The following is a 72,089-nucleotide window of genomic DNA, read 5'->3' on the forward strand; positions in this document are numbered from 1 at the left end:
ACTTGATAAAATAGTTTAAAATTGATATAAAAAATAAATCCAAATACTAATGAAAATTTAGCATGATAAAAGTAACATTTCAAATCACTGGGAGAAAATACAGACTTTTTACGTAAAACGTATTAGACGATTAGACATTCATGTGGAAAAACATGAAATTGGATTCATACCTCACATTAGAATAAACTCCAAATGAATAAGGTAGCTAAACATAACAAATAAATCCATCTAAGTACTAGAAGAAAACATAGATGAATTGATTTATAAATGATAATAGATGAAGCCTTTCTAATTACAACTCAAAATTCTGATGCAAAAAGATAAAATATTCATTAATTTAACAAAACATTTAAACCACAAAAAAAGGCAAAAGTCAAAATACAATCGAGAAGAAAAAATGCTGTATATGTCACAGATGAAAAAATAATTTATCTAATATATAAAGAACTAAAACAGGAGATTGGCAAATTAAAAACAAAACAAAAAATGCAGACTAGCCTCTATCTGGTATACTGTACTGGGTATATACCCAAAGGATTATAAATTACTCTACTACAAAGACGCATGCACACGTATGTTTATTGCGGCACTATTCACAATAGCAAAGACTTGGAATCAACCCAAATGTCCATCTGTGACAGACTGGATTAAGAAAATGTGGCACATATACACCATGGAATACTATGCAGCCATAAAAAAGGATGAGTTTGCATCCTTTGTAGGGACATGGATGCAGCTGGAAACCATCATTCTTAGCAAACTATCACAAGAAGAGAAAACCAAACACCGCATGTTCTCACTCATAGGTGGGAACTGAACAATGAGATCACTTGGACTCGGGAAGGGGAACATCACACACTGGGGCCTATCATGGGGAGGGGGGAGGAGGGAGGGATTGCATTGGGGAGTTATACATGATATAAACGTCATGCACATGTACCCTAGAACTTAAAGTATAATAAAAAATAAACAAATAAAAATAAAAAAAAATAAAATAAAATAAATGAGAGAAATGAAAAAAAAAAGAAAACGAGTAATTTTAATATTGTTGTTACATTACTAAAACTGAATTTAAACACAAAAAATAAAATAAATTTAAGTCCAGTCTTAGTTATTTTATGAAGAATTAGATGAAGAATTCATATACTTACTATATGAAGAATTCATTCATGTCTCAAAATAGCAATGGTTTAAAACTTTCCTAGGACAGTTAAATTACAACTCACATCTTTCACTGGTCAAGTTCCAGTGGTAAGAAGCTGCATCCACTAGAAAAATTTTTACAAGGTATTTGGCTATTTGGTTATTTGAAAGAGAACTTATATATGTTTAAACTCTCATAATACTGGTAATAATATGAACAATATAAATAATTACTATTATTTTAGAAATACGTACCCTGCACCATTTTGTATGCTTTCCATGTATTTATTGCTTCTGCAACAGATTTTGGGATTAACTAATAGGCCCATAAGGCATAGTTTCTCCTAATTTATGCTTTCTGAAAACTTATTTAAGTATAAATTGCAATTTTTTTTGGTAAACCCAAAGACAGTGTGGTATGTATCAGGAATTCTCAAAACATGTTCCAAGGAGCCAGAGAATGAATGTTAATAGGTTTAATTTTCAAGAAAATAATAATCAGTGGGGGAAAGGGAGATTCAAAGTAAAATGCACTTAGGAAAAGTTGGGTGATTAATGTGTATTTTAAATTCAGAAAGTCGCTGCAATTTTAATATTTATCATGACACTCCAAAAGGGAAATGAAGTATGTATCATTTCCCTAACACATTTATTCCCTGAGCTACTTTTCAAGGACTAGTGCTCCTCAAAAATTTATTTGGGAAATATTGACTTAGATGAAAATGTGGTAAGAAACATTGAAACAGCACTCCATCTAATGCTTTGGGGATTTTTAAGTCTTTCCTAGTAATGGAGTCAAAGTCCCAAAGTGTGAAAACATGGAAATCACAATTTGAGGAGTATTACTTAATTTGAACCTCAGAGAAATAAGCGTTATCATTGTTAGCAGAAAACAAGCTAAAAAATCAATAGGCAAAAGTTAAAGGAAACCTGACTATGTAATTTGAATTCATAAAGCAACCACCACATGATATTAAAGAAGTAAAATTATTCTCTTATTTCATCACAAAACATTCATTAGTTACATTTTGTATTAAAGGAAAAAGATGCTCACACTTGATCTTTAAAATAAATGTAATATATGTTGCTTGCAAGACATACAAGGAATTGTACATTTCAAAAGTTATATCCAAATAAAAATGATAAGTTTCCAAGAAAGGGGTATTTTGTAAAAAGCCATGATTAATTTTAGCAGAAGTGGACACATTTCTAATAACCTAATAATCTCTGATAACTTCGATAACATTAATTTTAAAAGTTAAAAATAATAAGTACATAAATAATAAATAATAACTAACAACCAAATGGCTCTAAATACAGATTATTTCTACTACAGATAATTCCAGCCAAAATACAGATAGTTATAGCCAAAAGATTTTTTCTGCTTGCGGTTTCTAAATAATTGTATAAGTCGAAATTGAGTCCTCTGCTACAGTTAAGGCATGTGTCCTCCAAGAATCTAATGAAAACCCTTGGGAACTTCCTTAAAGAGAATTCATCCTAAGAAGATGAGAATATTGCCTGGCAAGCTTGATCCAATAATTAAATCTCAAGGTCAGAGGTAGAAAAGATTTCAGCTTTCTCAATGCATCCTGCCCTTCTTATATTTTACAAAAATCAGAGACTCATCTATGTCTCTCAAGGATAAAAAAAGCTCTAAATAAGATCTGAAAACTCAAAATTCGGTACATTTTTGGGTGCATTCTATGTGTACATGTCTCATATGTTTAACATTAAGAGAAAGTCACTTTTCGTAGCATACAAGTTTTTCCTAACAAATATGAGCAGATATGTCACATAAGGATAAGTCTGACAGAGTTAAGGCAACATTCGATAACATTCCCAATTAAAGTCAAATGTGCATATTATACTGAAAAATATCAGTTAATTAATCGTATGTAGTCATGATCTTTATCACTATATGATGTTAAAAATATACAGAGTACCGGTGGAAGGAATTGACAGAAAGAAATACTTTGGCATTCAAAATTTTTATTCTCTAAAATTAAATCTCTTTTAAAATGCAGTAGGTTCCCTCAGAAAGCAGTTGACAGTCCATTACTTAAGACATTCAAGCACATGCTAGGAAAACTTATGACACCTATGCACTCATGAGAATTCAAGAGCTAATGCGTAATTTGACAATGTGGCATAGTAGGTCCCCTTGGACCTAAGATACCAGCATGCTGTTTGTAAAAATACTGACTCATATAATCCACTATATCCAGCTAAAATGTATTTTCTACTTATAGTTTCTAAATTGACCAGTTTTGAGGCAATGTCTAAACTATTTCATAAATTCGTTTGTAATCAATTGAAACTTTCACACTGTTAGGTTGCTACAATAGCCAAAAACAACAGATCAGCTGATTATCCATATGATTCTTTTAATCACATGGCAATACTTTGAAAAGTCATGTTAATGTTTCTATTTTTAGGACGGGGAAAGGCTCTGATTTATATCAAGTGACGGTATTATAAATAAAGCCACTATTAGAAATCTTTTGAGAGTAACCGGAGTGACTTTTTCTTTTGGGACCTGGCTATTCAACCCTGGAAAACTGACTTGATTGTAAATTTGCTCACCAAATATTTGTATTTGTATATTTATCACATATAATAATTTGCATATAAATATACAATCTGAACATTTACAGTATATATATATAATACGTCTTACATATAGACACATGCACACATTGTTATTTACAATGTATAGTCACATACCTGCACATAGCTACACTAGATACAACTCATTAATAATTTATGCATTATATTATATCTTAACAATAAAGTATAATATAGCAGCTTTCACTTTCTTAGAAAATTTATTTACTAAATATTAGAAATTATATTGTATTTTTAAATGAAACAAAGGAAAATACTTCAGCAAACATTTCAATTGTTTGAAATTCAAAAGACAATCTTAGTAGAACAATCCCAAGTAGGTATTCTTCCATTAAAAATTTTGACACTTCATTTGCATTTCTATTTGTAACTTATCCAATATTTATAGCATCCTGTGTTAATTTCTAATTCTCTTTATAAAAAAACTTGGGGAAGACGATTTACCATGAATAAAAGTGATTCATATTCAAATAAACTTCATAAATAGATTACCTCTAAGTTCTTTACTAGTGAGTGTACTCTCCAATTACTGTACCCTTTATCCATGAGAACGAAAATGTAGTAATAATAAAAATGATGCCTCATCCATATCTGTGTAGCCTATAAAATTTGTAAATCAAGCTCAAAAATATTATCTAATTTTGATATAGAGTCTCAGAACAAAAGTAGGCTTATGAGATATATCAAGCTAAAATCATTTATCCTCTACACCAATAGGCATACAACTGCAAATATAGCCTCAGAATTGCTCATCTCTCCCAGTTGTGGCTTCTGGCAAAAGGAAACAGCCAGACTGCTAGAGATTGAAATATTCCTCTACTTTTACCTTGAACTCTAGATCTGTCCATTATCTGCCCATAAATCCAGCAAACTCTTCAGGTTGTGCCATTAAGACAACAATCTGTGCCTTCATCGCTCCATTGGGATCGAATGTGATGAGCCACAGTGATAAACATACTGTGAAAAATACATTGGTGGTGATGAGCCCAATTCTATTTTTTATAAAAAATTAAGAAAATGGCTAACTTCCATGCAGTCTGTGGAGAGTGGTATCACAATCCCAATTACTTACATTGACAACTTAATTAATCTTCTTCTTTTCTTTTTCTCTTTTCAATAACATATGGGCTTCCACTTAGCTGTGGAAGATGGTGGAACCTCACTGGGATCACATCTGTCAGGTTTACAGAGTGAATAAAAGCACTCAGCAGGTTTGTGTGCTACTGTGTGCATGAACACAGGGCAATTTTGTGCCAAGTAAAGTCTATGTCCTTGGAAAAACACTTTAGTTTTATCCCATAGATGTTAAAGAACATTATTTATTACATAGATGAACTCCACAAAATATTCCTTATGGGAAGATTTCATAAAATTAATGTAAGTATTTAAAGTGTCTTACACTGGTTAGAGTTTTTCTCCATCTCTTATACACACACACACACACACACACACCACACACACACACACAGAGAGAGAGAGAGAGGAGAGAGAGAGAGAGAGAGAGAGACAGACAGACAGAATTTAGTCTCTTGGTTATGTTTCCCACATATTGTGTTCAAATGATCACTTGAAAAATAATTCAGATAACATAAACTCAAACTGTGCAATCAGGGCCAAAAAATAAAATCGTGTGAAAAGGTGCTTCACCTTAAGTACAAAAATGAGAGTTTTCATCAGATATAGACATATTTTAATTTCTACCTGACCCTGATCCTGAGTATTGCAAATTTTGCCCTATTCTATGAAAAAAAATCATCAAGCTTAAACAATACATGTGGCTTATGTCAGAAGCAACTTTTCATGATATAGCAAAGATTCCAAAAATTAAATAACTAGAACTGACAAAAGTTTATATGGTTTAAAGTTACAGGCTACTTTTCAATTGTTCAGAGAGTTTTTTCAGAAGAAATTACTTTAAAACTGTGGTCTTTTTATATTTTCATTTAGTTAATGAAAGTGTTATCTAATTAAATATTTAAGAGTAAGTCTTATTTTTAAATCTTTTTGTTTCAAATAAGCAAGAGTTTATTGGACACATTCTGATTGCACTATCTTAATGGCTATGAAGTCTGCATGAGATTTATATATTTCCTCGTACCAGGAACACATTGTTTGGTGATACTAGATACATCTAAATGGTAAAGTTAAATAATCATGTAATGCAACTTCTGTCAAACTAATTAAAATTATGCAAGAATTGTGAGTTATTAATTTTTGAAACAGGGGAATTAGAAGAAATCTGGAATCTCTACCTTGAATTGTTCTAAATTTGGGAATGAGAATATTCTGATGAGGATGCCAAGCATACTTTGTAAGATGGACACTCATAGTTCATTTAAATTTCAGAAAGGAGATGATTGTTTAGACAATTCTACTGTCACTGCTCCAGTGAGCTTGAAAGCAGTCCACGTACTCTGAGAACCTGAGATGGCAAGGCATGCTTTTCGCGGAATTTTACTTGTTTACCCCGTGCAGAGTAGGCAGTGTCAATAACGCAATTACCTTCCATGCTGCATTTAGAGAAAACTTAGCTCCCTGGAAATTAAACTCATGAGTGGATAGAGGAAAAAAATATGGTCATATAACACCTGTGACATCTCAAATTTTGTCTTCATATCTAAAATAAAAGTAAGAGCGTGTGTGTAAGGAATAGCTATTTTTATTACCAACTCTAATGGGCATAAATAAAACAAAAATGAATCAACTTCAATTTTCTAAATTTTCTCTTGCACAGTTTACACTATGGTATGCTCTATAAAGTATATAATGTTTTGACGAATGTGCCTATTATTAATCTCTGGTAAACAGGCATAATATTAGATGTGATGAATGAAAAGAGAAAAGGAGTAAGAGAGAGTCTCAAATCCTGAGGTCTTTGTTAAAAGTAGCCATTATAAGCCCGGCTCGGTGGCTCACGCCTGTAATCCCAGCACTTTGGGAGACCGAGGTGGGCGGATCACGAGGTCAGGAGATCAAGACCATCCTGGCTAACATGGTGAAACTCTGTCTCTACTCAAAAATATACAAAAAATTAGCCGGGCTCGGTGGCGGGCGCCTGTTGTCCCAGCTACTTCGGAGGCTGAGGCAGGAGAATGGCGTGAACCCTGGAGGCGGAGCTTGCAGTGAGCTGAGATCGCGCCACTGCACTCCAGCCTGGGCGACAGAGCGAGATTCCGTCTCAAAAAAAAAAAGAAAAAAAAAAAAAAGGAGCCATTATAGCTGTTGTCATACCTATATCAATTTGCAATTCCAATTAATACAACTAAAAGGTAATACACTTAAGCAAATACTATTTTTTAATCACTGGCTGGGCTATGACGTTCCAAATGCAATTTCCTTCAGTGACCAGAACTTGGAGGCAGGTTAATTCCCATTGCACAGAATTAGGATTGCTACTTGCTCTGTAGTCTCCTTTCCTTGAGCCCCACCTCCATTCCTGCCTGGCCAATTAATAACAGCAGTACCACTCATTCCATAGAGGGCAGAAGAATAAGACATTTTCCATACTGGTAGAATTAAGCCATTGAAAGGAAGACAATCTAAATAGGAAAGGCTTTACATGAAAAATAATTTAATCTTTTTGCTTTTCCAAATGTAAACTGCAGTCCCTAACAGAATGGCCCAGATTTGCTCCTTTGTTCACAGTTTCCCATTAGAGTCTCTCTTTATAATTGAAAAGGGTGAGAGTAAAAGGAATCGTAAACCATCTACTGAGTTATACACATCTTGTTATATCCTTGTTTTTTTCTGCTTTTAAACTCTGCATAAAAAAAATACATGCTCATTATCTAGAGACTATGTATTTGCTTTTAAATTTATGAGAATGCTTTGACAAATTACTTCTTTTCTCTTAATAGCTTAACAATTAGCAATTTTAAATGGAATTTTGCTATCCAATTTATCCTATCAAATTTTTGGAAATCAGGAGATTACATAGCTTATTTGAAAGGTAAAAATCAGCCATTGAAATAATTTCATTTGCATGCTTCAATAAAAACTTCAAATCTATAGAAAAGAATAACTCAAAACATTGATAAAAGTTAGTATATTTGGAAGGCTGAGGCAGGAGAATCGCTTGAACCCAGGAGGTGGAGGTTGTGGTGAGCAGAGATTATACCATTGCACTCCAGCCCATCCAGGGCAACAAGAGCGAAACTCTGTCTTTAAAAAAAAAAAAGTACAGTAATGGGTGGTAATGCAAAATAACTTAATGAATGTCCTCTATTCAAATATGCATTAATGTTTTTATTTTTCACAGTCACATAGAGTTTCCTGAGCATCTGGACATATTAAATTTTGTGGAAAATATCTACTATATTTACAAAGTTCTAGGATGTGTTAGAAAAGGCATAGAAGATATATAAAATATTGTCACTATATATTATATATAATATATATTTTGTATTTTATATATACTGACTGTATAAAATACAAAACTATATATATAGTTGCACTATTATTTTTTACATACATTGTAGACCATTTGTTAATTTAGCAGTTCAAATATTTCGAAAGGTTGATTTTCCCAGGAACAGAACCTAGTTTATAAAAGGATGTTCTCTTTGATTAATTTGCATTCACAAATCAGTAGAGAAAAGAATGTTTATGAGCAAAGTGCGTTGTAAAATTGGTAAACTACACAGTTGAAGAAATATGAGACTTATGTATCAAAATGAACAATTGATTAAAAGATCAAACTAAAAATTGAGATGAAATATACATGAGAATGTATATACCTCAAGATAAGAAAAATCTTTAACAATTTATTTAACAAATATATATAGAGAGAGATGCTGGGACACAGAAGTGAACAAAACTGCACAAACATCTGCCCTCATGAAGCTTAAATTCTATTGGAGGGAGAGAAAGACTCGTAAACCACATACATATGTAAGCTATACTTTATAATAGTACATAAATACTATTGAGAGGTAGGGCAAAAAGTGTAGGAGATAAATGATTTTAGGATTGACTACCTATGTTAAGCTTTATGGAGAAGGTGATATTTGAACAAAGAATAGAAAGAGGTGACAAATAAACCCTGCAGATGCCTGGGAGAAGACATTCTACATGAAGGCAATAGCTAATGCAAAGGACCTAATGTGAATTCATGTCTGACACGTGGGAGGAGTAAGGGAGTTAGTGTAGCTGAAAGGGAGGAAAGGAAGGGAAAAGTAATAGAAAAATTATTTAAAGTATGGATGGAATTACTAGGAATATTGATAGATTTTATTACATATGCATTTACAACTTCTGAATATTAAATACAAAGATAAATTAAAAGGCAAAAACAGGTGAACTATTGGTAAAAGTTATAACAAAAAGTAATTCACTAGATAGTTAGATCTATGAGAGCTAGAACAAGTTCTTTTTTCATTATGGAATCCCCAAAGCGTACAACATTGCCTTTTGCGTGACATACACACTTATATCAATCTTGAATATTGCTTAATAATTTAATATATGCTAGTAGACACCAGGTGCAGTGATTCACACCTGTAATCTCAGCACTTTGGGAGGCCAAAGCGGGTGGATCACTTGAGGATAGGAGTTTGAGACCAGCCTGACCAACATGGTGAAACTCAGTCTCTATGAAAAATACAAAAATTAGTCAGGCATGATGGATGGCTCATGCCTCTAGTCCCAGCTGCTTGGGAGGCTGAGGTGGGAGGTTGGCTTAAATCTGGGAAGCACAGATTGTAGTGAGCCAAGATCACACCACTGCACTCCAGCCTAGGTGACAGAGGAAGACCCTGTCTCAAAAAATAATCAAAAAACAAAAACAAACAAAAAAATATGCTAGTAGAAGTATAGGGTGTGGGATACTGATACACATTGTTTATTGTAGATATAAACATGAATTTCTTTAAATAATTAGTTTGCAATATGTATCACAGGTTTCAAAACTTTGTATTATTTCATTCTTATCTCTATTACTTTATCTTGTTTATTTTCAAAGCAATAGTCATTCCTCACATTAAATTATATATTTATTTTCTTATAATATATCTAATGGGCAATGGGTTTGTTTTGTTCTTTCTTGTGTACTAAAGCAAAAAATAGTTCCTGGTATATGATGGCTTTCTATAAAGATTTCTTAAGTAAATAAATGAATAATTACCCTCTACAAAATAATTCAATTGAAATATGAAATGCAGTTAAAGATTTATGTACAAGTATGTTCATTTAAGCATCATTTAAAGTAACTGAAAAAAATGGAACACTTTACTTTCATAAAAATCGAGATATAGTTTAAAACGGTGGCATATCTATTTAATGGAATATCACTGGAATTAATCATCTTCACAAAGAACATTTTATATTATGGGAAAATGTTCACAATATGCTAAGTAAAAACTGCAGTTCTGAGTCCTCTGACATTTAATTAACACTCGTTGAATCGAATAATGTTGATTAGAAGTACCAAAATTGAGAATTTTGAAAGACCTAAAAATACACCAATGCATGCATTTTCTAACATTTCTTTCTTCCTTTTTTTTTTGAGTAAGTAAATTCTCCTATTCAAGGAAATTTTTAAGCGGAAGCCCAATGAGAAAAATCGTTTTAATTTTTATTTTAAGTTCCAGAGTACACATGCAGGATGTGCAGGTTTGTTACATTGGTAAACGTATGCCATAGTGGTTTACAGCACCTATCAACCCATCACCTAAGTACTAAGCCAGGTAAGCATTAGGTATTTTTGCTAATGCTCTCCTTCCCCCACCCCAGACTCCTATAGGCCCCAGTGTGTGTGTTGCTTCCCTTCCTGTGTCCATGTGATCTCATTGTTCAGCTCCAACTTATAAGTGAGAACATACAGTGTTTGGTTTTCTGTTCCTGCGTTAGTTTGCTTAGGATGATGGCTTCCAGTCCCATCCACGTCCCTGTAAAGGACAATATCTCATTCCTTACTATGGCTGCATAGTATTCCATTTTCTTTATCTAGTCTATCATTTAAAATGGAGCCATTGTGACTTAGACAGAAAAAAGGGAGGGCAGTGTTAAGTTCAGTTTCTTCATTCTTGCCCATTTTGCTGACCATGGAAGGCTCAGAGAAAACCTCTTAGTACTTTTAGGGTACCTCTAAGCACTGCAAAAAAATTTTTAAAGACTTTTCTGTTTAAGTGAGACCCAGAAAAAAGATATCAAAGCCCAGGATGACATGTCACTGTCTGTAGATATGTGTCTGAGACCAGAAAACAACTCCTTTGATCCTGTTTGCATACTCTTTTACTATCTCCTCTCCTTGTTGAGTGGGGGTTCCCAGGTCACCAAAATTCATGCATTGTTACATGAACACTGGATCCAGCAGTGACTTAGCTGAAAGAAATGGGCACAATTTACATAGAATAAGTAGGTATGCTGTGTGCATTTGAAGAGTATCATTTTAAGTTCTGATGATTAGTAACCTAAATTCCATATATAATCTTAATCCCTTTGCCCTGTGGCCTAAGTGTTCACAGGTTCCAGAAATTAAGATATGTGCCTCTTTGGTGTATCATTATCCTTCCTATGAAAAAGAGCAAGAAAGTTTGCTCAGAATGCAAGAGATGTTTAGATTTCTAACTTCCTCTGGTGAAGGAATAAAGAAAAGTTGTTAAAATGTGGATTTTATGAAAGAGAAAATAATACAATATAAGCCCACTTAACTATATCTATTTAAGTGACTCAAAATTAACAGTCCATCTCCAAGTCTTTTGGAAAATACATTGTCTATTTTCTACAGCACTCTGGCCCTCTGGCTACACCCAGATAGTTCTGTTCCTACCTGCCACATTGTAAACGTGTCAGAAGTCATTTGGGTTTTTCCCTTTTTAATCCAACTTTTTAAAAAATTCACTACGATTTTAAAAAGTAATTAGCCAGCCCTTATCCAATTATACTTGAAACATTATAATATATTTTCAGCAATTACCTTCACTTATGCTTTACCAAAAGTTTGTGTGTCAGGAAAAAAAGAACACGAGCCATGTGGATTTTGATGACCTTGATGATGGATCTGAATCTGGAAAGTTAGAAATTTGGGGGATGGAACTAGAAGATGGTAGTCAGAAACGGGAGCCTTATAACACCAGAGGCTGTAATGGGGGGGCCCTAAGGACAACATAAAGAGACTGCTCCTGGATGAGGGATTGTGTCCATTAGTACATTTTGCGTATTTTAAATTTTACCTGGACTTGCTGTCTAAGTTCTGCGATGCATCACCACTTTATTTTTCACTGAGCACTTGTCTAGAATCAAACTGCCCTAGTTTTAAAATATTCTGTTGAGTTGTACATTAGATAGCCCCAAATTGATAGATTTCCCTAGGGCATTTGAATGAAGTTTTTGAAAATGTTATCATGTTCATTTGAGTTTTTACCATTTCCTGGTGTGTCTTAATTAGCTCTATTTCCAGGGACTCTGAGTAACTTTTTCTATAATAAACTAATAAATTGGGTGGGTCAAGGTTAATGTAATTTTAAACTGTCAATCAAATTCCACAATTTCTTAATTCATTAATACATGTTGAACTGTTTCACTTATCTTTCAACCAGATTTAATTAAAACTACAGAAACTGGCTGGGTGCGGTGGTTCATGCCTGTAATCCCAACACTTTGGGAGGCAGGCAGATCACGAGGTCAGAAGATCGAGACCATCCTGGCTAACACGGTGAAACCCTGTCTCTACTAAAAACACAAAAAATTAGCTGGGCGCGGTGACGGGCGCCTGTAGTCCCAGCTACTGGGGAGGCTGAGGCAGGAGAATGGTGTGAACCCGGGAGGTGGAGCTGGCAGTGAACCGAGATCGCGACACTGCACTCCAGCCTGGGCTGCAGAGTGAGACTGCGTCTCAAAATAAAAAAATAAATAAAAAACACAAAAAAACTACAAAAGCTTATTTTATCTAAGCTTGATGGTGTTTGTTGGTGACATTGTTATCTAGAGAAATTAGGACTTTGAGCAGTAGTCAATAAGATGGTACTCTTGTAACTGGGATAAATCAAAAGGAGAAACATCTACAAAGCATTTTTATTACAAATAAATAATGGAAATGGCACTTTTTCTGGGTTACAAATAGTATTTATAGATCCAGTTACTAATGAGCTGATCATAGAAAGGTTGTATCCAGAAAAGGTAGTGTGCTTCTTTTCTCAATTACGTATTTTTTTTTTTTTTTTTTACTATAATGGAAACTCTTGATGGATCGATTATTCACTAACAACTTAAGTGTTTTATAAATTAAAGAAAACACTTCAAATGAATGAGCATCAAGATAGTGACTATTATTCAACTGTAGGAATCCAATTTAGTGAAAATGTTGAAAGCCCAGTGCTTCACATTCAAACTCATTTAATATTTGCAGCAACACTGGTGATAGCCCTGATTCGCACCTACTTAGAACAACTGAAATGGAGGAGAGAAGTTACTTCCCAGGGTTCATGAAGCATGGTATAATTGAGATTCAGACGTAACTCTTTAAATTCAGTGCTTGTTCTGCTCTATTACAATTGTCCTGGAACAAAGTAGCATGTGACAACCTCATAGGATGTCTCTTTTAGAGTGACTGAAGTATGCTTAGCAGAATTCCTATTTTCCAATTATGCTGTATCAGACAATTGCCTGATGAAATATTAACAATTTGTTGGGAATAAAAATAGTATTCTTGGAGAAACTATCTGGGGAAAAATTATAAGAGAGAAGAAGAAGTATTTGTTTATAGGGAAGATGGAATAGATGCCTTTTTAATGAAAAAACAAAAACAAGAAAGGAACAAAAGGAAAAATACTGCCTTTATGAAAGAGCAGAATAAGAGAAGAAATAAACTTTTATTTTATATCAACAAATGCCAAGCATTTCGTGTATTTTATATACTTATTACACTACAAGGTTGTTTTGATAATCCACCTATTACTTATGAAAACAACATAGAATTTATGGCTTAAAATGCTAGCCCGAATTCAGTAGACATGAACCTATAAGATTGAGATAAACAAAGGGATCATACGGTATCAATTGCTCAACATTTAACATCCTGTCAAACAATATTCCAGAAAGAGTTATTAACTAAAAATAAATTACTTTTATTTTCTCAAAATAATAATGATAATGTTGTTACTGCAATGGGAGTATTAAGTAAATATGTTTATAATCTTATAAAATTATAAATAAAAACCTGTATCTAAGGCTCACAGTGTTAATAATAATAATGATATAGCGATTGGAAAACTTTGGTGATGGAAATAATTCATACATCAATTTACTGTTAATAGAACTTTACAAAAATTCAAGAAAAATGTACAGCCAAACAGCTAAAAACTTGTTAAAACTAACTTTACATTAAAAAGTAAAGAAGACTGAGGCATTAGTGAGTGACCATTAGAAGATATGACTCAAATAATAAAAATAATAAAATAATGCTGAAGATTTCAGAGAGACTCAAAAGAGTGCCTTCAAAGATTTAAAACCCTATTGTATGAAGGAATTTTTAAGTCTCTGGGTCAAATTTATAAGAAGGTATTTTTTCAATAGAAGGCAAGAATTGCCAAACTTAAATCCTACACACAAATGAAGTGGGAAAACTAATAAGATTAACGAACTAACCATAGCTGGAGGTTTTAATGGTGGGACTAGGTAGCCATTTGTTTGGGATGTTGTACACAGAATTCATGCAGTAAAGAAATAATTGAGTGGATATCTCAAGTCTTGTCCAATAATAATTATTTATAATTTTATATATCCACAAGGAATATCAATATGGAAATACCTATTTACTTAAAAGTTATATGATAAAAATTAATGCTTCAGAATAATCTATCCATCAAGGGTTTCCATTATAGTAAAAAAAAATATTATTTTTACTTTTACCCATTTGCATAGGCCATGATGGAAGAAGCTACGAAGTTTCTGTTATATAACTAACCAACATATGAGAAGAATAACAGTTGATTCTTTGAGTAACCATGTTTTTTAAAGAATATAAAATGAACAACCTTTACTGGCCACACTAGATTTGATTCAGAGATTGTTATTTGGAGAAGAAACAATCACTGATAGAGTGGACATGAAATCCTTCCGACTTGCTGGGGCTTATGCATGTCCTGTACACTGACTTTATGCTTTAAAATTCCATGTATTATTATAGGAATATCTGTGTAGTGGAAAATATTCTGTGCCCCTTCTTAGAAAGATTGAGAAATGTGACTGACTGAAACATTATATATCTCTGTCAGTGTTAATCTAAATCTTCCTGGGAGTATAGAAGATCTTTAGAACTTTTAAAGAAGCCTTTTTTATATAACTGAGCAGTGAGGAATCTGCATCAATGTTTTAGAAGGGTGTTGGCAGAGTGGAAAGAACATTGGCTTTGAAATTAGCAAACTCACACTCAAACTCCATACACTACTGTCAAGTTTTGTATGCCAGGGCAACATCAAATGTAACATATATAAAAAATGAAAAGGGAGGTATAATATACAAGAATACCTACCACAAGGTGTTATGGTGAAAATAACATGAGATATTCACTTGTCTAAAGTGCTTTGAAGAGGCATCATTCTTATGGCCCCATTATTACAAACAAATATTTGTTTCTCATTATGTCAGGGATTGATGGAAGATTTCCCATAAAGAATGTATGTATCCAAAAATAGAGCTAGTATTAAGTATTTTATTTACCACCATAAAGAATAACTTTGTGGCTTTGAAGAGGTATTACAATAAAATAGTCAGAAAGATGCTAGATGGTCACTCATTCAGAAATACTCTGTCATATAAAAGCAACCATGGTGTGAAATATTAATTGATCTCATATCATTTTCTCTTCCAGTTTATCTTATTTTTCTTTCAAATAGAAATATATCTTGATTATGTCATTAGAGCCTATCTGTCTTTTCTGACCATTCTTGTGCATTCTGAGTCTGTACTAAATAGCAGTAGAAAGGATGCTGATGTGCTTAATGGTACTGAGAAATACACTCATTTACATAAAATGTCTTTACTCAGAAGAAGATGTGAATTGCTGAACAATAATGCAGTGAAACCATCTAAAGTGGCCAACTTTGCTGAACACAAGGAATTCCATTTTGATTCATAAATTTACACATTTTACTTAGGTAATTATAGGAAACAAATATATTTAAAACTTTTTTTTGGTTTAACAATTAATCATTTAGTAAGAATTGTTTTTCTTGAAAGCATGGAATAAGGGTCAAGTAGGTACCGAATTTGAAAAGGAAACCTTCAGTAAGAATTATTACAGATAGATGTGCTGTGAAGCCAGTAGAGTACAAAGATGCTAACCTCATCACAGCATTTATTAATGCAATCATTGTTATTAGGACTTTCACAATTATTTGTTTTCAGTTCACTAAGGATTTCTTAAAAATAAAAGTGAAAATGTTTCCTAGACAGCCAAGCACAGTTACTGTGACAGAACCTAATGTTTCCCCAAAATAATTACATCAATCTGGTACAAATTTCCTCGTTTTTGTATTTCTATCAAGAGTTTCAAAACTTTTAAATCCAGTACATCAGAGTTACAGCTTTTTCTGTAAGGTTCAAGATGACGGCACTGGGATGTGAATTACTGTGTTCTTGAATGGGTCATTGTGGATCTGACATGCTCACTCAAAGAGGAGAAATCAAATATGGGAGAGAAAGAACCAGAGAGAGAAGAGGTAATGAGAGAGAACGAAAGAGAGGGAAGGATGGAGAGGAAGAGAAAGGAAGAGACAGGTAGATGTTAGTAGGAATGGAATAGGCCAATCACTTTTTTCTGATGACATGTAATATACACACTCAAGGAAGAGCAGAAAGAATAATTAAAACATAGTGATTTGTGTGTGTGCCTGTGTGTGTATATTTGTGTGTGTGTGTGTAGCTTGAAATTCTCCACAACCCTACTAATACACACTAGAAAGAGTGAGTTGCGGTATGTGTTTTTTAAATTAGGTGCATGAATATAAGAAAATAACATACTATATACGAATTTTATAACCTGTTTTCTTTACCAAGACTCATTTCATGTTAATAAATGTACTCCTGTAAAAATGATATAATATTCCATCTTAAGGTATGTCTCACTTCAGTACTATTTTGAGTTAGATTTCTTACAAATATTTAGCTGTTAGAAATAGTGCATGGATAAGTCTCTTGTTATAAAATTTGATCCACTTTAATTACTTTCTTAGAATAAATTCTTAGAAGCAAAATCACAAGCAATTGGTAATGCAGAATTCCAAGATTATGAAAACAATTAGAGACAACATAATTTATGAAACTCGTGCTAATTTATATGTAACCAAAAAAAAATGATATCATAGGGCCTGATATGGTTTGGATCTGTGTCCTCACTCAAATCTCATGAAGAATTGTAATCCCCATTGTTGGAGGTGGGGACTGGTAGGAGGTTATTGGATGATGAGGGTGGTTTCCTATGGTTTAACACCATCTCCCCTTAGTGTTGTCCTCAGGATAGTGAGTTATTGTGAGATCCGGTGATTTAAAATTGTGTGGCACCTCCCCCACTTTCATCCTCCTGCCCTGGCCATGTGAGGTGCCTAGCTCACCCTTTGTCTTCCACCATATTTGGAAGCTTCCTGAGGCGTCTTCAGAAGCAGAAGTCACTATGCTTCCTGTACAACCTGCAGAACTAAGAGCCAATTAACCACTTTAATTCATAAATTACCCAGTCTCAAGGATTTCTTTATAGCAGGGTGAGAATGGACTGAGACAGGGCCCCATTTTCCTACCTTAGACAATACTGGTTATCGAACTATGATTTAATCTTTGCAAATTAAAAGTCTTATAATTTACTCTGCTAGCATTATTGCTATTCATATTGAATATATCTTTACATCTATACCTTTCCTGTTTTGCTTGTCCATAATCTTGACCCATTTGTTTGAAATATTGTTATATTTATTGATTTGTAAGAGATATAGATATTATATATTAGAAACAGGAAAATTTAGCAATATTTTTCCTACGTCTTACATGTTTCTTGTTAAGCTTATTACTGGGTATGTTTTTTTTTTCTTTTTCCTAAAGTGAGTGATATAGTTTTCTTATGATTGTGTTTCTCTGATTATTGCTGATATAGAATGATTGATATCTGCTCGTTTATTTAACTAAATATATTACTGAGTCTTCTTGTTAATTGGAAACCTTTACATTGAAAATGTTTTTCTTCACGAGGATATTTTTAACATCTGCAAATAAGGGTACACTTTGTTACCTGCTTCCAAATATTTAGAGATCCTATTTCAATTTTTTTTTTTTTTTTTTTTTTAAGACAGATTCTTACTCCATTGCCCAGGCTAGAGTGCGATTGTGCAATCTTGGCTCACTGCAACCTCTGCCTCCAGGGATAAAATGATTCTCGTACTGCAGCCCCCCGAGTAGCTGGGACTACAGTTGCACATCACCACACCAGCTAATGTTTGTATTTTCATTAGTGACAGGGTGTTGCCATGTTGGTCTGGCTGGTCTCAAATTCCTGGCCTCGAGTGATCTGTCCATCTTGGCCTCCCAAAGTGCTGAGATTACAGCCGTGAACCACCATGCCCAGCTGCTATTTCAATTATTCCTTATATTTATTTAAAGTATTAGAAAATGTATAAAATAATCATAGTGATAGGAAACTTCCTTTTTTTAGAGCATATTCTAGACTTTTGCACTAAGTTTGGATATTGTTTAGAAACACATACCTCTTTAATATTTAAAAAGTATAATGTACAATTAAACTTCAAGGTATAAAATTTAAAAGTATAATTATATAAAATAATATTTTACAGAGCAAAGTTTGAAAGTATTATTTATATAACTATCTTTTACTGGGATTATTCTTAGATAACTTTAAATTTTTAAGCTGACCTTTGTAGTCTATTCATGTTTCCTGGCTTTTTTTTTTTTTTTTTTGAGACGGAGTCTCGCTCTGTCGCCCAGGCTGGAGTGCAGTGGCCGGATCTCAGCTCACTGCAAGCTCCGCCCCCCGGGTTTACGCCATTCTCCTGCCTCAGCCTCCCGAGTAGCTGGGACTACAGGAGCCTGCCACCTCGCCCGGCTAGTTTTTCGTAGTTTTTAGTAGAGACGGGGTTTCACCGTATTAGCCAGGATGGTCTCGATCTCCTGAGCTCATGATCCGCCCGTCTCGGCCTCCCAAAGTGCTGGGATTACAGGCTGGAGCCACCGCGCCCGGCCTCTGGCTTTTTGTTGTTCTTGTTAAATTTAATTGATATTTCCCTAAAGCTCCATCCATCATATCAATAACTTTATATTATTAATGAAGAACCATACATGAATAGTTAATTACTTTAATATATTTTATACCTATGGCTATGTCACTTTTAAATTTATTTTATTTGCAAGAAGCTTGACTTATTTCTGTTTCTTTAATATTCCACTTTTTTTCTGATTTGCATTGTCAATAAATAATATAAACTGCATTCCCTCCACTCTTTCTTTATATTTGGGGTTCATTTTCACTTCCTGATCTGGATTATATTTTTTGTAAAGTACCAAAGATGATGTGAATGAGTGCATATTTTGTGTACATAATAAAATAAAATTATATGTTTATTAAATCAGGATTATAAATATATTATTAAAGATATTATCATATTGTGTCAACTTAAAAAGCTGAGCAGTGTGTTAGTAAAAGGTAGAGACTTGCACGTGTGATGCATTTTTCCTCTTATCTGACACAAAAAACTTCTATTTGTTTTTAAAATGATTTTAAATGGAATATTTAAATTGGTGCTTCCTTTTGTATAATTCTATTTCTCAAATTTATTTAACCTAAACTTCTGTTTGATCACAAGTCTTAGATTAATTTTCAAGTTTACCTAATTTTGTTTCTCACCATCATATTTACTTCTCTATTATAGTCTGGCTACAGTTAAATTATTAATAAAGAGCAAAGATTATAGATGACAGAATAACTTCAGTTTATTAAGAGCAGAAAGAAAATGTCAGTTATCTTATGCATTTGAAATTAAAATTAAAAGGTACTCCTTTTCTTTGTTGTTGAAATCCACTGAGGTACACAGAAAGAAATATGAACTGATATCGGATCAGGAAAAGAGTGCCATTCAAACATCAGAAAATTTTAGAAATCTTTGAAAATGTTTAAAATGAGACAAAAAGATAGGAAGAAACAATCAATAGGTTACTTGCCATATGCAAAAAAAATTTGCTTTGGGAATAAGAGTGAACCCTGGGAGCAAGCTGGATAAAATCTTCTTGACTGGAGTGAGAGTAGTGAGAAGGATGAACAGGTGGGTTAATGGGTTGGAGTCTGTGTGAGAGTATGTATCACAAGAATCATTCTGGAAAGTTTATCAGGTAAGTGCAAATAATATCAAAACGGGATTCAGTCCTACCAATCACAATAAATGCATTCCTTGAGGGTTGTTCTGGGTAAAGCTGTGGCAGTTTGGGGACACTGCCTCTGACACATATGCAAGATTTACTTTTAGTAATAGGCAAAGATTGTTTTCTTCATCCATCTCAGGTTACAGTGACATCCTTTGCCACCAAAACTAAGGTTTCTGACATATTACTAGAGTTCATGGTTAAACTGAATGTTCTTGGATCTACCCGATGTTCTTGCTTCTACCTTTGTCACTGAAGTAAATATGAATTTTTTTTTTTTATTATTCTTTTACCAAGACACAAAAGAGTCACCCAGTTACTTTATGTCATATCTGATGGAAACTATCTTAACTGTCTCAACTTTTCTAGGACATAGTACATAAGAAAATTATTCTCTTTGAGAAAATAAGTAAAAAAAAAAAAATTAAAATATGAAACAAATTTCAAATAAAGAAATATTTTGAGAATTTATTTATGTTTAAAATAGTTATAAGAAAGTAAAGAAAATTATAAAATACCTTTTTAATATCCTTATCAAGATTCAATAGCATACTATTATAAAAGTAGAACAATTATTAAATAATGAGTAATAAGCTTTGTGAGGAAATATTTATTGGTGAACAAAAAGATAATCTTTACCTTTTAAAAGGCAATCTACTAGTGAGCTGTAGATTAGTTATTGGAAAAGCTCTATCAGTGCATTTGAAGATAAACAGAGAAATTTTCTCAATAATCAGAGATTACGAATAAAAATCGAAGTGATGAGACAAAACAAAAAATGACACAAAGAACAGATGCAGGAGATCAAATATACATAGAATATACATTCCAGAAGAGATAAAAGAAAAAAACTAAGAGATTATAATACTTTAATCAAAGTAGTGGTATAATAACATGAACACAGTTTTAAAAAATATGGTCAGGAAAAATCGTAAAATTACCAGCATCTGATCATGTCCATGCTTTTTAAGTTATATAATTTTTTAAAGTTGGAATCCCCAATATACTTGAAAGGCACTGGTGTCAACAGAAAATAAGTCAAATAAGCAGTTTGCAATTAAAAATATTCTTCATTTCCTTTTTCTGTGTGACCCCAGTTAGAAAAGAAGAATGGAGGGGAAAAAAAATCACAAACTCAAGTCTCAGACAAACCAATGGAAGTTAAAAGTGACTGTGTCCTTACTAATTTCAAAGCCATGGTATTTTGATGTAAAAATATTGTGACCTAAAATTTTAGATCCACAAAACTCAGATGTACAAAAATATAATTATATATTTAGAACTATCTTTAATATCTCACTTGGAACCCCAGCTTGCTTCTTAGCAGGCAAATTCATCTAGTTATTTCCAGCTAATTTAAGTCCAGCTAATTCCAGCTAAGATATTTATAAAAGCATCACATTGCAAATAACAACTTCATATTTGAGTTCTTTTTCTCTCTTCCTTGAGTCTAACTCTACAGTAAGAAATTTATAGCATCTGAGGAATTGTGTCCATATTATTTTCAAGGAGGATGTGCCATTTGCAGGTGCCCTTTGTTAATATATCCTTTTTGGTGTAGATCAGGGATTGGCTACCTTTTTCTGTAAAGGGCCAGGAAATAGTGTTTTAGACATTGTGAGCTGTACAGTCTTTGTTGCAACAACCCAACTCTACCATTCTAGCATGAAAGTGGCCATAAATGATACGCAAATGAATAAACATGGCTACATTGTTTTAAATTTTGGTTTACAAAACCAAGAGGCAGACTTGATTTGGCCTGTGGGCTGTAGTTGCATGATCTCTGATACACAAAGTTCACAGAACTCTCTCTAAAATCCTTTAATTTTTTTTTTTTTTAAATACTGGGTTTCCTAGCACTGTCATTCTCAAAAACAGTTCCATGTGCTCACAAACAAAAGTACATGTATTGTGCATCTCCATTGGAGGAGTTAACTCCCTCTATTAAAATGTATGTTTCACTCAGAATCATACCAAACTGTTGAATCTTCTTTCAGGCCATTTACCTACGTAGAAAACTCAGGGAGGTGTTTGGGGTTCCTTATTGTGAGTATATCACCATTTTCCAATCTCTGCAAGGTCACCGAATACTGTAAATCAAGATGATAAAATTAAGCTTCAAATTCACTCTTCCCATACTACTGCACACATGAAGGAGATAGCAAGCACTAGTTAAGATAATGGAAGTACAGTAAAAAGTAGAGGAAAAAGAATAAATGAGAAGCAGTATGTCTCTCAAAGGACATATCATTTTCCCTATACTATAAAGGACAGTCATTCCCCTAACTCTCCTCCCCACTCTTGTGTCCCTGACACAAGTAGGATTCTTGTGATACATACTCTCCCACAGACCCCAACCCATTAGCCCACCTGTTCATCCTTCTCACTACTCTCACTCCAGTTGTGTCCTCTGTGGGACAGGGTAGAAGTAAGTTATACCTCACTTCTAATTTCTTGGATTTCCCCTATTTTTTACTCTGTCTCCATTATGTTAACTAGTATTTCCTATCACCGTCTTTTAATTTTTATTTATTTATTTATTATTTATTTATTTATTTATTTATTTTTTGAGACAGAGTTTCACTCTGTTGCCCGGGCTGGAGTGCAGTTGCCCAAACTCAGCTCACTGCAACCTCTGCCTCCTAGGTTCAGGTGATTCTCCTGCCTCAGCCTCCTGAGTAGCTGGGATTACAGATGCCCACTATTATGCCCAGCTAATTTTTTGTATTTTTAATAGAGATGCAGTTTCACCATGTTGGCCAGGCTGGTCTCGAACTCCCGACCTCGTTATTAGCCCACCTCGGCCTCCCAAAGCGCTGGAATTACAGGCATGAGCCACCACGCCCGGCCTCCCACTCCTTTTTATAATGGTATGGGTATGCTAGGAAGAGAAACATTCTTCCAAATGTCTTCTATCTGGAACGTATCCTGCAATCTTGACTATAACAGTCAAAAATAAGTCACCCTATCCCTATTCGGGCAGGGAAGAGGCTGAAGACACCATTTGATATTTCAAAGTATTAGTTGCTTTTCCAATATTAATAATTCATATATTTTCACAAAACAATAACAATTATGTTAACAAAAGAAAATACTAAACATTGTAAGAATACACTAATACATGAGAAATATACTTTCATGAAAAAAGTCTGTCTTCTTAATCCACTTATGAAAATTCTTTAGTTGTTTAGAAAGGATTAAAATCAGAATAGCAACAAACTTGTAGCAAATAAATATCAAGTATAGGAATTTTATTTAATGCTTAAGTATTTACTTGAGGTGTAATCGAACAATAATATTAATTTACTTTCTGTCAATTCGGGTTTAGATCAAATCTCATATGTACAGCTGTGTATCAACTTTGATTAAATTACTTGATATAATGCAGAATTCCACCATTAACATACATTTGTCCAATAGTTTTAACTTTTGTCTAGGAATATATCTGGTTCATAACATAGGTCATATTAATGAGGAACATGAGACTTCTCCCCGTGCAAAAATGTTTTTAGAAAGCAGCATTTCACATAAATAAGGGGGAAATTTTTAAAATACAGAGGAACCCAGAAGCATCTGTGTCATCACTCTTGGTGTCCTAGTTAACAGCCATTTTCTTTCCCTTTTTTCCTTAATAACAGCCTACCTCACATGATAGAAGCTAAAACTGCCACATTCTCCATTTAGCCTCAGTTGCAGCTAAGCATGGCCCAGGGTCTGGCCAATGGAATTTAAGAAGTCTTCAGAAGAAATCCTTAGAGAGATTTCCCTCTGTGACTAAAAGAGCATGAGTAACAATGTCATCCATGATGTCTTCCACATCTCACACTAACTTCGCGCAAGACGACCCTTTGGCTCAACCATTTACTAGAAAAACTCACAGGAGTCAGAAAAGCTGATATGCTCCTGGTTACAGTAAGCATAGGATACAGATTACGCATAGGATATAGACACAGTGCAAAAGAATATAGATTAAAATCAGCAGAGAAAGAGTGCAAAGGACTAAACTCAGGAGAAACTCTGTGCCAGATTCTAAGTAATCTTTCCTAGGAGAGTCACACAGACATGCTTAATTCTTCCAGAAAATATGTATGGACACAAGCAAATTGTTGCCATCCAGGAAAATTCACCAGAGCCTTAATGTGCAAGGATATTTTTGGTTGGGGGAGGTTGGCAGTGAGGGTTCAATCATGTAGACATCTAACACATTTGTGAGTAAACTCAGCTCTTAAGACTTCAGTTCCCCGAAGCAAAACCAGATATTTACCGTAAATCGTGTTTTTAGTATAAACTAGGTGATCAAACAGGTGCCTCACGGCCCAAGGCCTCAGAAATGTGAAACAAAAAAACAAAATTAAAAGAAAAATGAGGCAGAATATTCCAAGGACTCAGAGTTCATCTTCCAGGAGGTAGCCAAGGGCCAGTACTGAAGACAGACCTTTCTTGAGAATATGCGAGGTTTGAGCAACCCAGGCCTTCTAGTTAAAACTTTCCTGCAAACTTTTAACCTGACTATGTGAGGACATGATGTTTGAAGCTGCAGTCCTCATTCTGTGGCTATGGGGGAAAGCTGGGAAAATCGTGAAAGCTGATAAGAGCCCTGACATTTTTGAACTTATAATTACCACTTCTGAACCAACTTCCCGTGAATGCCTTTATGTGAAATATGTTAATAAATTCGATTTTTACAGCCATTTTACTTGGCTATTCTTTTATTCAGTTAAAGGAATCTTAACTGACACAGCATCCAATGCACATCATGGCATGTAAATATATCTTGAAGGTTAAAAAATATATATTCTGACAGAATTATGTCTTACATATGACAGAAGGTCTGTCTTCTTGTTCTGTCATTTTCTGGTCCTCTCTCCAGCTCTAAATAGATGCAACAGCTGCAATATTCCCGTTCCCACTTTTAACAATTCGAAGACATTCTCATCATCTTTTACGCATTTTTGCTTTTTTGTTTTTTTGTTTTTTGGTTTTTTTTTTTTTTTGATGTTTTGGAAATGCTATTTACTTCTATTAAGCTAGCCCAATGGTTTACATAATAAACTTTCAATAAATGTATTGAATGTTCTATCTGAATTTCAGATAGTTTTCCACCGAGTTTTTGCCATGTAATTCTTTCAGAACGTAATATGAAATCCTTGCCTGGAATCTACAGGTGATAAAAATCACTTTGAAGGAGATATTTATGACATGGTAATCTTGATGGAAATAGCAAATTTGTAGCCATTCCATACTTTTCGATTTTGCTTTTCTTTTTCTATAGATATATAAACATTTTCACCAAAATGTATAAACATTGATGTAAACCTCTGTTAGCCTCAGATAACCTACCTTAAATCCTAGCTTTCAGGCAGTTCCTTCCATAATACCTTGAGTCCTTCAGCACAGTTTTAGATTATTAGATACCTTTTATAATCTCCAGGCTGGAATGTTTGGTTTTGAAATAAAAGGTGTAATTTCCTATAGAATTCTGAAGGTTTTTCACTTGTGTGAAAGACTGACATTGAGATTTTAGTGATTTATTTTGGAACCTGGAGAAGCCTTCATTTTCATACCTGTCACACTAGGTGATACGTAGGGCTTAATGACATTCAAAGGTTGTCAATTTGATTTATTTGTAATTTGGGAGACTCGGCTAGTAGATATTTGGAGCTGATTTGTTGGTTTAGAGGTGTTTTCTTGTGTGTCTAAATATAGAATAATGCTACAACAAGAAATAAAATGTAGTGTATAAAACAAAGCACTCAGAACAACTTGTAGTGCATAGTAGATTCTCAAGAAATGTTCTTTGCCTTCCACTTCATTCGCTAAAGTACCATTCTCACAAGTCCTATCTGTACTATATTTTAATCAAATAATTCACTGAAACTATTATCTCCTAGTGTCTCTCTGTCTCTGTTTTCTTCAATTTAAACGCAGTTAAAAATTTAGAACAATCTTAGATTAATGCAAATTTGCAAAGATTATACAGCGTTTCCATGTACCCCTCACTGTTTCTCCCATTTTTATCATCTTTCATTAGAATGGTTCACTTGTCAAAACTAAAAAGCCAGCCTTGGTACACTTTATTCTTTGCACTAGTTTTCACCTAATGTCTTTTTTCTTTTTCAGGATTCTATCCAGAATACAATCATACATTTAGTCATCCAGTATCCTTAGGTGCTTCTTGGCTATGACAGTTTCTCAGACTTTGCTTGTTTTTGATGACTTGACAATTTTAAGGAGCACTGGTCAAGTATTTTGTAGACTGTTGCTCATTTTGGATGTTTCTAATGTTTTTCTGACGATTAGGCTGAGGTTGTGTTTTTAGTAGGAAGACCAGAAGTTCCCTTCTCAGTTATCATATGAAATGTACATGCTATTAAGATGACCAACTGCCAATGGTGTTAATAGTTTGATGACCTGGTAGAGGTAATGTTTGACTGATTTCTATACTGTGAAGTTACCTTCCCCCTTTCTTCATGCTCTATTCTTTGAAAGCAAATAATTTAGCACAGTCCACATTCAAGATTTGAGGAGTTAATCCCAACCTAACATAGCAGGTAGTACCTATATAAATTATTTAGAATTCTTCTGTATGGAATATTTGTTTCTATCTCTCATTTATTTAATCTTTTTATGTCATTAAGGATGTTATATAATAGGCATATATTTTTTATTTTGCTGCTCAAATTGTTGCAGTTTTGGCAGTTGGCTATCTTTTATGTTGGCTCCTATATCCCTTTAATATATCCCCATTGGTTTGATTTTTGTGGATGTCCTTGCTTTCTGGAACTATAAGATGTTCTAGGCTCATTTTGTGTATTCCCTGCACAAGCTCTGAAATCAGCCATTTTTTCTTTCTTTTTTTTTTTATTTATTTTTTTTATGGAGCCCTGAGTCCTTTATTTAGAATGGCATAAGAAACTAAGATCTGGGGTTCTGTGTGTATATCCAAGGAAATAAAATCACTATCTGAAGAGATATTTGCATTTTCACGTTCATTGCAGCATTCTTCACAATAAACATGTTGTGGAAATAATCTTGCTGTCTGTTGACACATGAATTTTAAAAAATGTGACGTATACATAAATGCAATATCATTCAGTCTTAAAAAAGAAATCTTGCTATCTGCAACAATGTTGGTGAATCTAGAAGATATTTTTCTATGTGAAATAAGCTAGATGCAAAAAACCAAATAATGTTTGATCTCACTTATACATGTCTATTAGTCTGTTTTCACAGTTATAAAGAACTACCTGAGACTGGGTAATTTATGAAGAAAATAGGTTTGATTGTCTCACAGTTCTTCAGGTTTAACAGGAAGCATTACTGAGAGACCTCAGGAAACTTACAGCCATGGCAGAAGCAGAAGGGGAAGCAAGCACATCTTACCATTGCAGAGCAGGAGAGAGAGCGCACAAAGTGGCAAGTGCCAAACACTTTGAAACAACCAGATCTTATGAGAACTCACTCACTGTCAGAAGAGCAGGGGGGAAGCCCACCTCCATGATTCAATCACTGCCCGACCAGGCCCTTCCCCCAACACATGGGGATTACAATTCAAGATGAGATTTGAGTGGGGGCACAGACCCAAACCGTATCATTGTGGAACCTAAAAATTTGAATTCATAGAAGCAAAGAGTAGATTGGTAGGTGCCAAAGGCTGGGAGGTAAAGGAAGTAAAGAGATGTTAGTCAAAGTGTAAACTTTTAATTATAAAATAAATAAGTTCTGGAGGCCTAATGTACAGCATGGGTGCTACAACTAATAATAAAGTATACTTAAAGTTTCTTAAGAAAGTGAACCTTAAGTAGTCTCACCACACACACAAATGGTAACCAACATATGCTGCAGCCATAATGTAACTCTACAGTAAGCCAGCAGGAAAACAAAGCAGAGACAAGGCTAGAGTGATCTTCATCTCCTAGATGGAGAAAATTGCTAAATAAAATTTAAGTATTGTGGAAACTAAAATGATAAATTTTGGAAAATATTAATATAAAAATTACTTGGTACTACTCATTTACTATAAAATGGCTCATTTGGGGCAAACACAATAGAGTTATGTATTAAGCATTATGTCTTATTGGAAGGAAACACGGAAGTACAAAATACAATTTGATACATTCAGAAAAATGAATATATTGACTTATTAATGAATTAAACTTCTGTCAATGTCTTTGTACACTTTCTTGTTAACAAAATTAAAAAGAGATAGGTTTTAACTATATTTCCATTTCTAAGTCTTTAGTTTTGATTGTTTTATCTTTTGTGTTAAACATTTGTCTAAAGTTCATGAAACCTCTTGCAACCAGTAGTACACTGGAGCTGGTTTCTATGAGCTTGGAAGATCCAGTTGTTAAATTTGTAGAAAGTTGGCGAGCTGGTTGTTAAACAGAGCCATTATTAAAAATAAAATTACATAAATTTATAATTAAATAAGTTATATAAATAAATGAAGGTAACACTCAAAACTGAGCAAAAAAGAAAAGGTGTTAAATATGTTCATTGCTACTGGGTCCTTTTTCATTTTTGTCATAGAAAATTTCAAATGTATAAAAAAAGAATAATTATTGAATCATTCAAAGTGATTCACTCAATTTTAACAATTACCAAGACAAGAAAATCTTGTTTCATATACTCCTCTACCCTTGTCTTCCAGAGGTTTTCCTTGTGCCGTTATCACTGTATGTACAGTGGCTCCAAATATATATATATATTTTTATATAACTATGATGTCACTATCAAACTTGAAAAAATTAATTCTGTAAAAGCATCCAGACAACAGTGGGCTTCAAAATAATTTTGATTGTCTCATATTTTTAGAGTTTTTTCCCAAGGTTAGTACTGTCAACTTGATTGGATTGAAGGATACAAAGTATTGATCCTGGGTGTGTCTGTGGGTGTTGCCAAAGGAGATTAACATTTGAGTCAGTGGGCTGGGGAAGGCAGATCCACCCTTAATCTGGATGGGCACAATCTAATCAGCTGCCAGCACAGCTAGAAGATTGGTAGGCAGAAAAATGTGAAAAGAGAGACTGGCCTTGTCTCCCAGCCTATAACTTTCTCCTGTGCTGAGTGCTTCCTGCCTTTGAACATCAGACTCCAAGTTCTTCAGTTTTGGAACTCGGACTGGCTCTCCTTGCTCTTCAGCCTGTGGATGGCCTATTATGGGACCTTGTGATTGTTTGAGTTAATACTTAACAAACTCCCCTTTGTATATAGATCTATTCCATTAGTTCTGTCCCTCTAGAGAGCCCTAATATACTTCCTAAGTGTCTTTTAAAAATCCAGGATTTACACAGCAGCCTTAGGTATGGGTCAACAGAATATTATGTTGCCAGTCAGTTGCTTAAGCTCTATAGCCATGAGTTCTTTTCCCTAGTGACAGTCAAAAAAAAAAAAAAAAAAAAACTTGTAATTTTTAGATCCACATATTACATGTCTCCATAATTATAGTCACTTCTTGAGAGCTTATGGTATAACTTCATGGCCAATATGGCAGAAATATACCTAGGATTTTTAAAGAAAAGACAGAAATGATAAAGCTCAACTAACAAACCCCTAGGTAAAACCTGGCTGGGGGACTGGTAAAACCAGAAAGTATTTTGTCTACACCTGGTAGATTAGACACTCAACACTATTCCAGTAGACATTATATAAATATTTGTTGAATAAATCATAAATATATTTTATCAGAATTGTGCTTTTCCTAAAATATTTATTATTGTCACTGGCATTATTTTTTTTTTCTGTTTATATTTGCGATGGCAACTTTATCCATTTCTTTGTTATGTTTTAATGGTATTTGCTCGTAGATACAGTTTTTGCAAACAATATTTCATTTTTATTTGATTTTCAACCAGTCTGGAATTTGACTTCCATTGTGATAGTTTTTAAAAAATTTACCTTTATTATAATAACTGTTAATCAAGATCTTATTTTCATGTTTACTATTATATTCCTTTGCCATGGAGTTTATTTTCTTTTTCTACATTGTTTTTCCATTTATCACAAAGTTTTTTTTCTTACCTCCACACATATCCCATGTATTCTAGGAAAGCTCTTCCTGTGCATTTTCTAAAATTACATTTTCTTTGCCACTTCCTTTAGTCAAACCCCACTATACTAGTATTTTGCAAAAAAACCTCAGATTTTGTTTGTTTTATGCTATTTCCTTACTGTACTTCACAAAGGCAAATAGGAATATTTGTATTTTATATTTCCTTAGCTATTTCAGTGGTAATTTGGGTGGCAAAACTTGATTTAAGTATACAGACACAAATCATTATCTTCAAAGAGAATATCTTATTGCCTCTTTTTACATTCTTGAAAAAGTAGCTCAAATGGCTCTATATATGAGGCATCCTCAATATTACTGTGGCATAGGTGTGGAGTGTTTCTTACAGGGCTTTTTTCGACAGTGTCTTCATTTAGGTTTCTTTGTTGAGGAAACTCTATTGGGAATATGTGCTGAAATTTCTTAAATATACTGGTTCTTTAATTACCTGGCCAGCATTTCACAAATAGTTAACGTATGAAATGAAGACAAACTTATTTGTGTCTTTCTGAAAAGTTCTATTACAGAAACTCATCTCCTTTCAGAAATTCACTTATCCTAAACACTTATTTTAAAACTAAAGCAAAAAAATATATAATAGATTTCATAACCATAATCTTTAAACTGGAACTGAGGTACTGAAATTGCACCAACCTGTCTTTATAAATTATTTCCCTCAACTCTTCTCTTTTTATTCTTTATGAGTTCTATGTGATTATGTAGATAAACCATATATTCATCCCATTTCTCTGTTTCTTTGGCTCATTAGAGCCAGGAGTACAATTTAGGAAGAACTTGATAGATGTAGCTAAAGCCCTATCCATATATTTATCCCAATTCCACAGTCTAATTCAATTCTATTTTTTTTTAAAAGATATTACTAAACTTCCACTGTATGGCAACATTCTAAATACTGAAAGTGGTAGAAGAATAAATACACGTAGTTCAATCTGGTATAATGCTTCTTTTAAAAATGCACATTAGTCTCAACACTACTGATATATTATGAAACAATTTGAGCATAATGCAAATTTTGCAATGGCTTATGCATGATTTCATCTGTGAGAAACACTAGCTGAATGCAGAAAATTGTACCCAGCTGAACCGAGCCACCATGTAGGAATAATAAAACACACACACACACACACACACACCCCCCCTCAAATATCTACCACCTGCCTTAGTTCACCATGTGTTTTATAAATCCCATGGATTCATACATTGTGTTAAAACTTTCCCACCATGTAGGAATAATAAAACACACACACACACCACACACACACACACCTCAAATATCTACCACCTGCCTTAGTTCACCATGTGTGTTATAAACCCCATGGATTCATACATTGTGTTAAAACTTTTAATCCAATTTCATATAGCATTACTTCTACCTCTTCACAGTAACTTAAAAGCTGGAACTCTTCTGACTTAAGCACAGTTCCAGGATGACCTCTATTGACACATGTCTTTGTCTTATCCCCTGTTCTTGGGTGAGAGAAACTTGTAAATTACATCTAAACATACAACCTGGAGAGGCAATGGGCTGTCTCTCCCATGATTATGATACATTGTATGGCAAATGTAAGAAAAAATGTGAAGATGTAATTGAGTTCCTTAACCAGCTGGGTTTATGTTAATAGGTAGATTATTCTGAGTGAGCTTTACTCAACCAGGTGAGCCCTTTAAAAGAGGGTAGAAGAGGTGGAAGAAGAAGTTAGAGATGCTTTCTTACTCTTCATGAAGAAGCAACTGCCGTGTTGCGAACTGCCCAAGGAATGGGTTGGCTTCCAGAAGCTGAGAGCCTCAATCTTCCAACCTTCCAAGTCTGTTCTGCCAACAACCTGCATGAGCCTGAAAGAGGGCCAAGGCTTTACCAAAAATCATAGCCTCAGCTGACCCCTTGATTTCAGCCTCTGAGTCTCTTAGCAGAGGATCCATTTAAGCTCTGTCTGGCTTTCTGACCTATAGAACTTCAAGATGAAAAATGAGTGTTGATTTAGCCCATTAAGCTTGTGGTTGTTTGTTGAGCAGTAACAGAAAACTAATAGACGTTCTGATGCCCATAGCCACAAACAAGCTTCAGGCCATTTTCAAGGTAAATTTCAATTTTTGGTCATATTCATGCATTTCTTAACCATTCACATTGCGTGAAAGTGTGCTACCCTTTTTGTTAGGTTCCTATCTTTTCTTAAATGTCTCACTAATACAATTTCTTAGTGTTATGACCCAATCCCAATTACTCCACAGGTTTTGTGATTTTTACTGTGCAATTTTACATAGCAAAGTGGTTTTTTAGGAATATATATGTCATAATATGTTAGAACTAACTGTATTCCCAAGATTTAGGGAGAAAACCTCACATGGTATTTATAATGCAAACATCCTAAAAAGAGTAAAACATTTTAAAAATGGTATTCAATATAGTTGTCATAGTTGCTCTCCCCTTCCTCTTCTAAAAGTAATATACAGCTTATAATTTCTTTAAGGATAAAACCAGGTTGTTACTAGTCTTTTCTTTCCAACTGCTATGCTTATAAACGACGCATGGTCAGCCTGACAATTCATTTAGGAGTTTGTTACTCTAAGTGAATTTGTTCAAAATTCTACTTTTCATAAATTGATGAATAAAATTGTTTCCTTCTTTTGGGTTGTAATGTTTTTCATTCAATATTTAAAGGAAATGATGAAATGTGAAATGTGTCTAGGATTACTTTTATAAATGATTAACAAAGAACTTAAAACATTTACTTTTTTTTTTTTTTTTTTTTTTTTTTTGAGACGGAGTCTTGCTCTGCCACCCAGGCTGGAGTGCAGTGGCCGGCTCTCAGCTCACTGCAAGCTCCACCCCCGGGTTCACGCCATTCTCCTGTCTCAGCCTCCCGAGTAGCTGGGACTACAGGCGCCCGCCTCTTCGCCCGGCTAGTTTTTTGTATTTTTTTTTTTTTTAGTAGAGACGGGGTTTCACCATATTAGCCAGGATGGTCTCGATCTCCTGACCTCGTGATCCGCCCGTCTCGGCCTCCCAAAGTGCTGGGATTACAGGCTTGAGCCACCGCGCCCGGCCTAAAACATTTACTTTTTAAATATAGAGAAAATAAGACTACAATAAATTGTCTTACAAAGAAAAACAGTTTCAACAAGAATACACCATTGCCAATCAACAATAATACCAAATTACCCTATATTAGATTCAGTAAACTTTATTATATAATAAATGGATTCCCTAGGTCTCTTCCTCTATTGAAAGCCTATCGTTGCCTGTTTTGCATATGAGAAGGAGATACATTTTGGGTCCGAGGTGAAATGCTATGGTTTGAATGTGTCTAACGAAAAGCACATATTGGAAACTTAATTCCTAATGCAACAGTGTTTGGAGTTGGGGGCTTTATAAGTGGTAATTAGGCCAGGAGGGCTCTGTCCTCATAAATTAAAGCTGGTATTGCAGGAATGGTTTGTTATGGTGTTAGTGGTTTCCTTATCAAAGGATGAGTTTGGCCCCTTCTTGCTCTCTTGTCCTTCTGCCATGAGATGTTACTACCTGATGCCAGCCACTCTTTCTTGGACTTCCAAGCCTCCAGAACTCTAAGCAAGTACAATTTTATTCATTGTAAATTACCAGTCTGTGGTATTCTGTTATAGAGCACAAAACGAACTAAGACTGCCTGCATGTACTTACTATTCCTTACCCTAAAGTTCCCTAAAACCTACTTGAAAAGGTCATGAAAACATGAAACATCCTCCTGGTTTCACTAGGACCAAAGCAAAGATATATGAAAATGTGTCAAGATAGTGAATGGGGATATAATATTTTACATCTGCTTAATTTATTTTTGCATACAAATTGCAAATAGGCAACTATTTATTGTGATTTTGCTTATGACATTTGCATTTTTGGCTATTAGCCATTTGCAAAACTTATGTTCATGTGTTTGGTGTAGATCTCTATAGAGATCTTTATAAGTGATTATCTAACCTATTCCCTGGGAACCCTCCCTTTGCCAGACTTACTTACATAGTATCATCTTAGGAGTTACCATATTCTTATATGACCACCCTAGGAATTACCATATATATCCACAGTGTTGACTTGGATTGGGATGAAAACTTGTCCCAAAATGATCCAATTTTGTTCCTTCCTTATGAATTTTAGACCTTGAAGGGATTAAGAAGTCTATAAAGGCCTTGCCTGTATAACGGTTCTATGATGTAAACTTTTGTTTTCCCTGATAACCATCATTCTTACAGGTCAAGTATGAGAGATAATAAAGCAAATGCCATACATAAACAGAGACAAAAGATGGAACTGGAAAGGCTTCCTGGTAGATGTTTGTTCTCGGAGCTACTGCCTTTCCTATTGTATGGTTTTCCAGTAGTCATGTATGTAAAAAGCCAAAACCTTTCTCTATTCCCATCCACTAATCTACTTGGGTTTCTGTCCCTTGCAGCCAATGAAATCCTAATTAACAAACTAAGAGGTAGCAAATAAATGAATATATATCATTTAGTATCCTTGATCGTGTATTATGTCCTCAGTTTAAAAATTCAATATGATGTTTGGTATTCTTAAGAAACTTTCAATTTAAAAGTACTGATATCTCTGTGTAGGTCTCTGTGTAGGGCTCTCAACATTGAGACATGAGACAATGAGGTTAAACAGGTAAAAAGAGGTAAAAATGATGCCCAGTCAAAGGTTAAATCAAGCCCTTTTCTAACTAGAAAGCAATATGATTTATTTTTTCATGTGACTTATTACTTCAGAAGCCTTGTTCTTAAAGCTCAATTACACTGAAATGATTCAAATAAGCTGAATAATTTTGTAAAATACATGTCCCAATTGCCTTTCTAAATTTCATGCTCCTGTAAGGCAGAGAATGTGCCCTTCCAAGTTTTATATCGCTTTACATGAGACATATAATAGTCACATAATAAATGTTTGTTGAATTTAACGGAAGGACAGGAGCCATGTGGATGTGGAAATTTAGGTTTGCAACAAAAGTCACACTTTAGAATCACATCTCATATCTGATGTTTAAAATCCTTTAAAATATTGATAAAATAAAAATTCAGTGTTAATTGGAGTTCTCTATTTTGACTGTCAGTTCTCTCATTTAAAACATTAAAAGTGGTATCATGTATAATTTACTGAATAACAGTGAAAGCCATTCCAAAGTGTTATGAATATGTTTAAACAAGTGCAGGACTAGAGGCTGAGATGTAAAGACTTTCAATTTTGTGGTTTCAAGATCAAATTCTGCAGTGTGCCTATGGGCCTGACCACTATCCACGGAGGAGCTTTGAGGATTTTTGATGATGTAGAACAATCAGTGGTGAAAGATCAAAGGCTTGAACATTGAGGGCAAATATGGGTTCATGCATTTTAAAGGCAGCCGTGCCTTAAATAATTTCAGGGCATAGGATAAAGTTGCTGGTACTGGTGAGATGGACATTCAAGGAAGCCAACATTTTTTTACGTGAATAGGAAAATAAAACTGTAGCCCAGAATACTGAGTTCTCAATGTTTTCAAGCTGACAGAATGACTTTAAATCAGTTCATGATATTAAAAAAGTTTGTAAAGTTTGCTATATAATTTGTGAGAATTTCCTTTATTGATTTATACTGTGAAAAAAAATTAAGCAAAGCAAAGAATACAAAAAGAATGTGATGTAGTCAACTTTAATATAAAATCATATTAAATATATTTCCTGTGATTGTTTCTATGTTACTGTATTTGATTTTAATGAACATTACAAAGTTCTATGTAATGTAGTATGTTCTTACTTTCAGAGTGACTTAAATATGATTGTGTGAGCATTCCTGTTACAAAGGTGAGTAGATGACTAGAACATCGGCTTAACTTACTACTGCTGTAGTTATCTTACTACAACATTACTATGATAATGTTGACTACATATTTTAACCTCAAGCTCAAGCCCACAAGCTCAGCCTCTTAGGAGGAGCTCTGGAGCGCTTCAAGGAAATAAAATTAAATTAGGACACAGAGTTTAGGGCCAGAAATATCACTGGAAGGAAAGAAGAGGTTTTGTTTGCTTTGTTTTGTTTCATTGTGCGGTGACATTAAACACCTAGGTGTTTCTCAAACTAACGCCCATGGGCCACATTCAGCCTATTGTACAACACATACATTTGTGCCCATTTGCCTCCCAAGTGTCCATGGCTCATTTCAAGCTATGATGGCAAAATCAAGAAGTTTCAACAGAGGTCTTATGGCCGATAATGCTATCTGGACATTTGCCAAGAATATTTGTCCAACCATCAGAGTTGGGTTCAATAAGGAGTGTAAACAGATACTTTTAGACCTGCTCTGCTGTTGCTGTTAGTATTTTTTTAACTTCAGGTTCCCTCTGAAATTTCCTTTGCACTTACGGTGAGAAAGTCTAAATATCCTACTACAGACTTCAGAAAAAGTGAGAGAGTAGACATGTTTCTTTAAGTTAAACAAGTGAAATCCTTAGGCTACACATGGTCCAGCATAATTCCCCAGGGCTTCAGACTTTACAGGATTATGACAAAGCCCTTCCTGTATAATAAGTGTGTTTACCTGGCATTGCCTCCACCAAACCACATATCCTAGCATCGGTGATCTGATTAACAAATATTGTTTCAAAGAGAAAAATCAAAGTGACCGCATCTATCCTATCTTTGTAGCATGTTTTTAGAATATAAATATTTTAAAAAGTAGGTGAATATGTTTTGTACTAAAATTCTAAAAATGTGATAATTGCCATTAGAGTTTGTGTGTGTGTGTTTTAAATTTAATTTATAGAATACTTTCTTAGAATGAAATCCAATTTGAGTTGAAAAACTATCTCTGGTGGTTATTTTTATTTTTTGTATTTCTCTGCAGAAAGATTGGATATCAGTATTGTGTCAGTTTCAGGTTCTGGGTACTAATGGTGTAATTTCTAACAGCCAATCCACAACAAACCCATAAAACTTGTCTTAATGGAATTTTGCCTTGAGCACCATCTGTAATTAGGTAGGGGGTTTCCACTACAACTCTATTACTGTGATTTCTAGGTAAGTCTCTTGGGGACCCTTTGGCCTCTGGGCCTCCAAGCTTTACAACATTCACTGAGCATTAGCTAAGTCTCATGATGCTCAGGTGTGTGTGCACGCATGCGTGCACACACACGCGCGATATGGTTAATATCCATCAGCAGTTCTGTATTTAGTAAATGTGTCTGTGCTATGGGTTTTGTTCTTATTTTACTATTATTTTCTTCCTTTTGCACATATTGGCTCTTTTGATGTAAGTACAATCCAACCTAGAAGCACAGAAGTAACCGCAGATGCCACAGCAGAAGTGTGCTGATGGCACCATCTGCTTTCTGCAATTATCTCTTGGTCATTGATTTCTCTGGGAGATTTTCTTCAAAATAGTTGGACAGTCTTACAGCATGTTGTGTGACATATGGAGTGCTTTTTCACTATTGACTTTAACACGCTGTAGTGGAAGGAGCAATGGATATGGAATCAGAGGGCCAGAGTTAGAAGCCTGGATTCATTTCCTCACTAGATAAAGTCATGTGTCCTTCCTGACCTTAACTTCCTAATCTGTAAAATAATGATAAATGATTATTAAAACTGCCTAGGAGCTACAATGATGAATAAATGAGACAACGTTAGAAACTCTCAAGGAATTATGAAGCACTGTTTACAAATAAATTATAATGAATTACATTTTTTATACTTTTCTAGATGGTAGCCAAATCATTTTCTATTACCCAAAAAGAATATTTCACTCCAATCCTAGTGATATTTATAAAACTGTGTCAACATTGCTTGCGGCTCATAGACTTTATATGATTTTCGAGGTATTTTACTTTTGTTTGAAATTTGTTTTATAGCAGTTATCTTACCTATGCAAGCAAAAGGCTATGGGATTATGGAACAAAAGCAATGAGAAAGAAAGAAAGATGGAATGAAATAATTGAAAGAGAAAAGATCATATGATAATAAAATTTCAATAGGAAACATATTTACTTTTTTATCAAGTCAAAACTAATGCTGATATGTTGATATATCCAATTTCCATCAAATAAACAAGAAAGTTATTAAACAGAAGTGGTTATTTATATTCTGGACAGTTTTTAGGACAAATGTGAGCATACATTAATGCATATTGGCAAAAATACTCATGGCTATCAACAATTATGTGAAAATTACCTTGTATAATAAAATAAAGCAAAATAGAGAAGGAGAAGCCATTTCCTTATTCTTTACTAATTCCTGCTTTGGCCTTTGGTTGTACTGTCTTCCTTGATCTTTCTCACAATGACTTCCTTTAATCCTGAGTGTGGGACAAGGTTCCCTGCTGTGCCCATAATGTGCTTGGATACACTCTCTCTCTCCACCACTTTCATCACTCAGTGTCTCCTAGTTGTCTTCCTACTGATAAGGACAATTCTTCCTTGCCCTCAAAGTTGGAGGGATGAAATCCAATTGACTGGCTGGGTACACATGTTCTCTGTGGATCTAACTGCCTTTATAGATGGATTATAAGGTCTTGATTTAAAGAAGAAAAGTATAAAAATCCATTTGGCCCTCAGTTCCAATGTCCAGGTTTACCAGCATAAAGCTGATATTTTGCTACCAACCATACCCTAGTTGTAAATGATCCAAAACCATTGAAGAAGGCAGTTGTGATTAATTAGAACCCAAAAGATTCCTACTAATAATTTCAATATTATGATAGAATGCATTAAGTTGAGAGAAAGGAGGATGGGCAGAACAGGGAGGTTACGAAGTAAAAACAATGTTTTAAGGCTAAACAAAAAAATGTATTTCCACAAGATATTTGGCTCCAGTTACTTTAACCTAAGAATTGATGACTTTGATCAGTAACTACTATGTTACTCCTATCTTCTGCCTTTTTAATGTGAATTTTATTATGTTCATCCTGTTCCTCCTTTGTATTGTTTATTGGATGAGGCAGGAAAAATTATGTTGAGCCATGGAGCATCATATCCAGATGTGATCACCTCCCTAGTAGCTAGACTTTAAGCTGAAAACCTGAAATGACTGAACTTTGAGTTTAGTTACTAGGGAGGGGGAAAATTTGCTTATGTGTGCCAAAAACGGTTCTACCATTATTTGAGTGGTCAAAGCATCAAGTATGGAGAGATAGATATTGTCCTCCACCAATAACTCCTTGTCTCTTTCTTTCCCCTAGTAGTATAATCTCATATATATATATATATATAATGATATGTACACAGATACCTATAATAAAGGCATTCCCTTATCTTCATCACAGGAATGTCTAGCCAATGGAGTAAATTGTGAGAAGGAATGTGAGTGAAAGTTAGGAGTGAGAGTGCAAAAAAGTATCATTACAGGAGAAGATGTCACACCCTTAGTCTGTATCTAGTTTGGAATTTGGTCTCTTCTGTACTCTGAACCTATGTTTCATTCTTGTAAATAGAAAAATATATTATAGTATTTTCTAAATATTGCTAGATATTTCTGAAATATTTTCTATATATTTGTATATACATGAAATGTTATATATATGAATGTGTTTATATAATCATAGATACACATGTGCTCTGTCTATATATACATATACACAAATGTGTATACACACAAAAGACAGGAAAATACTTATTTTAAGGAAATTAATTTGAAATGATAAACGTTCTTTTTTTGGTATTAACTTTTTAAGTTTTATCATATTTTAAGTTTAGGGTACATATGCAGAATATGCAGGTTTGTGACACAGGTATACACGTGCCATGGTGGTTTGCTTCACCCATCAACCCATCATCTACATTAGGTATGAAATGATACATTTTCACACTGTTGAAGTTCACATAGAAAAATCATTTGAAAAATATTAATATTCAATTCCTCACATCCTATATTTTTCATGCATAAGCATTAACCATTAAGACAGATAATATTGAATACAACAGTAAGTCAAGTTATGACAACAATAAATATATCTAAATAGCACATTTAAAAAAATATGTGAAATGTCTTCAATTCTCTTCATCTGAATTTCCTATCAAAAAATCAATGAATAATCAATGAAAATTATTTCTAAACAATCAATAAAATTGTTTCTATTTCTAAAACAATAAAGTTATATGCTACCCCTTTCTACTATGGTATAACTTGCCAATCACTATATGTTAAAACTATGTTTCTATGTGCAAAAATAGTCATGTTTTTAGTCTCACGCTGTCATACAAATACCTGCTTGTCTGCAGAGGTACATTTTTTTTTTTTTTTTAGCATTGCTGTAAGGATCAAATTTTATATGTTTATCTTCTAAGAGCAACTTTAAAAAGATAAATAGAATTGGAGTATGTAAAAAGAGAGAAGTACTTGTTAATTTTTTAGAACTTTTTACTAAAGTTAGCCTCAGGTATTAAAAATTGCATTTTATAATTAATTATTGCATTTAGAATATCATGTTTTGAAAAAATAACATACAGGGTTTTGATCCACTGGTGTACTAGCAATTTCCATTATATTGATTGTAAGCTGCCGGATAACTCTCTTCTCAGTTACAAGGTGTTGACTGGATCAGAGACTGATGATTTAAATAAATAAAAAAGAGAAATTGCTGAGTGCAGCATTAGTATCAGAATCAATGAATTATCCTTGCTGGGTATTATTCATTAGCCGTGGAAACACTAGTTTTAGAGTCAGTCACGACATTTCTGGAAAAGTTGATTATTTAACCCTTTACACGAAAGTTACATGCTTTCCTTCCCAATTTTACTTCAATATTAAAAGTAGAGATTTAAAATATATTGGTAATAGTCTGTCCTATTCAGATACACCCATGCTGAGAAATAACATCTTCAAGTCAGTGGCTAAGATGTCGATAACATTCATGTTGATTTATCAGTGTTCACTTTGCATCAGTACTCTAGCTCTCAAAGTAGGACTCTATGTTGAATGGAAACAAAGAACTTTACTCTGCAGGAAAATCTCATGAGAATTTAAATAAATGGATCTCTATCCTTGTCACTCAAATAATTTCTTCAGAAATATCACTATAATATAATTATGTTGAATATGATAATTAATAAAATAGAGCATTATATAAATATTCCCTTACACACATATGTATAACTTTACCAGCTAGATAAACTATATTGAAAGGCAATTGATTAGTGACACGGAGTAACTATGTTGAAGGATGTTAAAAGTGATTAAGGTAGTCTGAATACCAGCATTTAGATCCAGTCGTACATATGACGGTAATGTGACTAGGGGCATAACAACTACAATTTTGCAATTTAGATGTCTCCATTGTAAAATTCAGATTACTGTGCCTTTCTCACACAGCTGTTGCAAGGTTTCAATTTAATGGTGTGCTGGTAAATGTGTAACAACCATCTCTCCAGGCAAAAAAATAAAAATAAAAAAGACCTGATCTATAGCAGTTGTCAATTTGCATTGAGTAAATATTCCCACCGTGGCCAATTTTAAGGTGTCAATACAGTGTCCCTGAACACGGAGTTGGTAAGATATGTGCAGAATCAGGTTTCATAAACTGCCATGAGCTGGGAACAGCTCACCACTGCTCCCAATGGAAAATATAGGTGACAATACTCTGTAGTATGTCTCACAAAAAGCAGATGCTCACTAAATCTTCATTGAATGAATGTGTGTGTGATAAAATCCTGAGGACATTTACTCAGAAAGGAAAAACAAAGAAGGTATTCAGCAGTGTATCAGCTTAATCTAACAGTTCTGTAAAGGTAGTTTATGATTAAAGTAAAACTTTGGAAAGTACTTAGAAGATTTTCTTTCCCAATTCCATATTCTTTGGAGGAAAAAGAAAGATGACTTAGATAGGAATTTTAATTAAATATGGTGATTATCAAACTTTCTGAATTCAATATCATTTCAACAAAAAGAGAAAAGAAAATGATAGTAATAATATAATCAATGTAATGGTCTCAGTACATGCCTATTAGATTCAAGAGCAAGAAAGACAAAATATTAAAAATGACATTGTGCAGTCTAAGTAACGGGACACATATTCTTTCAGGCCAAATTGTATATTATGTATGAAAAATTTTTGCTACTCTAGCCTTGTAGTATAGTGTGAAGTCAGATAGTGTGATGTGTCCAGCTTTGTTATTTTTGCTTATGATTGTCTTGGCTATGCAGCCTCTTTTTTGGTTCCATATGAAATTTAAAGTAGTTTTTTCCAATTATTTGAAGAAAGTCAATGGTAGCTTGATGGGGATAGTATTGAATCTATAAATTGCTGTGGGTACTATGGCCATTTTCACAATATTGATTCTTCCTATCCATGAGCATGGAAAGTTTTTCCATGTGTTTGTGTCCTCTCTTATTTCCTTGAGCCATGGTTTGTAGTTCTCCTTGAACAGGTCCTTCACATCCCTTGTAAGTTGTACTCCTGGGTATTTTATTCTCTTAGTAGCAATTGTGAATGAGAGTTCACTCATGATTTGGCTCTCTGTTTGTCTGTTATTGGTGTATAGGAATGTCTGTGGTTTTTGCACGTTGATTTTGTATCCTGAGGCTTTGTTGTAGTTGCTTATCAGCTTAAGGAGATTTGGGGCTGAAACGATTGGGGTTTTCTAAATATACAATCTTGTCCTCTACAACCAGAGACAATTTGACTTCCTTTTTCCCTCATTGAATACCCTGTATTTATTTCTCTTGCCTGATTGTGCTGTCCAGAACTTCCAATACTCTGTTGAATAGGAGTGGTGAGAGAGGGCATTCTTGTTTTGTGCCAGTTTTCAAAAGAATGCTTCCAGTTTTTGCTGATACAATGTGATATTGGCTATGAGTTTACACTTTTGGTGGGAGTGTAAATTAGTTCAACCACTGTGGAAGACAGTGTGGTGATTCCTCAAGGATCTAAAACTAGAAATACCATTTGACCCAGCAATCCCATTACTGGGTATATACTCAAAGGATTATAAATCATTCTACTATAAAGACACATGCACACATATGTTTATTGTGGCACTGTTCACAATAGCAAATACTTGTAACAAACTCAAATGTCCATCAATGATAGCCTGGATAAAGAAAATGTGGCGCATATACACCATGGAATACTATGCAGCCATAAAAAAGGATGAGTTCATGGCCTTTGCAGGGACACAGATGAAGCTGGAAACCATCATTCTTAGCAAACTAACACAAAACAGAAAACCAAACACCACATGTTCTCCCTTATAAGTGGGAGTTGAACAATGAGAACACATGTACACAGGGAGGGGAATATCACACATCGGGGCCTGTCGAGAGTGGGGGATTAGGGGAGGGATAGCATTAGAAGAAATATCTAATGTAGATGACGGTTGATGGTTGCAGCAATACACCATGGCACGTGTATGCCTATGTAAAAAACCTACATGTTCTGCACATGTATCCCAGAACTTGAAGTATAATTTAAAAAAAAAAAGTGGTAAAGAAAGAAAATGAAAAAAGCTTTGCAGTGACACTCACTCTTTACTGGCAAGTTTCTCATTCAGAGATCCCCCTGGTCGGTTATGGTGGCTCATGCCTGTAATCCCAGCACTTTGAGAGGCTAAGGCAGGTGGATCACCTGAGGTCAGGAGTTGGAGACCAGCCTGGCCAAATGGCGAATCCCCGTTTCTACTAAAAGTAGAAAAATTAGCTGGGCATGGTGGCAGGCAACTGTATTCCCAGCTACTCAGGAGGTTGAGGCAGGGAGAATCGCTTGAACCTGGGAGGCAGAGGTTGCAGTGAACCGAGATGGCATCATTGCACTCCAGCCTGGGCGACAGAGCAAGACTCTGTCTCAAAAAAAAAAAAAAAAAAAAAAGAAAGAAAGAGAGAAAGAAAGAGCACGTAAGTATATGTGAAAACATATCATCTTATCAGTAGATCCATGGTGACAATGACAACGGGAAGCCACAGAAGGCCTTTAATAAGCAGCCTCTGAGGGTGAAAGTTATACAGAGATATAAAAAGCTACAGTCTTGGTCATAGTAATTTTATCACCCAACTCTAAAGAGAAAAAGTTACACAGCATAAAATGAGAATAGTACTCCTTGCTTATGGACCAAAATTGAACCCCAAAAGCGTTGGCCGTAAGTAGGATGAATATGACAAAAATATCCATGAAGTTTACTAACTGAAGCAAACCAAAAATCTCAATGTTTAGCCATAATCAGATATGGAGGGAAAATGGGGGTTTCTAGGAAGTTCTACTGGAAGGCAGCACTTTGACAACTCTTTTCCTGATAGTGATGTGATGGGAAATTGACACCAGAATCAGTCTGGTGATCCTTAATTTTAGAACTTGTCCATCTTTTTAAAACTTGATTGAGCTAATGCATCACATAATTTTGCTATTTTAATGTAGGTGTTAGGCAAGGTGACAGGTAGATCTTAATTATCTTTACCAAATCTTTACGTGTGTGTGTGTGTGTGTGTGTAAGGAGCTTGCTCAGTCACCCAGGCTGGAGTGCAGTGGGGCGATCCCGGCTCACTGTAACCTCCGCCTCCCGTGTTAAAGCGATTCCCCTGCCTCAGTCTCCTGAGTAGCTGGGACTACAGGCACGCCACCACACCGGGCTCTATTTTTGTATTTTAGTAGAGACGGGGTTTCACCATGTTGGCCAGGATGGTCTTGATCTCATGATCTCGTGATCTACCCATCTTGGCCTCCTAAAGTGCTGGGATTACAGGCATGAGCAACCGTGCCTGGCCATCTTTATATATATTTTATAAAAAACCGTAACCTTAATACCAATTGCATAGCATTCTTAGATCAATGTATAACTTATGAAAAATGAAGGAGCTAAGGGGAATATAATTTTGGTTAAAGTTTTGGGAGTTTTCATTTATGTATTTTCCTTTTAAATATCCTCCTTTTATCCTTCCCAAGTATTTTATGAATATCAAATAATTACCTTTTCCTCTCTTCTTCAATTATTTTATAAAATAATTTCTGATAAAAAATTCTACTGATTGATAGTTGCACATTATCAGTTCATTTTTAAAACTTTTATTTTTCTCCTTACATTTATTTGTTCTTAATCCATCTACTGGCAAGTACAGAGAGACTCCAGAGATTAGTCTCGATATTTTGAGTTAATCAAAAATGCATCATTTGGTCCTAACTGTCTGGCAAACTGAAGCATCTGGCTAATAGTATCATTCTGCTAGTATTTTAGATACTAGTGATAAAAATATTATGATGTATTTTCATTTTGAAGACAAAAGAATATAAATTGTTAAAATTTTAAATCAAATTATAATGATTCTTTTAGAGTGATTTTACTGATGATGAATTGCATAATTTCATTACAAAGGACTTCATAATTGCTTTTTATTGTTTGTAGTTATGTCTTGGGAAATGTGATTTGACTCCTGTTATGTTTGCATATATGAATTAATGAGCTGAATTATAATAAGCTTCAATGAACAAAATGAGATACTACATTTCAAGTAATTTTCTTTTGCTCATTTTTCAGCAAATCGTTTGAAAAAGTTTAGATATAAAACTAACCAATTGTTTTCTTCAGGAAGAGGTCTTAGAATGCACTTCTATAATTGATCAAGCAAAAACACTATTATGGAAGCTTATTTTTAAAATTATTCTTTATAATATATCGCTGGAAAAATATATGTAATAGGAAAAGCAAATAGCAAAATATTTCAAATTATTCATGTCTTATATAAAAGTTTTTTATTTCTAGCAGGTGTTTCTTTTACATTTATGTTCTGTACATGTAGTGCTAAACTAGTCTTATAATATGAGATGTCAAAGATTATAGATTTGTGATGTTCTCTGATAATTTTTTTTCACCATAATTCTATGAAGAATTATTTCTGAGGTTTGCGAGTAGCAGATTATGAATAGGCTAGGGGAATCTAGAAAACTACCCACATATTCTACTTTCTAGATAAATATTCAGACTCCAACAACTTTCTTATTTACTAAAAGTGGGAATAATACTTTTTAGCAATTTTCTCTTATTGGTACTGTTACTGAAAAAAAATGGTGATCGTATTTTTAGGTTGATGTTTGCAGCTATAACAAGTAAACCTTAGGTATTAAGTGGCTTAACACAATAGAATTTGTTTCTTGCTCAGATAACGTTTCAATGCAAATTTTCTGGGAGTCTTCGCTCTGTATGAAGTGTCATAAGCCACCTTTCTTTCACTTTGTTACTCCACTACTCCTGAAGGCCTCGGAATCCACAAAATTCAACAGTAAATGGGCAAAAAAGTAGTAAAAGCATATCTTCTCTTTAAAAATTGAAAAATTACACAAATTTTTTTTTGTCCACATTCCATTGATGAAAAATCATCTCACCAGAATTAAAGGGAAGACTGAGAATGCAATTCCTGGTTGGAAAGCTCCCTCACAGTGATACATTTATATTAGGGAAGATAAAACAGATTTTTAGTTGCTCTCTAGTGGCCCTTCTTAGTACTGAAGGAATAGAACCAATATTTTACTTGTTATGAAAAATGTCCATGCTTCTCTAATGACTATGCTAAATAACTAATTTTTATCTGACCCCAAATTAGTAGAACAAATATTGTCCAAAATTATTAAAGGTATTTATGTTAGTCCTACATGTTCTAATGTTTAAGTGATATCCTTTTGGCAATATTAATATTTATGGGCATCTAACTGGCCATATATAGATCATTCATAAATCTTTTCATTTCTCAGGAAATTTTGCAAAATGAAAATCTTGGAGAATTTCCCCAGATTATTCTTGCTTGATATCACTTAATCCTGTGATTAAATGAATATGTTACTGACAATTATTCATTATTTCAGTCCAAGAAGGGGTTGGCTCAAATATTCTTTTATTCAAAAAATAACAGATGCTGAAGAGGTTGTAGAGAAAAAGAAATGCTTATATGCTGTTGGTGGGGGTGTAAATCAGTTCAACATTTGTGGAAAACAGTGTGTCCACTCTTCAAAGAGCTAAAAACAGAACTACTGTTCAACCCAGCAACCCCACTACTGGGCATATACCCAAAGCTATGTAAGTAATTCTATCAAAAAGACACACACATATGTTTGTTCATGGCAGTACTAATTGCAATAGCAAAGATGTGGAATCAACTTAGAAGTTTATCAGTGGTAGGCTGAATGAAGAAAATTTGGTACATGTACACCAAGGAACATGCAGCCATAAAAAAGAATGAGATCATGTCCTTTGCAGGAACATGTTTGGAGCTATAGGCCATTATACTTAGAAAACTGGTGCAGGGACAGAAAACCAGACACCACATGTTCTCACTTATAAGTGGGTGCTAAATGGTAAGAATGCATGGACACATAGAGGGGAACAAGAGACACTTGGGTCTACCTGACGGTGGAGGGTGAGAAGAGGGAGGGACCAGGAAAAACAACAAATGGGTACTAGGTTTAATACATGGGTGACAAAATAATCTGAACAACAAACCCCCATGACACGAGTTTACCTACAGGACAAACCTCCACAAGTACCCCTGAACTTAAAAATAAAAGTTAAAAACAAACAAATATTTTGTTGTTCTGTTTCTTAGATGTAACAATTCCAGATTCTATGTGTTGTGTAGACCTCAGAAAGAGGTTTGAAAGTGAGTGTGTGAATGAGGTCTCCACTTCCCCTACTACACTGTGCTCACCGGAACTCCCTTCTTAAACCCGGAATTTAAACCTAATATCCTAGTCCTTGCAAAAAAAACAACACTCTCAGGATTCTTTTTCTTCTCTCTGTTTTCTTTCTTTTGTTGACTACAAAGCTAGTAAGTCAACATTTGTTGACAATTTCAGCACCTATTGCCTTCTTAACACTTTCGTTATCTTCAGAATTTAGATTTTTTTCCATAGTAAAAGCAGCTCAAGTGTCTGGTGATTATTGTTGTTTTTAAACTTGTGGCTTGAATTTGATTTGTCCTTCAATAGAACATGAGAAGGCAATGAAAATGAAGGTGAGACAATAAAGAAGAAGGTAAAGTAAAATATATGTAAAATATTATTTTGGAAGTAAGATCAAACAAAAAACAAAAACAAAAAGGAAAGGAGATAAAGCCGTATCATCAGCAATCTTCATTAGCAGAATGCACACATATTATATTTTATATTTTGAGTCATATTTGATTACTTCTCAGGCAAAAAGTTGCTGTTTGTGTCGAACACATTTTATTTTATATATTTTTAAATTATACTTTCAGCCCATCATCTACATTAAGTGTTTATCCTAATCCTATCTGTCCTAATCCTATCTGTCCCCTTGCCCCCAATACCCCAACAGCCCCCAGAGTGTTATGTTCTCCTCTCTGTGCTCATATGTTCTCACTGGTCAACTCCCACTTATGAGTGAGAACATGCAATTTTTGGTTTTCTGTTCCTGTTTTAGTTTGGTAAAAATAATGGTTTCCAGCTTCATACATGTCTCTGCAATGGACATGAACTCATCCTTTTTATGACTGCATAGTATTCCATGGTGTATATGTGCCACATTTCTTTATCCAGTCTAATATTGATGGACATTTGGGTTGGTTCCAAGTCTTTGCTATTGTGAATAATGCTTCAATAAACACACATGTGCATGTGTCTTTATAGTAGAATGATTTATAATCTTTTGGGTATATACCCAGTAATAGGATTGCTGGGTCAAATGGTATTTCTGGTTCTAAATCCTTGAGGAATTATCACACTGTCTTCCATAATGGTTGAACTAATGAAAGTCATTACTATTTCTCCACATACTCTCTAGCATCTGTTGTTTCCTATCCTATTAATGATCATTGTTCTAACTGGAGTGAGATGGTATCTCATTGTGGTTTTGATTTGTGTTTCTCTAATGACCAGTGATGACGAGCTTTGTTTCATCTGTTTTTTGGCCACATAAATATCTTCTTTTGAGAAGTGTCTGTTCATATCCTTTGCCCACTTTTGGATGGGGTTGTTTGTTTGTTTGCTTGTTTTCTGTAAATTTGTTTAAGTTCCTGTAGATTCTGGATATTAGCCCCTTGTCAGATGGATAGATGGCAAAATTTTTCTCCCATTCTGTAGGTTGCCTGTTCACTCTGATGATAGTTTCTTTTGCTGTGCAGAAGCTCTTTAGTTTAATTAGATCCCATTTGTCAATTTTGGCTTTTGTTGCAACTGCTTTTGGTTAAATACATTTTAAAAACATAGTATGTGTCAACTGATAGGGTATTAAGATTTAAAGATCATTGGTGTTTTTTGCCCCTTGAAGGGAACAGGTGAAAGAATAGGTATTTCTGATGCTTAAACTTCTGTGCTAAGGTTTTTTTTTTTTTTTTTTTTTTTTTTTTTCCAATAAAAACATTCTCAGAGTTTCAGCCAGATAAAATAGGAAATGTGTAAATTTTTCTTACAACAATGATGTGTCAAAAAGTTTCAACCCCAACATTTATGAATACTGGATCTATCTTTTACTAAATTTACTAAGGAAACCCGGGCAATTAACCAACCTCTAGGATTCAGTGTGTGTGTGTGTGTGTGTGTGTGTGTGTGTGTGTGTGTGTGTTTAAATCTGTACAAAGTAGATATACATTTTTAAGATTTTAGTGTATGATATAATTTACATAACATTCTTAATAAGAATGTGGGGAATACTAGGTACTAAATATGTATTAATTTCTATCTTACGGCTTTTAATTCCAAAATGAATGTATCCATAAGTTGATATGATCTTTTGTAAAGATAGAAAATTGATACTGTCAATAATTAAGGTTGGCATGTTGTGATAAGTAATTCTAGATTACATATCATTTAGTCATAAACTAAATTTCCTTGCCCTTTTCCCTTTCTATGCAAAAGAACAAGAGCAACATGATTTTGAGAATCATAAATAAATCAGGGACATTATGAAATACCATAAAATAGTAATCTGTACATCAACTGTACATCATAGTTTTTAGCCCTGCCTTCACACTAGAATTCCTGGAAAGCTGTTAGAAAATACCAACCCCTGGAGACTGAAGTCTCCAAATCCTCAACTGCCGATTTACTCTTTCTGTGATGGGTTCAGAACACCAATATTTTTTAAAGCTGCCTGGATGACTGGCTAACATGGTGAAATCCCGTCTCTACTAAAAATACAAAAAATTAGCCGGCCGTGGTGGCGGGCGCCTGTAGTTACAGCTACTGGGGAGGCTGAGGCAGGAGAATGGCGTGAACTCGGGAGGCAGAGCTTGCAGTGAGCAGAGATCGCGCCACTGCACCCCAGCCTGGCGACAGAGCAAGACTCTGTCTCAAAACAAAAATAAATAAATAAGCAAACAAATAAATAAAAATTTTAAAACTGTCTGGATGATTAATATGCAGACATCTTTGAGCATCACTTAAAAGACTCACTGGAAATAGTTGTGTCATAAAGAGTTGTCTACATTTATGCTCTATACGGTATCATTACAATTTTTTCCTCTCTCCATGACAATTTGACTCTACCCTACCACATTTGTGAGCTTCAGACTCCTATATCCTACTGTCTTTCGAATGACATCAGTTATAAACCTTGCAGGAATCTAAACCTCAAAACAACACACCCTGAATTTAGTACCTTTATCTCAAATCTACTACTTCTCCTCTATTATGCATTTGAGTTATTAGCATGTAACCCATTCATGTGTTTAAGACACAAATATAAGCATCAGCCTTAATGTCTTGCTTATCTTCTTTGTTTGCACCCAATTCCACACCAAAAGTTCCACATATTCTCTTACTCATCTTCTGTATCTGGCTGTATCTTTTCCTACTTGGGGCCATTATCCTATCTTGTTTGGACTATTTTTAAAGTTTTTCATTGGTCTCCTAGATTTCAGTCTTGCCCACTATCAGTTCAATTTCTATATTGAGCCATCCAAAAGCATATGATCGCCCTACTCTCCAACCTAAGATATCAATGTGACCTGTGATGTCCTTCATAATTGTCCCTTGCTTGCCTCTCACCTCTCTTCTCACTCTACTCCAGATATTCGAGTCACACTAACTTTCATTCTGCTTTCTGTATGTTCTTTCTTCTTTGAACATGCTGTCACTACTCCCGGAATCATACTTTCCTAATTCCTCTCTTTTATGCTCCTGACTCATCTTATGTCATCTCCTTCAGTCAGCCTTCTCTGACACTTAAATCTGTATAAAATTTTTTTCTTAGGGGTTCTCATGGTACTGTACTTCCCTTATCACAGCACCAAAAAATACATTGAATTATCCATCTACTTATTTATTTACTCAAAAATATTGAAAGCTTTTTAGTAAAACTTGTTGATCTTGTTCTCAGCTATGTTTCCAGTGATTTCCCCAGTACCTGATAAGTATTAGTTACCCAACCAATTTTTGATGAGTGAATGAGTAGAAATGATCATATTGTTTTTGAACATGGAAACAGATGACACCTATTATGAAAATAGCCCTATAAGGCATGGGGCAATATTGTTGAAAATGAAGAGTAAACTATCATGGCAAATGTGCAATGGAGTTGTTGGCAGAAAGAGGATTTATGATGCAATGCAGAATATTAAATAGCTTTCCACAGAAAAAGAAGCAGCATTTGATTACAAAGTCTTTTTAACCTAAATGTATATTAGAGACTGAAAAAGTCCTCCATATATATATATTATATATAATAGACATCCCCTTTTCAAAGTGTTGCAATAAAATTCAAGAACAAAGAGAAAAAGAAAACAATGAAACATTAACTAGCTTAAGAGAAAAATAATTTGGAGTAAAAAAGGAGATTCGCCTACAGAGAGAAATTACTGGGGAGGGGCAGAAGGCAAAAGAAAATTTTAAAACTTAAGTCTACTATCTTCAATTTTTTCCCCTAAAAGTATCGTCATATTTGTCTACTGAAAATTAGGATTGTAGGGAAATTCAGCTGGGAACTTGAGTAGTGTCCTTCTCAAATTCCCAGAGTTCATTTTAAATTAATGGGAAGGAAATTTATGAATGGCAAGTAAAAAGAATCTCAGAATGATTTAGAAAACAATCAGAATAATCTATTTGTAAAGGATAAATCGATATTACTCAGGAATATTTACCAGTGTTCTATAGCTCAGGTATAAGAAGGAAGATGACAGAGCTTCCCTGGGAAGGTTTTAGGATTCCAGGGCTGCTATAAGAAACTACACAGTTTCAAGAATGTGGAAATCATCCCGTGGATTTGGGACCTGAATCCGAGGATTCAAAAACTTTAATTCAGCTTTAGGATAGGTGTGTGTTTTTTGGCCAAGGTCACAGATATAGTAAATATCAGTATATTACACACAAAGGGTAAGTATGTAAAGGGAATCTTACCAAATGTAATTGTACAATAGTTTTCCTTTTATCTCTGTAAAAATAAGACAGAATAAACAAGTAACCTCAACTCTAGAGAAATTGTTCACAAAATAAAGCAAGTAGTATGCCTAAATGACACTTTTCATATTTTCCTAAGGAGCATAGGATTTGCTTCAATGTTTATTTGTTGGTCTCAGAGTAACAACTTTTTCATTGCTGTGAAAATGCCACCACCATGAAATGTATCATGCTTTAGTTTAGCAGATTGAAAACGGCCCTGTAAGGCATGGGGCAATATTGGTGAAAATGAAGAGTAAACTATCATGGCAAATGTGCAATGGAGTTTTTGGCAGAAAGGGGATGTATGATGCAATGCAGAATATTAAATAGCTTTCCACAGAAAAAGAAGCAGCGTTTGATTACAAAGTCTTTTTAACCTAAATATATATTAGAGACTGAAAACGTCCTGTGCATATATATATATATATGTGTGTGTGTGTGTATACATATGTGTGTGTGTGTGTATTGTAACCCCCTTTTCAAAGTTTTGCAATAAAATTCAAGAACAAAGAGAAAAAGAAAACAATAAAATATTAATCTAAGAGAAAAACAATTTGAAGTAAAAAAATTAAATATGTCAAGCAATAAGAATTTGAGTGTGTAGAAGTATGTGTGTGTGTGTGTGTGTGTGTATGTGTATGTATTTATTTCAAAACATCATTACAGAAAAGTAGACTTTTGTAATCACAACAACAAAACTGGTTTAGGACTTAAAATTCATTCAAGTATGCAAAAATAATTTTATCCACAATTGAGAAATTGTAGAAAGAAAACTGTATATCCCTTCTCATTCTTGTTCTTCACTCAATTGTCTTTAAACAATAAGTTTCTCTTAAAATGGCCATGATATTCTAACCTTTCAAGCTTCTTGAAATCTCAATGCAGTATCATTATAGTATTTTGCCAAGTTTCATACACACAGGCACATTATATCTTGTCTCTATGGATAATAATGCCTTAAAAGTCAATATTTTCCCTAGACTTAAATGCTTTCCTGAAAGAGGGTAGAAATCCTTCTGCAGAGTAAGTATTTCAAAGAAATCACAGTCCTAATCATTCTAAATGGACATAATATAATATACATTCACGACTCAACACATTTTTATATAACTTTTGCATGATCTTTAGAGGGAATTGAGGTATTGTCAGTGCTTGTTCAGTGCATATGTGGGTAGAGGAAAAGTCAGGAGTCTTCTATTCTGCCATTTTGCTGACATCCCCATTTTCATGTTTTTATAATCATAGTGGCACATTCAAACAAGAATTAATATATAATAAATATAAACATTATTCTTGCTTTCTTGGAAAGATGTCCAGTACTCCAGCTTGTGCTTGGAAATGACGCTATAGACTAGATATAAAATCAAAGGTCAGGCTTTTGATGTTTAATGAAAGTTTAGAGTGAAGTGGCAAATACAGATTTAAAGGTCATGCACAATGGGCAACTCAATTTTGTCATGATTAAAATCGGAATAATAATTTCTGCATTGCCAGCTTCAGTTGAAGAAATAAGTAAAACTGAATACCCTAAGCCTAGCCACTTTTCGCAACACTGTAGACATGTAACAGATGTTACATACCATCGTAACTCATACTTAGAATAAGAATTTGGTTTAGTGCTATAAATTTCCCTCTACACACTGCTTTAAATGTGTCACAGAGATTCTGGTATGTTGTATCTTTGTTCTCATTGGTTTCAAGAACATCTTTATTTCTGCTTTCATTTGGTTATTTACCCAGTAGTCATTCAGGAGCAGGTTATTCAGTTTCCATGTAGTTGAACAGTTTTGATTGAGTTTCTTAGTCCTGAGTTCTAGTTTGATTACACTGTGGTCTGAGAGACAGTTTGTTATAATTTCTGTTCTTTGACATTTGCTGAGGAGTGCTTTACTTCCAATATGTGGTCAATTTTGGAATAAGTGCGATGTGGTGCTGAGAAGAATGTATATTCTGTTGATTTGGGGTGGAGAGTTCTATAGATGTCTATTAGGTCCGCTTGGTGCAGAGATGAGTTCAATTCCTGGATATCCTTGTTAACTTTCTGTCTCGTTGATCTGTCTAATGTTGACAGTGGAGTGTTGAAGTCTCCCATTATTATTGTATGGGAGTCTAAGTCTCTTTGTAGGTCTCTAAGGACTTGCTTTATGAATCTGGGTGCTCCTGTATTGGGTGCATACATATTTAGGAGAGTTAGCTCTTCCTGTTGAATTGATCCCTTTACCATTATGTAATGGCCTTCTTTGTCTCTTTTGATCTTTGATGGTTTAAAGTCTGTTTTATCAGAGACTAGGATTGCAACCCCTGCTTTTTTTTGTTCTCCATTTGCTTGGTAGATCTTCCTCCATCCCTTTATTTTGAGCCTATGTATGTCTCTGCATGTGAGATGGGTCTCCTAAATACAGCAGACTGATGGGTCTTGACTCTTTATCCAGTTTGCCAGTCTGTGTCTTTTAATTGGAGCATTTAGTCCATTTACATTTAAGGTTAATATTGTTATGTGTGAACTTGATCCTGTCATTATGATATTAACTGGTTATTTTGCTCGTTAGTTGATGCAGTTTCTTCCTAGCCTCGATGGTCTTTACATTTTGGCATGTTTTTGCAATGGCTGATACCGGTTGTTCCTTTCCATGTTTAGGGCTTCCTTCAGGGTCTCTTGTAAGGCAGGCCTGGTGGTGGCAAAATCTCTAAGCCTTTGCTTATCTGTAAAGGATTTTATTTCTCCTTCACTGATGAAACTTAGTTTGGCTGGATATGAAATTCTGGGTTTAAAATTCTTTTCTTTAAGAACGTTGAATATTGGCCCCCACTCTCTTCTGGCTTAGGAAAGATCTAAAATTGACACTCTAACATCACAATTAAAAGAACTGGAGTGGCAAGAGCAAACACATTCAAAAGCTAGCAGAAGGCAAGAAATAACTAAGATCAGAGCAGAACTGAAGGAGATAGAGACACAAAAAATCCTCCAAAAAATCAATGAATCCAGGAGTTGGTTTTTGAAAAGATCAACAAAATTGACAGACCACTAGGAAGACTAATGAAGAAGAAAAGAGAGAGGAATCAAATAGACGCAATAAAAAATGATAAAGGGGATATCACCACTGACCCCACAGAAATACAAACAACCATCAGAGAATACTATAAATGCCTCTATGCAAATCAACTAGAAAATCTAGAAGAAATGGATAATTTCCTGGACACTTACACTCTCCCAAGACTAAACCAGGAAGAAGTTGAATCCCTGAATAGACCAATAGCAGGCTCTGAAATTGAGGCAACAATTAATAGCCTACCCACCAAAAAAAGTCCAGGACCAGATGGATTCACAGCTGAATTCTACCAGAGGTACAAGGAGGAGCTGGTACCATTCCTTCTGAAACTATTCCAATCAATAGAAAAAGAGGGAATCCTCCCTAACTCTTTTTATGAGGCCAACATCATCCTGATACCAAAGCCTGGCAGAGACACAACAAAAAAAAGAGAATTTTAGACCAATATCCCTGATGAACATTGATGCAAAAATTCTCAATAAAATACTGGCAAACCAGATTCAGCAGCACATCAAAAAGCTTATCCACCATGATCAAGTGGGCTTCATCCCTGGGATGCAAGGCTGGTTCAACATTCGCAAATCAATAAATGTAATCCAGCATATAAACAGAACCAAAGACAAGAACCACATGATTATCTCAATAGATGCAGAAAAGGCTTTTGACAAAATTCAACAGCCCTTTATGCTAAAAACGCTCAATAAATTCGGTATTGATGGAACGTACCTCAAAATAATAAGAGCTATTGATGACAAACCCACAGCTAATATCATACTGAATGGGCAAAAACTGGAAAAATTCCCTTTGAAAACTGGCACAAGACAGGGATGCCCTCTCTCACCACTCCTATTCAACATAGTGTTGGAAGTTCTGGCTAGGGCAATCAGGCAAGAGAAAGAAATCAAGGGTATCCAGTTAGGAAAAGAAGAAGTCAAATTGTCCTTGTTTGCAGATGACATGATTGTATATTTAGAAAACCCCATCATCTCAGCCCAAAATCTCCTTAAGCTGATAAGCAACTTCAGCAAAGTCTCAGGATACAAAATTAATGTGCAAAAATCACAAGCATTCTTATACACCAGTAACAGACAAGCAGAGAGCCAAATCAGGAATGAACTTCCATTCACAATTGCTTCAAAGAGAATAAAATACCTAGGAATCCAGCTTACAAGAGATGTAAAGGACCTCTTCAAGGAGAACTACAAACCACTGCTCAGTGAAATCAAAGAGGACACAAACAAATGGAAGAACATACCATGCTCATGGATAGGAAGAATCAATATCGTGAAAATGGCCATACTGCCCAAGGTTATTTATAGATTCAATGCCATCCCCATCAAGCTACCAATGAGTTTCTTCACAGAATTGGAAAAAACTGCTTTAAAATTCATATGGAACCAAAAAAGAGCCCGCATTGCCAAGACAATCCTAAGTCAAAAGGACAAAGCTGGAGGCATCACGCTACCTGACTTCAAACTATACTACAAGGCTACAGTAACCAAAACAGCATGGTACTGGTACCACAACAGAGATATAGACCAATGGAACAGAACAGAGTCCTCAGAAATAATACCACACATCTACAGCCATCTGATCTTTGACAAACCTGACAAAAACAAGAAATGGGGAAAGGATTCCCTATTTAGTAAATGGTCCTGGGAAAATTGGCTAGCCATAAGAAGAAAGCTGAAACTGGATCCTTTCCTTACCTCTTATACGAAAATTAATTCAAGATGGATTAGAGACTTAAATGTTAGACCTAATACCATAAAAACCGTAGAAGAAAATCTAGGTAGTACCATTCAGGACATAGGCATGGGCAAGGACTTCATGTCTAAAACACCAAAAGCAACGGCAGCAAAAGCCAAAATTGACAAATGGGATCTAATTAAACTAAAGAGCTTTTGCACAGCAAAAGAAACTACCATCAGAGTGAACAGGCAACCTACAGAATGGGAGAAAATTTTTGCAACCTACTCATCTGACAAAGGGCTAATATCCAGAATCTACAAAGAACTCAAACAAATATACAAGAAAAAAACAAACAACCCCATCCAAAAGTGGGCAAAGGATATGAACAGACATTTCTCAAAAGAAGACATTCATACAGCCAACAGACACATGAAAAAATGCTCATCATCACTGGCCATCAGAGAAATGCAAATCAAAACCACAATGAGATACCATCTCACACCAGTTAGAATGGCAATCATTAAGAAGTCAGGAAACAACAGGTGTTGGAGAGGATGTGGAGAAATAGGAACACTTTTACACTGTTGGTGGGATTGTAAACTAGTTCAACCATTATGGAAAACAGTATGGCGATTCCTCAAGGATCTAGAACTAGATGTACCATATGACCCAGCCATCCCACTACTGGGTATATACCCAAAGGATTATAAATTACTCTACTACAAAGACACATGTACACGTATGTTTATTGCGGCACTATTCACAATAGCAGAGACTTGGAATCAACCCACATGTCCATCTGTGACAGACTGGATTAAGAAAATGTGGCATATATACACCATGGAATACTATGCAGCTATAAAAAAGGATGAGTTTGCGTCCTTTGTAGGGACATGGATGCAGCTGGAAACCATCATTCTTAGCAAACTATCACAAGAAGAGAAAACCAAACACCGCATGTTCTCACTCATAGGTGGGAACTGAACAATGAGATCACTTGGACTGGGGAAGGGGAACATCACACACTGGGGCCTATCATGGGGAGTGGGGAGGAGGGAGGGATTGCATTGGGGAATTATACATGATATAAATGATGAATTGATGGGTGCTGACGAGTTGTTGGGTGCAGCACACCAACATGGCATAAGTATACATATGTAACAAACCTGCACGTTATGCACATGTACCCTAGAACTTAAAGTATAATAATAATAAAAAAAAGAATTTGGTTTATAATCTTCTAAATTATACAACATAAAAAGTGGAAGTTTTTATTCCTGTAAAATTTTATTGAATTATTGACATATCATTTGAAGCATCACTCAATATGGAAGAAATTATTTATGCACCATTATTTGAAATATATCTGTTCTGTCCAATGAGTTACACTTGTCATACATAGCTAGACAAAAAGAAAAACGGCCAAGTTCCTTTCTTTGAAAACATTACAATGTAACTGGGAAGGCCTGAACAAAGAGAACAGTTATAGAACAATAAATAAAGATGCAGAGGGAAGGATTTTAAACTCTCAGTTCCTGTTCTTGAAATTTCAAGGAAGTATTTAGATTTGAGATGGGAAAAAAATGGAGTTCTTAAAATGCTAAGTGCCCTTGTCAACTGAACATCACCAGAAGGAATAACGGAGCAGTAAGCTGATAATAATAAGTAGCAGTAGAAGTAGAACTAATGTTTACTTAAATTCACTTGATCCTGAGACTACACTGAGATGTCATGTGCCTTCTCTCATTTAAGTCTCATTGTAGCTGTGTTATTAACACTCTCTTCATGTTAAGATGAGAGAGTTAAAAGCTAGATTTGATAGGTTGCGTAACTTCTCTAGAAAAACAAAGACAGTAAAGTGGACATGCAAGAATTTGAAGCCAGGTTCTTATGTGGAGTAGTCATTATACACTAAATACAATAATGTGGGAATAATGAATTGTTCTGTGAAGCTCTGTTTTATTAATACCATTTAAAATATTTGTGTTATTTAGTGTTCACTCATAATATATGTTAAACTCCCTCTTATCTAACTCTTTTTTGTAGGAATCAACGTATAGATAAAAACAAAAATGTGAAAGTTGTTAACATACATGTAAATGGATGGATATTTGTATACACCCATGCATACAAGTATGATAACACATATGTACACATATGAACACCATTCTACTTTTCACAACCTACTTTAAATGGCAGCTGTTCAGTAGAAAGGAATAGCAGTATGGTTAATACAATACACCCACTAACCATAAAATCATTTATATTTGACGTTGAAAATGTGTGTTTTATTATTTGGCTTGAGGGAATAGGCACATTTACAGCAGATTCTTATCAGAGACCAAGCAAAAGAAAGAAATTGCAAGGTGACTCCCCAAATCGAAAAGAAATTAGAAGCTGGCCAAATATCCTGATTTTCCTCCCTTCTGCTCTGAACTGAAGCATCTTTCTTAATTGCATGCTCTGAGCTGGGCTTTTACATTTTTCTGTTTTTGCAGATCCTCAAACTATTTTATTCATAACAGGATGGAGAAGAAAGAAACTTTGAGCAAGACAGAGGTTCCCAAATAGTATCATATCTACAAGTTTCACGGCAACAGCGCGTAAACCACATCACAAAGTGGAAAGTCTATTCAACGACAAAAAAAATAGGACTGTCTTTTGTTTCTTTCTCCCACATGACTTGTTATGAGCAGAAAACTTCATAGATAGAAGTGATGACAAATTTACCTTGACGTCACAATCTTGTCCTCATAAATCCTGTTCAATGTTTAATTAGACTGGAGAGGTCTGTAACCAACATGACTGAACTCATATGGGTTTTGTCAGGTGAACACGAATGTCTTGCTTTTTAGTGTTTTTCATTGAAGTGTGTTGGGCCTATTTGCAAAGACAATGTAACAGTCTTATACTATTTAGAAATAGTGTATTTTAGGATGTTTCATCTCTTTTCATATTTTTTTGATTTCCATTTCCAGTAGAATTGGTAAGAGTAATTTCATTTGGAATCAATTCCTTGGGCTGATTATGATTCTGCAGGTGTTATATGGTAACTTAGTAATAGCTCTTATATATCTAAACCACCAGAGCTAATTTAGAGTAGAAATGCATATGGAATAATATATTGCTGCTCCACTGAATTTCAAAAGAATTCATTATGATTAATAATATTACAATAGCAATTGGAGGAAGTAATAATGATTTGCCACAAGTTATAAGGACTCATTGAATAGCTTTAATCTTACTACATTTAAACATTGAACTGCAAGTAAATTCAGCAATACTCAATAATGAGATTTGGAACTCATAATAACACTATTAATCATAGCTAGATTTTGTACATTTTATGGGAAGGAATATATATTTGGTGGATTTTATTTAAATATTTTAATGATTTTGATAAAGCTATATGTGTGAGATTTGGATGGCATAGTGATTATGTCTTTACAAAAGCCATATTTGTTTAAACGACTGATAGATGTAATTCTCTAGTGAATATTCCATATTTGCACCAAAATCCAACCTCTTTTTACAATTAAGATAAATAGGGTCCTTTGAGGAAAATAAAGAGTGCTTTAGCTAATAAAAATACAGAAACATCCAATCCTCTCTTGTTTACATTACAGAATCTCTGTTTCAGAATTAGCTTACATCTATTTATCTTCAGTTATTGGAGAAATCCTCAACATTGGACATAGGTATAATTACAAAATGAGTTCAAATAAATGAATAGTTATCAAGTTTCTGGCTCTTTCACATTGGTATGTGAGGATGAAGTATATGAAGAAGTATGAAGAAGTCAGGCTGCTTTATTGGGAATTCACTCTCATGGAATTCCCAATAAAGTAGATGCAGAGCAATATAGAGCTCAATATAACACAAGGTAAAACCTGTTCTACTAGGGAATGGAATAAAGTACCCCAAGGAGAGAACAATTTATTCTGCTTGAATAGTTCACAGAACACTTCATAGAAGAGATAACATTTTCAGCCAGACTTGATAGATGAGAGAAATTTCAGCTGTTGAAGGTGGCATGAAAAACGTGCCAAAAATACTAGCAGAGAAGTGGTGTTGCTCAGTGGCCACAGGATACAGTGGGAAGATCTCAGACTCTTCTCTGGAATCCAGTTCCTCTGTGTTTCAATTAATGTATCTGTAAAATGTGTTACTTCTCTGTAATTATAATTTACTCCCACATAACAAAATTTGCGTCACCAAACACATCAAGAAGTTTAAATCACCTTATTATTGATTTTGGTGTAAAAAATATTTTGATGATGACATTAAGAAAACACAGAAAATGCAACGATTATTTCAACAGGGAAGAGGTAAGCAGCATGATAATTGACTGGTCAAAGTCACAGGCTAAGTACCATTACAGCCAAAATTAGGAGTTATGAGGAAAGCAAAATGTAGGAAAAATAAGAGATAAGACGGAAGACAAAATATATAAAATTGGTGAAAAGTAATAAGACAACAGTAAGATGCATAAGCTCGGACATGAATGAGTGAGAGTAGAGACCATGATGCAGACAGAGAGAACTGAATTCACAAATTATGAAAACAGTGGCAGTAATGGTGATCCATAAGAAAAACAGTTAAGCAAGCCCTCCCAAACATTTCAGAGCATTTCACTGGGAACTCAGTAATCCTTAAACAGCTTTACCGGAAAAGAAGAGCAGCCACTAGTTCTGAAATTAGTCTAAATACATATATTAAAAGTCACCTCAAAGGTCTCTATGATAATGTTGCATTTTATCTCACATATCCTGAAAGGTTTATTTACTAGGGCATTTCAGGTATTGAGATGGAGTCAGCCATAAATACAGTATAACCTCACTTACACTTATGCATCTCAACTTAACAAAGCGTATGTCAGAAAATCATCCCTCCTTGTACTTTCCAAACTTTGTCTAATGCAAAGTAAAGGGAGTTATTTAAGAAAATTTTATTAACCTTCAATACAGGAAAAATGAATATTGTATCTGAATTGAAAGGTTAGAAAAAATGTGTCCTCTGGTGAATCAAAATGAAAACTCACTCATCTGCTTAATGTGGATTTTTTTGACTATAAGAATTTGCTGCTCAAAACTTCAGATGACATATTTTACAAACAGTTGTAAACAAACACTACATTCTGCATTTGGCTAAATTAGGGCCTTATGAAACTATTTTTAATGTTAAAAAGAGGAAATAGTGAAATCTGATCTAATACTTTCAAAAATAAAATAGATACTCAAGAGCAGTTGTAGGTACTTTTTAGAAAGGGCTCAGCCATATTAAGACTAAATTCTAAATCATATAAAATCAGGAAATTTATTTTGTTCATTTGCTCATTGCTAATAAACATGTTTGCTCAATTAGCAGAAGTATAGACAACATTTTATGATAATGATCAGGCATCTTAAATGAAGCTTCAGAAAAAGTATGCAACTATTTCAAATGAATTTCTAATAATTACTCTTCCTTTTTAAAATTCTGATAAAACTTTCTAAATTTGACCACAACTGGGGCCTGAGAGTCAGTTGTCTTTATAGTGAGACAAATATTTTAAGTGTCCAGATGCTGCAGTCTCTCATAAAGTAGACCTTTGGTGGTAAAACAATAATAGTTCTATACCATTGAAAACCATAATACATTAATTTATTGCTTCCAGAGTTTTTGTTTATATTTAAAAGGAAAAGGAGAAATATTTCCTGATTGAGACATACATTTATGTATTTACTGATACACCCAGGATATAGTTCAACTCTTTTATTTCTGGACAATTATAAAGTTTATCATAAGGACAAGCAATAAAAGTCTTCTGAAAGTATAAGATTTGGATTATTTAATAACAATGTCCTCTGCGTTGTTAATGGCTTCTTGATTAGGAATTAATGACATGCTATCTGGAAGTACATGAGTGTATTTGAATGGAAACTGTTCAAACTCAGGCTATTGCTAAAGTAATAGAGACATATTCTCTTGCCTTCCTGGAAAGAACTTTGTTATCACCATTTATACATAGTGTAATTGAGTTATTCAGGAGCTGTTTTGCCCAATATCTAAATGTATATCATTAATGAAACTAAAATGAACTAGAGTTTCCCAGATGTCAGAAAACCCTCATTGTTTTCCTGATAACGTGTCTTCAAATAAACCAGACAGATGCATTCACGTGCAGCCTGTTCTACTTCATTTCAACACTTTGGAGGAGGAATACATCAATGTGATTTAAGAATAGATCTGCATATTAATATTTTCTATAATAAGGAGGAAATAAATACAATAAGTGTAGCACATGTAATTTCATGATGATGTTATTCACAGAAGGTTTATACAAAAGTCAGATAATAGATTGGCTGCTCTGAGTAATAGTTGGAAAAAATTCTAAGAGAAAATGCATATAATAAAATTATTTCTGTTTGTTCTAAATTTTAAAAGTAAAATTATAAGCATCAAGTAACAATAAAGCTGAAGTGATTAGCAGAATAAAAATATCTGCCCTGTGATTTAACTTGTCAACATGTATGAAATTTAATGGTAAATACGAAAGAATTGTAATGATTAGGAGAGTATGAACTGCTATTCTTAAGGATGGCTTCTCTTTCAGTCACTTTTTTCTAGGTATCCCAGTCTATCAAAAAGTACAATTTCTTTCTTTTAAAAGATAATTACTGGTAACTTATAGTTTCAGCTCTACTCTTCACAATGACAAAATGTTTTTCTCTATTAATTAAAGGAAAACAGGTCACTGGAGCACATCTTTTTTTGTTGTTTGTTCCAAATAATATTTACCTAGCCTTTATCATCACAGTAAGAGAGGTGAACCTTAAAAATTTCAAGGTTTGTTTGACTATAAGGAATTGCTGCTCAAACCTTCAGATAATAGATAATTTTTTTCTTTTACTTTAATTTCTGGGATACACGTGCAGAACGTGCAGGTTTGTTACATAGGTATACATGTGCCGTAGTGGTTTGCTGCACCTATCAACCCATGGTGTAGGTTTTAAGCCCCACATGCATTAGGTATTTGTCCTAATGCTTTCTCTCCCCTTGCTCCCCTCCCCCTGGCAGGCCCCAGTGTGTGATGTTCCCCTCCCTGTGTCTGTGTGTTCTCATTGTTCAACTCCCATTTATGAGTGAGAACATGTGGTGTTTGGTTTTCTGTTCCTGTGTTAGTTTGCTGAGAATGATGTCTTCCAGCTTCATCCATGTCCCTGCAAATGACATGAGATCATTTTTTTTTATGGCTGCATAGTATTCCGTGGTGTATATGTGCCACATTTTCTTTATCCAGTCTGTCACTGATGGTCATTTGGGTTGGTTCCAAGTCTTTGCTGTTGTCAATAGTGCAGCAATAAACATAGGTGTGCATGTATTTTTATAGTAGATATTAGCTATAGTAGGCTACAGTAGGCTTTTGGCAAAGTCTTTAGGGTTTTCTAGGTACAGGATCATATTGTCAGGGAAAAGAGATAGTTTGACTTATTTTCCTGTTTTCCCTTGTAGAATAAGCAGACGACCTACAGATTTGGAGAAAATATTTGCAAACTATGCCTCCAACAAAGCTATAATATCCACAACCTATGAGGAACTTAAACAAATCAATGAGAAAACAACAAAAAACCTTATTTGAAAATGGCCATAACAGACGTTTCTCTAAAGAAGGCATATATGTAGCCAACAAATATGAAAAAATGCTCACTATCTCTAATCATCAGAGAAATGCAAGTCACAACCACAATAAGATACCATCTCACACCAGTCAGAATGGCTATTAATAAAATGTCAGAAAAGCAGGAATACTGGCAAGTTTGCACGAAAAGGGAAAGACTTACACCGTGTGGAAATAATTAGTTCAGTACTGTGGAAAACCATTTGGAGATTTCTCAAAAAACTTAGAAAACGGAGCTACCGTTTGACCCAACAATCCCATTACTGAATATATAGCCAAATGAAAATAGATCATTCAACAAAAAAGACAGATGCACTTGTATGTTCATCACTGTATCATTCACAATAGCAAAAACATGGTACCAATCTTGATGCCCATAAATAGGGACTGGGTATGGTACACATACACTATAGAATACTATGCAGTCATAAAAGAATGATACCATGCGCTTTGCAGCAACATAAATGGAGCTGGAGACCATAATCCTGAATATGTTAATGCAGGAAAAGAAAACTACTGCCTGTTCTCCCTTATAAGTGGGAGCTAAACATTTAGCATCCAAGGACTTAAATATGGGAGCAATAGACATTGGAGACTACTAGACGAGAAAGAAAAGAAAAGAATGAGAGAATGGTTCAAGAAACTACCTATTGGCTACTATGCTCACTACCTGGATACACTATACTAGTGTAACAAACCTTCATATGTACGTTTCTAAAATAACATTAAAAAATACAAGTAAAGTAAAAAAAAAAAAAAATAGTATACCTGGAAAAAAAGAAAAACTTCAAATAAGAAGAGATTAGGGATGTCACCGTGATAACACAATAGAATATTGCAGACCTTTTCCCCCACAGGAACACTGATCTAACAATATATGGACCAAAAAGCCTCTATGAGTACTTCAGAAATCAGTCAGGAAGTGGCAGTACTCCATGCAAGTGCAAAGCTGAGAATAGCGGCTTTGAAATGGGCAAAAAATGCTATTTTATTTCAAACAAGAGAGCACCTTTCCTAACACAGCACTGCTCACAATTGGTAGGAAAACACACACACACATTATGTTCTCTTGTGAGAGAAAAGAGAAGAGTAGAACATACATCATATATTTCATCACTTTGGGAAACTGCCCAAGGGACTGACTAGGAGCATTGAGAGTTAACTGGTATACCTTGAATGTCTGGGGTCCACAGAGATCAAAAGAGAGTTCAGCAGCTTATTGAAGCACTGGACCACACATCATACCACACAGAAACCAGCACAATTCACCACAATTGGGATTAAATGCCGGGTTTGTGGCTTCTCTCTTGGGATGGAAAAAGTAGAGTAGAATGTGCATCTGATATTCAGCTTTTCTGGGACTGTTTGAGGTACTGATTACTGCCTTATCTGACTCAGAGTCCTGATGGGGGGCTGGCATAACTTGTATGCTTGGAGGTTACAGAGCACAAGAGAGATCAGTAGCTTATGACAGTACCGGAGAACCTGCAATATCACAGACAGACACCAGAGAGAGAAAAAGACTACCAGCTCCTGAGAAAGAAACTGACCAGTCTCTGCAATACAGAAATTACATGCACAAGCCTAGAGAAAAGACATATGTATACAAGATTTGAGAAACCCTCATATGTATAAAAGACTTGAGAAGCCAGGCAGATTGGGGGTGGTCTTTCCCTGAATGAAGTCAGTCCATACTCAGAGAGGTAGCTTCTTTCAAGTGCATGGACACATGTAACACAATGTTACGCGGCATACAAAGAAACAGAAATAAGGCCTAATCAAAGAAACAAAATAAATTTTTAGAAACAAACTCTAGGGAAATAGGTGTATATAAATTACATAACAAAGAATTCAAAATAACTGTCAACAAGATGATCAATAAGTTCAGAAAGCAATGCATGAACAAAATGAGAATATTAGCAAGATATAAACTAATAACAAAGCAACCAACAAACAAACATTTTGGATTTGAAGAACACAATGACTGAACTGAAAAATTCACTGCAGTTTCTAGATCAATCCAAAGAGAAAATCAACAAACTTGAAGATAGGTCATTTGAAATTATCCAACCTGAGAAATAAAAAGAAAAAAAAAATGGGAAAGAGTGATGGAAGCCAAAGGACTTAAAGTACATCATCAAATGAACAAATATGGGAGTTCCAGATGAAGAAGAAAAGAGAAAGGGCCAGAAAACTTACTTGGACAATATTGTCTAACATGGTCTGAAATCTGGGGAAAAATCTGCAGATTTGAAAAGCCCAATGAATTAGAACTGGAATGAACCTAAAGAAGCCCATACCGAAATACACAATAACAAAATTGTCAAAATTAAATAATGAAGAGAATTTCTAAACAATATGAGAAAAGCAACTCATCACATACAACTCACCACATTACATATATATTCATAAGACTATCAGTGATTTATCAGCAGAAATCTTGTGGGCCAGAAAGACTTGGTATGATATAGTAAAAGTGCTGGGAACAAAAACAAAACAAAACAAAACAAAACACAACCCCGCCAGCCAGCCATAAGTACCATAACCAGCAACAATATCTTTCAGGAATGAAGGAGAAATAAAGACTTTTCCAGGAAAGCAAAAGCTGCAGGATACATCACCACTAGACCTGCCTTCCAGGAAATACTAAAGGGAACTCTTCATGTTAAAATAAAAGGACACAAGATAACAACATGAAAGCATATGTAAGTATGAAGCTCACTGATAAGGGAAATTTATAGATAAATAAAAATATGGTAATCTTGTAATGGTGATGTATAAATAACTTTTAATTCTGAAATAGGAGTTAGCAAAAAAATATAAAAATAACTACAACTATTAAAATAGGTTAATTGACACACAATATAAAAAGATGTGACTTGTGACATCAGTGTTAAAAAGTCAGTTGGGAGAAAAAAGGTGTAGTGTTTTTGTATGTGATTCAAGCTAACTTGTTACCCACTTAAAACAGATTGTTATCATGATAAGGTGTTTTATGTAATCCCCATGGTAACCATGAGAAAATATAGACATAAGATATGAAAAATAAAATGAGAAAGGAATCAAAGTATGTCACTATTAAGAATTCAATAAAACAGAAAAGCAAGAAGCAAGAGGAGAGGGTAAAAAAGCTACAAGGCAGTGATATGAACTGTTTATGTTCTTCTTAAATTCATATGTAGAGGTCTAAATTCCCAGTACGATGCTATATAGAGGTGGGGCCTTTGGGGGGTAATTAGGTCATGAGGGTGGAGCTCTCTTGAATGGAATTAATGACCACCTAAAAACAGAAGAAGATGCAGGATCTCACTTTTCACTCTCCACTTGGGGAGGGTACAATGAGTGGATGGCCCTCTGCAACCAAGAGTGGACCCACACCAGACACTAAATTTACCAGTACCTTGATTTTAGACTTCCCAGTCTCCAAACTATGAAAAATAAATATCTATTAGTTAAGTATCCCACTCCATGGTAAATTGTGATAGCAGCCCAAACTGACAAAGATGGACAGCATGAAAACATTGAATAAAATGGCAAAAGTAAATTATTACTATCAGTAATTACTTTAAATGTAAATGGATTAAACTCCCACTTAAATAAAAAACCTAGAGAGGTCAAATGGATTCAAAGAATAATATTCAGCTGTAGGCTTTCTAGAAGAGACTCATTTTAGATTTAACAACACACATTGGCCAAAAGTGAAAGAATGAAAAAAGATACCCCATACATAATCATAACTAAAGAAGAACAAAGGTGCCATACTTCAATCAAACAAAATAGACTTCAAGTCAAAACCTGTTGCAAGAGACAAAGAAAGATATTATATACTGATAAAAAGATCAACTTAAAGACAAGATATAACAATAATAAATATATGTGACCCAACATTAGAACACCCAAATATTTGAAGCAAATACTGATTCAAGTGAAGGCAGAAATAGAAAGCAAGGCAATAATAATAGGAGATCTCAATATCCCATATTCAATGATGGATGTAACTTTCAGGAGATCAATAAGGTAGCAGAGGCCTTGAATAAGTATGATAAAACAAATGAAACTAACAGACATATACAGAACATTCTACCCATTTAAAGCAGCAGAATGCACATTCTTCTCAAGAGCACATGGAATGTTCTCCAGGACAGATCACTTGTTAGGTCATTAAAGCAAGGTTTAACAAATTTAAGAAGATTGGCATAATGTCAAGTGTCTTCTCTGACCACAGTGGAAGGAATCTAGAAATCAATAGCAGAATAAAAACTGAAAAAATAAAAAATAAAAGAAAATTAAACACATTCGGACAACTAATATGTCAAAGAAGGGAAAGTTAAAAGGAAAAATTTGTCAAAAGGGAAATTAGAATATATCCTGATAGAAACAAAAATAAAGCACAACAGATCAAAATCTATGGCATGTAGCAAAGGCAATAGTAAAAGGGAAGTTTATAGCAGCAAATGCCTACATTATAAAAGAAGAAAAATCTCAAATAAAATATCTAACTTTATACCTCAAAGAACTAGAAAAATAAGAATAATCTAAACATAAAGTTAGCAGAAACAGGAAAATAATAAATACTTGATAAGAAAAAATAGAGAATAGAAAAAGTAAAACATTAACAAAATTAAGAGATTTTTTTGAAAACTCAGTTGACAAACCTTTAGGAAACTAAGAAAAAAAGAGAGAAGATTCAAAATAAATAAAATCAGAAAGAAAGGAGGAGACATTACAAATAATGCCACAAAATAAAAAGAATTTCAAGAGATTGCTATGAAAAATTTTGTTAAAAATTTGAATAACCTAAAAGAAATGGATAAATTTCTAGAAACCTACAAACTACCAAGACTGAATTATAAAGAAAATTCTTAACAGACTTATAACTAGTAAGAAAGTGAATAAGTGATCAAAAACTTCCCAGCAAAGAAAAGTTCATATTCATCACAACATTACTAACGGTAAACAAGAGTTAGAAACAAACTGTGTCCGTCAATGGATAAATTGATTAAAAAATGTGATATATACATACAATGAAATGTTATTTGTCAAGAAAAGAGAAAATATTGTTATATGCTACAACATGGATAGACTTTAAAGATATTATATTAAGCAAAACATACCAGTCATAGAAGGACAACAAATGCATGATTTTCCTTATGGGAGGTATTTAAGTAGTCAAACTCTTAGAACCAGAAAGTAGAATGCTGGTTACCAGCATCTGAAGAGGGGAAAATGGAAAGTAATTGTTCAATGGGTAGAGTTTCAGTCATGCAAAATGAAAAAGTTCTACAGATATGCTCTACAACAAAGTGTATATAGTTAACAAGATTTTACTGTACACTTATAATTTGTTAAAAAGGTGAATGTCATATTATATGCCTTTGCCACTGTGATAACAAGTTAGATATCTCACAACTAATTTCAAGGTAAAAGAACCCTGCCTTACTTGATTTTACTTTCTAAAGTAACAGGCAAAAATATTTTAGATTTACTGGAGACTCTATTCAAATTTTAAATCCGACTTTAACAATTTCAAGAAGAATCCCTGTTTTCTATTCCAGAATTATTTTTTAATCTTTATCAAACTTGGATTATCATATTTGACTGTTCTTTTATGATAGTGTCAAGTGGATTTAATAGTACCTTAGGGACCATTATTAGAAAGTGACCTAATAAATTGCTATAAATTTGATGCACTTTCTATTAACAGGGTGTAAAAACTTGAATATAAGAAAAATAATTGAAGTTTCTCATAATGGCACACACTCATATGGTTTTGACATGCTCACTTCTCAAAACATATATGTTTATGATGTGAATTTAATAATTCTGCCATATAGACTAGCTTTCCCTCAAGATTATATATACACATATATATATGTGTGTGTGTGTATATATATGTGTGTGTGTGGGGGGGGTGTATATATATATATATTTATTTATATATAATTTTAAACAAGATCAAGTCTTTTATGGTTATTGGTTCCAATTTCAGTTATTCTCAGCTGTAGGCCTTAAATATCTTTGAGACAGTAAGATAAGCTTTAACACTTGACATGAATCACAAAGTGGGAAAAAGGAGGTTTCATTTACTACAAAATTGCATGGAACAAAACATTTCTTCCTGGCTTTCCCTTAGTTTGACATCAAATATTTATAGCATGGCTAACCACCTGCACTCAGTGGCCAGGCAGAGGGCCATGTCATCATCATAATGCCAAATTTACTGTCACAATCTGTTCCCAGGAATCCAGAATATGAACAATAGAAAACGATGACAGAAACTTTGCTGAAAGTTTTGAGTTTGACTCTATGTTTTCTGGCATTGTGTGCTGATGGATTTTCCAACTCAAAGACAGATAACTGAGCCCTATAATCACCTTGAAGAGCTGCCCTTGTAATGCACCCACCCCTACGCAGAGAAGAAATACCTACAGTGAGATTGCTGAATGTTCCAGAAAGGACCCTTTTAAATTTGTCGTACGCATGGTTTCATAGTTGTTAAAATACTCTTTAAAAAGTAAACTTAGCACCCATTTCCATACAAGATCTTTTAGGCTCACAATGAGGCCCTGAAGCCTCATACTATCCCTCATGTGCAGATTCGAGGGTCTTCATAACTCTTGAATTTCACTTATGTAGTTTGTTTCATTTGAATGAAGAAAATAGCTCTTGGGTAACTTTCATGTTTCAATGAATATAAGATCAAGGTATCCCACTAAACTGATACATGGAGTATGTGTCTTGATACATAGAGTACCATTTTAGTGGGATTAAAATTACCGTAAAGTGTGTAGAACAAAATTACTGTAAAATCTGCAGTATTTTTCAGATTTTTAACTTTGAAACATACCCCCTTTCCATTCACCTCCTCGCAGTCTCAAACACCACCACCCAAATATCTTGCTGGACTAGTTTTCCAGGCTTGTTACTTGGAAAACGCTTGTGTAGAGCTTGTTTAAAGCCCAAAAGGGACTGTCCTTGGTGCTGAAAAGGGAAGCAGCCACATGGTCATTGTTTTTCGGAAAAGAGTCTCTTACCTAGAAAGCTGAACTGCTTTTTGGCCACTTTCTGCATCATGAGCATAATCAAACCTCTAAGCCCAGGGCATCCCTTTGGCTAGTTATGATTTCTATTACTTGGTGCTGAAATTTTACATTTCAAATCTTTTCGTAATCTTCACTTCAGTATTG

The 72,089-nt window shown here is 34.4% G+C and overlaps 1 long non-coding RNA gene across 1 annotated transcript; it reads right to left on the reverse strand.

The window, feature by feature from the left end:
* Positions 1 to 10,524: 10,524 nt before the first annotated feature.
* On the reverse strand, positions 10,525 to 39,005 carry LOC117062086. The gene is made up of 3 exons (XR_004428207.1): positions 38,976 to 39,005; positions 19,459 to 19,464; positions 10,525 to 10,682 (listed from the first exon to the last, which is right to left on the reverse strand). It is a non-coding gene; the product is annotated as an uncharacterized LOC117062086 (long non-coding RNA).
* Between the last annotated feature and the right edge of the window lie 33,084 nt (positions 39,006 to 72,089).

The sequence above is a fragment of the Trachypithecus francoisi genome, unplaced genomic scaffold, assembly GCF_009764315.1.
Source record: "Trachypithecus francoisi isolate TF-2019V2 unplaced genomic scaffold, Tfra_2.0 Lachesis_group17, whole genome shotgun sequence".
NCBI classification, from domain to species: Eukaryota; Metazoa; Chordata; class Mammalia; order Primates; family Cercopithecidae; genus Trachypithecus; species Trachypithecus francoisi.